Here is a 70636-nt window from a genome sequence, read left to right on the forward strand (position 1 = left end):
CATCATATCCATTTGGTACCATCAGGAGAATTTAGAGAAGGAAAGGAATCACACCTCTGGTCCCTGGGCTGTATGTACTAGAGGTTTCAGGCTCACAGATGATGTTGTTAAGGGGAGCAGATACTTTTTGCCAGGCAATGAATTACACTGATTTCCAGCATGCTCAGGTGAGACCTAGTGGAGTCAGACCTCCCCGGGTAGAATCCACCACTCACTGGCCATGTAACCTTGAGCAAATTATGCAACCCATTGTCTCAACTCCAGCTACATATTAGAATCACCTGGAGCACCTCAAATTACACTCACGGCTAGGACCCACTCTAAGAGTTAAAACTTGGACTCAGGAGAGGGGCTTAGGCAGGAAGTACTTTTTATTTTAATTTTGTTTTCAATGGACCTTCAACAGTCAGATCAGAATCAGTACTTATTATTAATAGAAGCCCCCAGATGATTCTGATGTGTAGCCAGCACCAAGCACCACCCCTTACCTCTCTAAGTCTCTGTTTCCTCCTCTAAGATGAAAATCAGCATTAGGCTACCCATCAAGTGGGTGTGATGAGCCTTAAGTAAGGTAATGCTGTAAAGTAATTAGGACATAGTAAACCACCCAACCCTATTCATTGCTGTGACTCACGACTGACTCCCTGTGGGGCGTGCAGTGGTCCTTGCCCCTCTTGGGCCTCAGTATCTCCATCTGTACCTGGAACGTCTTTCAGTGCGTCCTGCTATATCCCCTCTTATGAATAGGGAGATTCAGTAGATCAGTTGCACAGTGACATTTTCAGGTGCATTAAAACCAAGCATTTCAAAGCTTAGGGAGACACAAGACAGTATCTAATCAGAAGTCTGCATCCCTCAGGCTTGGTTTGGGGATTCTAGTGTCACACTCAAAGCAGAGAACAGGCGCCTGGGCCAATGTCACCTTGGTAAGCGTCTGGCTCCCAGCATGCCTTAAGGTTGCAGGAAATTACCTATTTACACGTATTCTGCTCTGACAGGCAGACCAGAATTTTAAAATCCTCCTTCAGGTTTCTCACAGATAAGATGGGGAACTTAGTTTACTATGGACTCCAGGGCTCCCTAAGGTGGCTTTGAGTTTTCAAAAATAATTGCTTTTCCTCTCCTGTGCTCTCCAGCGAGGGTCTTTGGCCGGAGGGAGAAATGGCTTCTTAGCTCGGAAGAGCTTTGGGAATGGAACTCAGGGGCCTCCAAAGAGCAGCATTCGGAAAACAAGCAGGGAGGATCCAGGTTTGGCGAGGCCTGAAGCCTGCGCACTAGGGAGCCCCATGTTCTGTGAAGGAGAGAGCGGTGATGATAAGAAGATAATGATTAAGCCGGTTTGCAAACATTGTTTGGTGAATAAACAGCCCCATTCGGTGCACCAGTCTCTTCATCCCATCAGGAGACAGGTGGAATGCGATCTGAGCTGCCAGCCTTGGTCAGCTGGAGGGTTGTTCCTGCTCCCTCCTGATTCCTCCTCTGTAAGATTGAAAGAACCTTTTATTCCCTAAATAAACACGTCTATTAAAGGCATCGATCTGTCCCCAGCAGGCAGTAATTGCACCTCAAAGGCCACAGATGCAGAGCCTGGGTCCTACTCACCCCTCCTGCCCTGCCCTGCCTAGTCCCCATGCCTGGCCTGGGACAGGCCCTGACCCTCCCTTGGATTCAGGCTCTTCTCCTATACAAAGTCATAATGCTGCTAAATCATATTCTTTCCATCACAGGGATAAACCCCCTCTGGCTTAAGTCATAAATGACAATACAGGATTCATTTGCTGTGGAAAAGCCCTAGTACAGCCATATGGGTAGGTACTTTAATACCAAATGCTCACCTACCAGTTCGTAAGCAGCCCCTATCTGAGCCCCCCAGGTGCCACCTCCACTCTGGCCTCACAGCTCCTGGCCTGGGATCCCCGAACTTCTGCGTGATTCACCATGGCCAACCAGATCACAGGGGTTAGGGTTAGGGTGGGCACAAAAGAATTACAGCCTGGCTTTGTGCTCTGATGTTCTGTTCCTCAGTGTTTCAAATCTCACCCCGGGCCTGGGCTGGGGCCCCTGCACAGGCTCCAGCCCTTCTCAGCCTAGAGGGAGGCTTCTTGAGGAGCCTCTCCCACCCTTTAACAGTAGAATCCAGCCCGGCTTGGGGATGAACAAGAGTGCAGCTGAGAGTGGAGCCATTTCTGAGCCAGTGAGCCCTGATCTGTCCGCCTCTACCTTTTTCTAACAGGTATTTCTGGCCCAAGAAGTTGGGCCTGGGAGGACAGACCTGGCCTGGCCATCCTCCAGACCCTGTGAAGGACTCTTCTGTGACAGGGTGGAGGCCACACTCCCTGGCTCCTGCTCCTGAGTCATTTTCCTTCCCCTTCCTCATGAACCTTTCCAGATCTAGGAAAGCCTGGAGCCACAGGGCCCTTTGGAGCTTCCTCAGGGGGCCCCAGAAGGTGGGGGCCCAGTAAGCAGCTCCCTTTCACCTGGCTTGAGTCTTCGATCTATGCTTGATGCGGATAGGCAGTCTCTTCACCTGGCAGATAATTGGGCCCAGAAGGCACATGATGAGTCAGACAGCCTGGGGTCCAGGTCCCCAGCCGGGGGCTCTGCCCACAGCACCTTGTGCCCTCTCTCCTTTGTGGGTCTCTCCTCACCCTCACACTCATCATCACTCTGTTTCAGAGCGGGAGTATTCCATGGTCCATAATCCATGTGAACAGATGTACAATGGGAAACATCTTTGTTATTCCAACCCTGGGGAATTTCTTTCATCAACCTGCAGCAGAGACCTTAATGAGGCTGCGGTCTACCTGAAAAGGTTGTCCAAACACCGCATGGAGCACCAGGTGAGTAATGACTAAGACTGGATTATGTGTGGGCTCTCGCTATGGACCCTATCCAGACCTGCCCACTCACTCCCTGTGGGATCTGCAGATGTCTTTCCCTTCTCCAGTCCTTCGTTTCCTAATCTGTACAATGGTGATGTTGGGCCAGAAATGCTAAGGACCCCGCCCTACCCCCGATCTGTTCCTGATTCTATAAGGTCGGGCGTGGGGACAGCCATCCTGGAATTCTCTCAGGAAAGGGCTGCTCAGGCAGGGCACAGTGGCTCACACCTGTAATCCCAGCACTTTGGGAGGCTGAGGCGGGTGATTACTTGAGGTCAGGAGTTCGAGACCAGCCTAGCCAACATGGCAAAACCCCTTATCTACTAAAAATACAAAAATTAGCTGGGCGTGGTGGCATGCATCTTTAATCCCAGCTACTCAGGAGGCTGAGGCATGAGAATCACTGGAACCCAGGAGGCAGAGGCTGCAGTGAACCGAGATGGTGCCACTTTACTCCAGCCCGGGTGACAGAGCAAGACTGTCTCAAGAATAAAAAAGAAAGGGGCTGCTTTTCCTCGAGGACTCACTGAGGCACACCTATGGTGGGAGCTTTAGAATCAGATTTGGAGAGGGGACACAGTGCAAAGTCAGTCACCTCCACTAGCTTGCCTAGTGCTTTTATGAGTGTGGCATTCCAAGTCAAGGTTTGCAATTGCAGATGCACCAGTTATCGGTGAATAATTTTCTCTTTCTGGGCCTCAGTGTCCTTATCTATCAAACAAAGCCAGTAATCTTGTCCTCGTAGCAGAGTTCGAGGAATCCGTGGCAGAGCCTCCTAGTTAGCCCCCAGTGTCTGTCCTCCAGCTGAGTCACAGAAATGAAAGCCCCAATATTCTGACCATCCTAATGACTCTATTTCCCAGCATGCCTTGCAGCTAGTTGTACCATGTAAGTAAGTTCTGGCCAATAAGATATAAATGGGATTGTTTGGGGGTGAGTTTTGGGGGGACTTCTTCTAAAGCCACAGGCATAAACGCTTTGCCCTTTTGTCTTCTTCATCCCCACCCCTGTCGTGCCCTATGGAATGTAGATGTGGTAGCTGCCATTTGGGATCATGAAGACAATTTCCCCTGCTAGGGGTGACCAGTGGGAATTAAAAGGGGTACAGTTCCTGGAGCATCGAGCCACCTCCCTCACCTGCTTACCTCTGAGCTGCTTTTACTTTTTTAGAGAAACCAACTCCCTTCTTATGTAAGCCATTGTTATGAAGGTTTCTGTTACTCAGAGCTGAACCTACTTCTCACTCACTGCCATGGGATCTGAGAAAATCAAATGGTTCTCATTGAACCAAGTCATCCTTCTGTCTGAAAGTCCCTCTGATAGTGACAGGAGGCATCCAAATACCTAGGCGGATAGGGGTGGGTCCCCTGTGAAACCCTACATCCAACCCAAAGACAGTTCAAAGCCTAAAAGCCAAGCTACAAGTTAAATCCTCAGACCGGATTGAGACCCTGTCTTCCCATTTGGCGCATTTTCCTCTGATTGATCACATCCTTCACCTATTTTACACAAGCCTACCCTTTCCTAATTGGTTTTCTATGCTGTTGTGCCCACCTTTGAGTGGTGTCTTCACTTTAACCTTTTTTGCATATTCACAAACCAATTAGCATGCATTCCCCATTCTGAGTTCATAAAAAGCCACAGACTCAGTTACACTGAGAGAGAAACCACCCAGCTGCAGGGCTGGGGGACCAATCCCCACATCCCCTCTCCACTGACAGCTGTTCCATTGCTCAATAAAATTCTCCTCTGCCCATCCCCACCCTTCAATTGTCAGCGTATCCTAATTATTCTTGGATGTGAAACAAGAGCTCAAGAACTGCTGAATGCATGTACGAGCTATAACGCAGGTGGGCTGAGTGGGCAGAGTGCCTCCAGCAGCAGGCCTGGGACCAAGCAAGGCCCGGGCAAGGGGGACATCACAGACCAGAGGTCTGAGCTGGCAAAGTGACTGAGAAACATCCTGCATCACTTCTATGCCTCCTCAAGATACACCCAAACTCCTTAGCAAGGCACTTTAGGCCTTTCATGATCTGCCCATCTTATGGTTCCAGCTTTGGCTCTCACTGACACCCATTCATCCCATCACACCCCAGGCACTGGCAAGGAGGAGCTGCTTACTGCACTCTACAGGGCTCCCTCTCATTTCTGACCTTTGGCACATGCAGCTCTATCTTCCAGAAATGCTGTTTCTCCCCTTGATTCAGCTTTCAAGAATCAGCTCAAGCATCACCTCCTCCAGGAAGCCTCCCTGACCTTCCCAGGCTTTGTTTTGTTGTTCTGTCCCATTTCCTGTTTCTCTGCTCTCTTGGCATCACTGAGTTCTCTTTCTCACACTGTGTGAGGGAAACATGCCAGTCTCCATGTCTGTCTGCCTCCCCTTTCTGTGAGTTGCCTGAGGACAGGTGTGATGTCTTATTCATCTCCACAGTAGCAGGGCCTGGCATAGGCAGGTCAGCAGTAACAGAAGGTGAGTGAAAGAAGGAATGAGTGGCAGGTGCTTGCTGATGTGGACACTGCTGGGCCTGATGAGGGACTGTGCCGGGGAAACTGTCTTTGAACCAGAAAGAACTAGCTAAAGACAGAGAGGCAGAGTGGAAAGCAGGGGTAATCAGCGCTCACTGTGGCTCCCTACTGTGGTCACCTAGGCATCAGCCCTGTGAATCCAAGAAGCCTTTGCGCCCTCCTCGACAGGTCTGCACTTTTGTCATTGATGGCAGGGCAGCATTTCAGGCTCGCTCCATCAGCAAATGTATGAAGATACACTAGGTCCCTGCCAACACGTTGTACTTCAACCATTGCCTGCTAGTGGCCCATAACCGGCCATAAAAGTCGATTTTATGATGGGAAAGTCAAATGGCATGCAGTTCAGCTCCAAAATTTGTGGCCCAAGGACTGCTCCCAGTGAACATTATGTAACAGCTTTACTACAACGTTTTGGGGCTTCGGTCTCCTAGAGGCCCTTGCGTCCTCCTCCTCTTCCCTCTTTTGACAGTGGTGATGACTGAGACCCAGAGGGAGGTGGTGGCTCAAGGTCACACAGATAGGCTGGAACCAGCACCCAGGCTCTGACACCCTGCCAGTGCCCTTTGTACCAACTCTGCCTGGTTTGGTGATTGCTGTTCAATAATTAACCGTGGGCTCTGAGAAAGACATGGACCCCTCAGGCCCGATCATGAGATCACGAAAGGGCAGATTCATTACATAGCCTTTGAGGCCAGAGGACACCTTCTATTGACTTGGTAACATAATCTTTTTTTTTTTATTTTAAACTTTTTATTACTCAAAAATAGAGAGACATTATAATGATCCCCTTTGCGCCAGCAGCTGCCAGCTTAAGTAATTATCAACACCTGCTGTTCTTGGTAACATAACTAGGAATCTTATTTCCTCCTAGGAAACTGGAGGAGACGTACACTACAACCAGAATGATCATTTCAAATTGCACACTGGATCGTGTTAACTTCCCTCCTTCTCCCTCCAGACTCTTTAATAGAAACCTCTGCTCCTGGGATGAAGATGGAGCGGAGCTCCTACTCCAGACCAGACAGCTGTCTCTGGACTTCTTTCAAGTGAGAGAAAAGTACACTTCTGTTTAAGCCACTTTTATTTTCAGTTTTCTCTGATGTCAGTAGTTCTCAAAGCTGGCTACACAGTGGAATCGATGGAGGAGCTTAAATACAAAATGAAACAACAAAACCAGATAACCCAGGACAACACCCAGGGATTCCTAGCAATGTGGAGTGTTGCTCAGGTGTTTCCCAAAGCTTCCAGGTGGTGCTGATGCACAGGCATAGTTGAAAACCACTGTTTCATTATATGCATCCAATCTGACTCTAACTGATACAGGCTCAACTGAAAGGTCGTCTTCTCCCAAGAAGTCCAGGGAGGAACTCAGGGCTGCCTCTTCTGCTTCCACAGAGCTTCGTGCTAATCTTTTTTAAGTGTATCAGGCTGGGCATGATGACTGATGCCTGTAATCCCAGTACTTTGGGAGGCTGAGTCAGGAGGATTGATTGAGCCCAGGAGTTTGAGACCAGCCAGGGCAATATGGTGAGACCCTATCTCTAAGAAAAATTTTAAAATTAGCTGAGTGTGGTGGAGGTCAGAAATTCAAAGTGTTTCCCTGGACTAAAATCAAGGTGTTGGCAGAGATAAGTTTCTTCTAGAGATGGTGGGGGAGAGGCTGGTCCCTTGTCTTTTCCAACTGCTTGCATTTGTTGTCTTATGACGGCATCACCTGACCTCTGCTTCCATCCCCACATCTCTCTCTGACTCCTGTTTCCTTTTGATAAGGACCCTTGTGATTATATTAGGCCTCCTAGCTATACAATCTAGAATAATCTCCCACCTCCAGATCATTAGCTGCAATAACCCCCTTTGCAATGTAAGGTAATATCTTCACAGGTACCAGGTGTTAGGACACTGGCGTCTTTAGGGGACATTATTCTGCCTACCACAATCAGTGAACATAGGGTGAAGCAATAGGGAGTGGTGAGGCCTGTGGCAAACTGGAAAATGAAAGCCCTACCTAAAGGGGGCAGCTACTACTTGCATCTCTAGTTGACCCACTGTTTCATATCCATGTGCAGACCTAATGGTACTAAGTCTTCCAATGTTTCAAGAAAAGCTAGAAATGTACATTTTAATGTCAAATATCTCAAATTTTAAGCATTAGAAAGCATAAAAAGAAAAAAACCCACAACTCTGCTGGGGCCAAATAGAACATATATGCTGGCTTGAGAGACTTGGGCTACCAGTTTGCGGTGTCTAGTCTGGAGCTTCTTCCTCCCTAGGACAGTTAAGGCAGCATTAATTTATTTTGTGCTGCTTGTCACCTTATCAGTGGGAGAAGAGACAGGCAGATGTGAAGCGTGGGCTCTCTCTCAGGCCCCAGGGTAGGGTTGATATATCCCTTCCATTTGTCACCCACGTTCCTTCCTTGACCTCTACCCAAACTCCTCCCAAACTCCTCCTCATCTCTCCAACAAGATGGAGCTCCCAAAGCTGCACGTGGCTCTCTTCAATGACAGTTGAGTTCATTTGTACGTGGCTTTTCTCCTTGACCTTAATGTAAGGAGGGGAGCCACAGCCAGGGCAGTGAGGTCAAAGCTGAGCCTTTTCCTCTGCTGGGACAAACTCTAACTGTGTTTAACAGATGCCACTGCCACATGTAAGCACTGCAACAGTCTCGTCTCCCGCCCACACCCCCCCAGCACCCAGCCCTCAACCTCCTCCTCAGTTGGGTCTTAGTCTCAGTGATGCTGTCAGTTAGGGTGTGGTCAGGAAAATGGAAGCCTCTCTAGGTGTTTTGAGTAGAAAGAGATTAATATTAGCACAAGTGGTGGGAGGCTGGGAAGTGAAGGGCACTAAGCCATTTTCAAGAACTCTGGAAATGCTGGATTATAGGGAGGCTATACCAGTGTTCTCTACAGCCCATAGCTGTGAACTGAGTGCTTTTCGGGGGGCCTTCAAAGCCTTCGGTAGAAACCCACGTCTGCAGATGCCCTCACATCAGCTGCAGGCTCTGCTTCCAGGCCAGTGTTATTTCTGTGATTGTGCAAGAGCTTGGCTTCTAGTCCGCACTTGGATACTAATCCCCTAATCGCTTTCTGAAGGGACTTTGGGCAAGTTCCTTTTCCTTTTCAGGTCTCAATTTCTTCAACTATAAAAATGAAGTGCAGAGGAAGGGAAGGGGGAGTAAGACAGAGAGGGAGGAGAATTGAGTTTGTGGCAAATACTCAAGGAGCGGTTTTGTTCAATCGACAACATTCAGGCTTGCTCATGTTCACAGAAAGTGAGCTTCACTTAGTGGGTCACTTAGGGAAAAAGAAAAAATGGTATATATTGGTTTGATTTTTTTTTTTTTTTTTTTTTGAGATGGAGTTTTGCTCTTGTTACCCAGGCTGGAGTGCAATGGTGCGATCTCGGCTCACCGCAACCTCCGCCTCGTGGGTTCAGGCAATTCTCCTGCCTCAGCCTTCTGAGTAGCTGGGATTACAGGCACGCGCCACCATGCCCAGCTAATTTTTTGTATTTTTAGTAGAGACGGGGTTTCACCATGTTGACCAGGATGGTCTCGATCTCTTGACCTCGTGATCCACCCGCCTCGGCCTCCCAAAGTGCTGGGATTACAGGCTTGAGCCACCGCGCCCGGCCTGGTTTGATTTTTAAATGCATCTTCATTGTAAAATTTCCATTTCCTGCAAATGCCTCAGTGTCTTGACCTAGTGTTCCCTCTTCTGTTCAAATACAGAAAATAATTACGCTCAGTGTAGGAGAAACACTCAGTGTAGCTCGCACGTCCTTTTGTTTGGAATCTAGCTGATTTGTTCATCATTCTCAGAGCTAGATTCTTCTTGAGTAACTTCCTAGACATATAAGGCTCTACAAAGCTGAAGGACAGAAATTGCTTCTCTTCTACCAACCCAGTGTAAACACATCCCTCGATGACACTGACCTGACTGTGGCTTGTGTTATCTCACCCTTTCCCCTTCAATCCACACAGGCTCCAGGTCCAATATCTTTCCAAAGGGCCTGGATCTTTTTTGTAAATTAAAAGGCTGAATCTATCACATTCCTGGAAAATAGTCAACCCTCTGCAAAAATAATTTGTGCATTTTACCTTCAGCTTCTGCACATTAGTTCTTCTCTCCAAGCCATAAATGTCAAGATGTCAAGCACTATGGAAGGTTCTTTTCTCAGCGGAGCGGGGGAGTAAATACCTTATAACAGGACCGCTTTGGTTAGTTTTGATGCCAGTCACAGCTTATGAAGTGTCAAGGGTAGGCATGCTGGATAGACTCTAGACACAACACATTTGCAGGCAAAGCCACTTTCTGGAAACATCCATGACAGAATCATAGACTCCTCAGAAACCACTTAGGCCAGCGCTTCCCAAATATCGTTACATATCAGAAGCATATGAAAAACTTGGCCAGGTGAGGTGGCTCATGCCTGTAATCCCAGCACTTTGGGAGGCTGAGTGGGGCAGATCACTTGAGGTTAGGAGTTTTGAGACCAGCCTGGTTAACATGGTGAAACCCTGTCTCTACTAAAAATACAAAAATTAGCCAGGCAAGTTGGCACACACCTGTAGTCCCAGCTACTCAGGAATCTGAGGCAGGAGAATCGCTTGAATCGGGGAGGCAGAGGCTGCAGTGAGCCGAGATGGTGGCATTGCACTCTAGCCTGGGTGAGAGGGCAAGACTCCATCTCATAAAAAAAAGGAAGCATATGAGAAATTTCACATAAATTTCTGGGCTCCAACCCAGATCTAATAATTTTGACTCTCTGAAGGCAAGGTCCAGGAGATTGTTAAAAACAAAACAAAACAAAAAAGCTTTCCACTCAATTCTGATGTACAGCTAAGTTTGGGAACCCCTTGTCTAGTTCTTATCTGAACTGGGATTTGGCCAAATAGTTCTGTCCTTCCTTGTACTCCTCCAGTGATGAGAGGCCTTTCAAGGGAGCTCTTCCCAGCCTTAGCCAGCTCTGCTTTGCCTGGGAGTTCTTCCTGTGTATTCTTCACTGGTCTGGCTCTGCCTTCTAGGACCCCACAGAGCCTATCTGGTTTTGCCCTTCAGAGATTTGGAGGGCACAGCATTGTCTTTTGAGTTCTAAAGGGTGAACATCCCAGTTCCTTCAGCTGCTCCTTGAAGGGCACAGCCTCCAACCTTCCCCCATGGGGGCCACTTCCTATCTGCAGCTGGCCTTTTAGACCTGCTGCAGTTTCCCAATGCATGAGAACTGAAACTCACTTTGCCATAAACTCACTCCCTCTGTCAACCAGGCCTGTTAAAGATTGGTCAGTTAATCATTAACTCAATCAATCCTGGAGTGCTATGCCAAGTGCCCAAGGTGAGCTAGGCTGTCCAGGTGCTGTGGGGGAGGCAGGAGGGCCCTGGCAAGGGGTTCATATGGTTGCTGGAGAAACCCCAAGAAAGCGTGAGCATCAAGGTGATAAGATGCCAATCATAGTGCCTTAATGGGCTAACTTTTGCAGCAAGGGCTGTGAACATCCTAAGGATGATATGGTAGCAAAGATTCCATAGAGATGCAGCTTAAGGAAAGAACTAAGTGAATTAGGTCCAAGCAGTTGCATGTGAACACCGTAGATGTATGGAGAGGCAGGGCTTTAATACAGGGAATTGGGTGCTCACAGAGCTGCTACAAGTGCCAGAGGCAGAAGCAAGACTTCGCCAGACCAGGACTGACTCCCAGGACAATACGGATGTGGCCCACCAGCCTCATGATTGTCTGAGGCCACCTCTGACATGCTCCTGCAGCCTCCATTCAAAGAGCAGGGAGCCAGGTCAAGGAGCAGCTACGGCCACAGCTGCCAGTTCACAGCCAGGAATTGGAGAAGGGACAAGGAATGCTGCCACAGAACATCTCACGTTTCTGCCATCCTGCTAGTGACACCCTGCAGGGGGGCGGGACAATACCCTCCAAGGCATGCCTGCCTTCCACATCTGGCTGAGTATTAATGTTTGACAGCACCTAGTCCACATCCAGAATTCTAACTGCAAAGGAAGCTGGGAAACATGGTGGTTAGCTTTTGGACTTCTCCAGCTAGAAGGAAGGTGCAGTGGGGGTGGAGTGGGTGAGATGCGTGTTCAGTGGTCCATCTTGGCAACCTTTATAGCAACATGATGGAGACAATTAAACGTCCAACAATTTACCCCCACAACAGAATTCTATGCATCCTTGGAGAGGATGATATCGTCTGTAATTTGTGATAGGAGAAAACTTCAAAAAAACAGCGCTGATTTTTTTTTTTTTTTTTTTTTTTTTTTTGAGACGGAGTCTTGCTCTTGTTGCTCAGGCTGGAGTGCCACGGCGCAATCTTGGCTCACCGCAACCTCCACCTCCTGGGTTCAAGCGATTCTCCTGCCTCAGCCACCCAAGTAGCTGACATTACAGGCGTCCACCACAATGCCTGGCTAATTTTTTGTATTTTTAGTAGAGACGGGGTTTCTCCATGTCGGTCAGGCTGGTCTGGAACTCCTGACTTAAGGTAATCCGCCTGCCTCGGCCTCCCAAAGTGCTGGGACAGTGCCTGGCCTTTAAAATTTTTAAAAAGCAGCACAACAGACGTTACTATATGATTTTATTTTTATTAAAATAATTTTTGACAGATGCAGAGGAAACAATAACAGCAGGACAAACACCCAACCATAATACTGACTACCGTGAGTGCAGAGATTATAGATATTTTCCTTCTTTTTTCATCCTTTTCTGTGTTTTCCAAGCTTTCTACACTGTGTGTACACTTTTTGTCCTTAGGACAAAAATGTAATTTGAAAAACTGCCCAAATATAAACTCTTCTTAAAGGAACTGAAGGAAGGAGCAGTTAAAGTGGAGAACAGAAATTAGTGAATCCCGGAAAAAAAAAAAAAAAAGGAGCGGCGAGGCGGAGAAGCGGTTAAGGGGAGGCTCAAGGTTGGCAGTCTATTAAGCAGCTTGCTGCAGCAGGGAGAAATGCAAAATGTAGCTGGGGGTTGGTGTCCGAAAACTTTGCTGTGTGACCTGGGGAAGCTCCTGGGTATCTCTGTTTCCGCTCCCAAACCAGTGCCTTAGGACCCTAGATCTGAGCAACGCGGAAACTGGGCGTGCGGAGACGCGAGGGAGGGCGCGCTGGAGCCGTGCGGGTGGCCTGGGGTAGGGGGCCGGGCTGGGCGAGGGAGGAGTGGCCTCGGCCGGCGCACGGCGCCCCAGGCGCAGGCGGAGCCTCATCGGCCGCAGAGCCCGGGCTGCGCGGAGGCGGGACCTGCGGCGAGCCCTAGGCGGCCCGCTGGACTGACCTGGGAGGGCTGGAACCCGAACCTGAACTTCATCCTGAACCTGAGCCGAGCCTGGTGCAGGTAACTAACGCGGGTCTCCCCTCGGCTCCCGGCGCCGCGTGGGGGCTTTCCTCTCTGGGCCCCGGCGGCCCCGTTTGGGGGCTGATCTTTCCGCCGTTACACTGTAGGACTCTCTCCACGTCCCCTAACCCAACCCCCGCCCCTGGGTGATGCTACCGGGGCCCTGAGGACACAGACGCCCCCAGACCTTACCACGTTAGTTCAACACTCGGCCCACTCTAGCATAAGGTCCCTGACCATAGCCCAGAGGCTGGGACAAGCCCAGAGTTTGTGCCCTTTTCCCCGCCGAGGGGGTGAGGTGGGCGCCGCTGCGGTCCCGGCGGATAGAGAAGGTCCGGTCCTTCCCGCAGTGGGTGAACTGTAAAACACTGCCCGTATTTGGGAGGATATGCAAAGCTAGGGCTGAGGAAATCTGGGGTGAGGCTCCTATACTTTCTTGCTGTGTGTCCTCGGTGGGTCCCTGAACCTCCCTGGTGCGCAGCCTTCTGCCAGAATGGGGGTCATCATCTACCGTGATCACCCAGGGGCTGCAGAGAGGCCTGGCAAATTTCCAGTGAGAGGACGGCCTGCAAACTGTAAGGCATTTTGCTATGTGAGCTGTGATCTTCTTATCTGCAAGTGGAGGCCCGGGCAAGGACCCCATATAGGACCCAAGAGTAGGAATAGCCTTGGTGTGGCTGCAAAGCTTTGCCAGCCTTGGTCTATGACCACCTCTCCTGACTGCTTACCCCCTCCAATCCCTACCCATGGATTGGTGACTCCCCTTTCCCCAGCCTCCTTTTGGTCTCTTCACCCTCAGAGCCAGGCCTGTTGGTGGCAAGGGGGCTCTGTCCCAGTATGTGGCAAAGCCCTGAGCTAAATGGAACCCTGGGGCACCCCTGGCAGACTCTGCTAACTCAGTTCCCCCCAAGGGAGGGCTGTCTTGGTCAGCACTTTTTTTTTTTTTTTAATTTTTATTTTTTAGATACAGTCTTGCTCTGTTACCCAGGCTGGAATGCAGTGGCACAATCATGGTTCACTGCAGCCTCAACCTCCTGGGCTCAAGTGATTCCCCCACCTCAGCCTCCCAAGCAGCTTGGACTACAGGCATGTACCACTATGCTTGGCAAATGTATTTTTATTTTTTTCTAGAGATAAGGTTCTCGCTATGTGCCCAGGCTGGTCTCAAACTCCTGGCCTCAAGCGGTCCTCCCATTTTGGCCTCCCAAAGTGTTGAGATTACCAGCGTGAGCCACCACACCCATCACATTGATTTTTATGGGGCTGGGGACTTACCTGGAGCCTTGCTTTCCTGTTGAGGTTTTTGTTCCTCTCTCTGCCCAGGGGTGGAGGGTGAGAGGCTGGGGGTGAAGGGACAGGCAGGTGCAATTCCATTTTGCTGCTGGGCGGGGCAAGACTCATGAGACATTAAAGGTAGAGAGATTCAAATCCTGGTTGAAGAATAATTGCCTCAACTAATCTGGAAACGTTACACTCTGTTTAACTTTTATTTAACATGTATTAATATGCTGTTGAAGTTTTATAGCAGTAGTTATTTTAACAAAGTCTGCACTATTCAGAGTTGTAGCTTTTCTTATCTGCTGCTTCCTGACTTGCTGCCCCTCTGGGAAAGCTGAAAAGGGACACTAAGACCTATGGTTGGGGGACTCTGGGTCAGGTCAATTTCTGAGGCATAGCCAGTTCTGATGTTCTGAGTGGAGCTTGCCAGGGTTTTTGTATGCAAGACATCATTCGGCATAACCCCATGAGGCATCTCACATATGGGGGAACTGAGGCACAGAGGTGATGTGAAGCAAGCCCCTCTCAGAGAACAACTGTCTCCAAGTACCTTTGATTTCTACTCAAGTCTTACTTAGGTCAATTCTTAGACAGCCTTTGTGGCAATTTCAGTGTTTCCAAGGTGTATCATTCAGTACTATGCACTGAGCCGCTGCTCTCTAGCAGTCACGCCTCTAGGCTCGGGGACATAGCAATGAATGAAACAGAAAAATAAGTTCCTGTGCTCATGGAACTTGGCTTTTGTCGGGGTGGGGGAGACAGACAAGAAATATAAAAGCCTGTAATTCAGTATTTGGGATGTGAGTTGGAAAAACATTAAAGCAGGGTAGTGGGGATAGACAGTGCTGCGGTGGGAAAAGTTACAATTTTATAATGGGTAGTCAGGGAAGGCCTTGAGCCAGTGGTTTTTGAGTAGAGACCCAGCAGAGATGAGGGAGTGAGCTGAAGACAGGCAAGACGTGATGGAGTTCATCAGGACCCTCACAGCTCTTACAGTCCATGTTTTTAGAGGTGACAGTCCTTGATGCTGGAATCTTGGAACATCTGAGCTGGTAGGTCTTTGGGTACCGCCACCTGGCTTCTCCCGCCTGTTCACGCTGGTTTCTTTTGCCCCTCTCCGGAGTGATCAGCATGCTGCGCTTCCTGGCTCCCCGGCTGCTTTGTCTCCAGGTCAGGACGGCCCGGTACTCCTCGGCAGCAGCCCTCCCAAGCCCCATCCCGAACCCAGACATCCGCTACAATCAGCTGTTCATCAACAACGAGTGGCAAGATGCAGTCAGCAAGAAGACATTCCCGACGGTCAACCCCAGCACCGGGGAGCTCATCGGGCACGTGGCTGAAGGTGACCGGGCGGATGTGGATCGGGCCGTGAAAGCAGCCCGGGAGGCCTTCCGCCTGGGGTCCCCATGGCGCCAGATGGATGCCTCTGAGCGGGGCCGGCTGCTGAACCGCCTGGCAGACCTAGTGGAGCGGGATCGAGTCTACTTGGCCTCACTGGAGACCTTGGACAATGGGAAGCCTTTCCAAGAGTCTTACGCCCTGGACTTGGATGAGGTCATCAAGGTGTACCGGTACTTTGCTGGCTGGGCTGACAAGTGGCATGGCAAGACCATCCCCATGGATGGCGAGCATTTCTGCTTCACCCGGCATGAGCCCGTTGGTGTCTGTGGCCAGATCATCCCGTGGAACTTCCCCTTGGTTATGCAGGGTTGGAAACTCGCCCCAGCGCTCGCCACAGGCAACACTGTGGTCATGAAGGTGGCAGAGCAGACCCCGCTCTCTGCCCTATACTTGGCCTCCCTCATCAAGGAGGCGGGCTTTCCCCCTGGGGTGGTGAACATCATCACGGGCTATGGCCCAACGGCAGGTGCGGCCATCGCACAGCACATGGATGTGGACAAAGTTGCCTTCACTGGTTCCACCGAGGTGGGCCACCTGATCCAGAAAGCAGCTGGTGATTCCAACCTCAAGAGAGTCACCCTGGAGCTGGGCGGCAAGAGCCCCAGCATCGTGCTGGCTGACGCTGACATGGAGCATGCTGTAGAGCAGTGCCACGAAGCCCTGTTCTTCAACATGGGCCAGTGCTGCTGTGCTGGCTCCCGGACTTTCGTGGAAGAATCCATCTACAATGAGTTTCTCGAGAGAACCGTAGAGAAAGCAAAGCAGAGGAAAGTAGGGAACCCCTTTGAGCTGGACACCCAGCAGGGGCCTCAGGTGGACAAGGAGCAGTTTGAACGAGTCCTAGGCTACATCCAGCTTGGCCAGAAGGAGGGTGCAAAACTCCTCTGTGGTGGAGAGCGTTTCGGGGAGCGTGGTTTCTTCATCAAGCCTACTGTCTTTGGTGGCGTGCAGGATGACATGAGGATTGCCAAAGAGGAGATCTTTGGGCCTGTGCAGCCCCTGTTCAAGTTCAAGAAGATTGAGGAGGTGATTGAGAGGGCCAACAACACCAGGTATGGCCTGGCTGCGGCTGTGTTCACCCGGGACCTGGACAAGGCCATGTACTTCACCCAGGCACTCCAGGCCGGGACTGTGTGGGTAAACACCTACAACATCGTCACCTGCCACACGCCATTTGGAGGGTTTAAGGAATCTGGAAACGGGAGGGAGCTGGGTGAGGATGGGCTTAAGGCCTACACGGAGGTGAAGACGGTCACTATCAAGGTTCCTCAGAAGAACTCGTAAGAGCTGCTGTCACAGAGGCCCAGTCCCAGTCCAGCAATTCCACAACCACCTTGACCAATGGTTGCCAAACTTCTTAAAATCCAAGAACACCCTTTATTTGTTCCAAATTAACTCTTAGAAGAAACCCCACAAATAAAGCAATTCAATCAAGACTGTTCTATTTAAAGCGGGGATGGGGCCCAGGCTCAGAGTTATACCTATCTGGGCCTCAGCCACAGCCCCCTTGGTGGCCCATGAGTTGCTTCCATGAAATCCTAGGAATCTCTGGAAGACATTAAAAACCAATGATCTAGAAAATAGTTTAGTTCTTCCGTGGCTTCACTTGATGGTTTAGTGGTTGAACTCGGCTCAGACACAGGCTTGGAAAGCATTAGGGGTTTTGAACTAGGTGGATACCAAATCGAGGCCCCACTCTTCATTGGCTTAACCTAAAACCCAGAGGTGCTTTTCCTTTTCCGTGTGCCAGTTGCTGGCTGTTTTAGTTACTTGCCCTTCATTTTGCTACTGATTTTCCTTAATTTGAGGGAAGGAGTAGACAAAGAATATGCTTACATAATTACACCTGTAAAATAAGCCCAAACACTCCAAATATCCCTCAGCCGATGAGTGGATTAATAAAATGTTTCCATGGAATATTCCTTGGATTACTTGACCATAAAAAGGAATGAAGCACTGACACATGCTGTGACATCAGTGAACCCCGAAAACATCCTTCTCAGTGAAACAAGCCAGATAGCTGTACAAGGCTACAGACTGTATGATTCCATTTATATGAAATATAAATCTGTAGAGATGGAACATAGATCAGTGGTTGCCAGGGGATAAAGGAGTAACTGCTAGTGGGCGTGGGATTTCTCTTTGGGAGGTTTTGAAAATGTTCTGGAATTGAACAATAGTAAGGTTTGCACGATTGGTGTAAAAAAAAAAAGTTTAATTGTTTAATTATGGTTTACATAATTAAACAATTTTATAGAATTTTATATAAACTCCAGAACATTTTATAGAGTGTGGGCGATGGAAGGGACCCAGGTAGTCTAGTCAACCCCTAGCCAGGTGCAAAAGTCCCCTCCCCAATGTTTCTATTTTTGTTTTCTCTTGGCTAGGTGACAAAGTGCAATGGTAAGACCCATGGAGAAAAAGTCTGTTTCCTGCTCAGAGTGGGCCCATCTTGTTGGACTCATTTCCACAGCCCTCCACGGGGGCCCCCTGTGCTGGGGACTGCCAGAATTTCAAACCTCAGAGTTCACAATGTTTATTGTTAGTCTTGCTGCATTCATTCCCCAACTGATGGGAGTGAAGGCAAATCCAAGCCAGAAGGTCACAGTACAGAAGCAGAATGCTGAGCCTCCCTCTCTCGGTCCATCTTTCTAGACCATGTGCTTACAAGTCACCTTATATTCAGGTCCCCCCATTCCTGCAAATGCATAGCCCCATCGTCTCTGCCTCCCAGGTTCAAGCAATCCTCCCACCTCAGCCTCCCAAGTAACTGGGACTATGGGCGCTCACCACCACGCCTGGCTGATTGTTTTTTCTTTTGGGATTTTTTGTAGAGATGGGGTTTCACCATATTTCCCAGGCTGGTCTCAAACTCCTGGTCTCAAGCAACCCTCCTGTCTCGGCCTCCAAAGTGCTGGGATTACAGGCACAAGCCACCGTGCCTGGCCCCAGTCAACTCTTAAACATCCTGTTGTCTTTCCTAGGCAACATGATGATCTTGTTTATTAACATAACTTGGGTTTGGCTGGAAACTGCTGCTTGAGGGTTCAGGGTCTATTTGGGTCCCTCACCTCCTTTCCTAGGATCTCCCTTCTACATCACTTGTCTACAGCTAAGGTGACTCCAACTCCCCCTACAAAGTGCACGTTCTATCAATTTCTCCTGGAGGCTGTTGGCACCTCTGTTGCACAGCACTGAAAGTTTCTCATGAACAAACACACTGGGACATGGAAGTGGGTGGATGGGTGTCTCCAATGATTAATGTGCAACGTAACAGTATTTTAACAAATCCATTCCTCATTTGAGTTTCAGTACTCCTTAACCAAAGAGGAACTCTGTAGATAGTGTTCTAGGGTGGAGTGGGATTGGAAGAGACAATCTTCAAGTTCCCTTGTTTCAAGCCCTGAAATATAAGAGTGCAGAGCCAGTAGGTCAGTCCTTTAATAAGCTCAGCCATCATGGCTCCTCCACCCATTTAAAAAAGTTTTTAAAAATGTATTTTTATTTATTTATTTATTTATTATTGAGACGGTGTCTCATTCTGTCGTCCAGGCTGGAGTGCAGTGGCACAATCACGGTCGCAACCTCCTCCTCCTGGCCTTAAGCAATTCTCTCACCTCAGCCTCCTGAGTAGTTGGGACTAGAGGTGTGCTCCATGATACCTGGCTAATTTTTGTATTTTTTATAGAGACAGGGTTTTGCCTCATTGCCCAGGTTGGTCTTGATCTCCTGGGCTCAAGCAATGTGCCCACCTTGGCCTCCCAAAGTTCTGAGATTACAGGCCTGAGCCACCAAGCCCGGCCCCCTCCACTCATTGCTCTGAATGTACACTTGTGAGCAGGGAGGTTTAACTGGGTGTCCTTCAGGCCAGACACTGCCCACAAGACTCACACTTGGAGGGTGATGTTGCCATTCTGGGGCTTCCATCCATTTAGCAAAGTCTTAACCAAGATCTTACTCTATAAACACTTTGCCAGGCACCTTGCCATGGAATAGAAACCTCACAACCATCCTATAAAGCAGGTGGTAGAGTCGTGGAGCTACCTCCCCACTTTTTTTCAGGTGAGGAAATGCCAAGTGGAGAGGTTTAAGAAGCAACTCATCTGGATTCAGTTCCCCATGAGCCTGCACGAGGGACCAGAGAGAGGGGCATACTGGCAAACGCATGTGACCAACCCTCCAAGCCTGGAGAACCCATGGCAAAGCCCATCAAACCCTGCACACCCAGCCACTGTGCTGGATGCACCCGAGCTTCTGCTCAGTCACAAGGGTTCTCTTCATCAGACCCCAGGGCCATTTAGGAACTTGCGTTTGGGTTGGCTCCCTTCTGAGTGTGAGGCTGATCTCTGGTGGCCACCTAGTTCATGAATTTACACAAATAATTTTGGCTTAAGAAAAAACAAAGGCAAGCAGGGGTGATGGTCCTGCTCTAGGCTGATCGTTGGGGGAAAGAGAATTGAGTAAGATAGTGCCTTCCCTGCAGGAGCTCACAGTTGGGCAGAGGAGACAATTATGGAACAAGGTGGAAAGTGCAGTGAGAAGTACAGAGGCCATGAGATCATGAGCGGAAAGCAACATCTGTATCAAGCACCCACAGTGGGCCGGCCACCTCCCTCCCTCCCTCCCTTCCTTCCTTCTTTTGGATGGAGTCTCTCTCTGCCTACCAGGCTGTAATGCAGTGGTGTAATCTTGGCTCACTGCAACATCCACCTCCCTCGTTCAAGACATTCTGGTTAGTCACCTGAGTATTTGGAATTGCAGGCACACGCCACCACACCCCGCTAATTTTTGTATTTTTAGTAAAGACGAGGTTTCACCATGCTTCTTTCTAACTGCCATCAGGGCACTTAGTATTATCCTCCTGAATCAAGCCCAGGAGATATGCAGCAGTGAGTGAAGCCAGCCTGAAGCTTAGGTCCTCTGACACTGCTACACACCACTGCCTCCCAGTGCTCCCAGCTCAGCTCAGGCACAGGCCCAGTGGGAGTGGGCATGGGGTCCTGCTAAATGACTAGCAGGGGACCAGAGGGGCAAGGGAAGGATGCTCCTGGAGTCTGAGAAATATGAAGTGTTGGAGGAAGGGAAAGTTTTCCCATGATGAGGGAAGAGGCAGGGAGGAAAAGCTTGAGGGCCGAGGGCAGGCAAGGGCTGGACTGCGAAGGGCTTGTACATCCTTCCAGAAAGCTTACACTTGGTCTAGCAATGGGAGGGTACTTTTTGGTTTTGCTTTTGTTTTTTTAAACAGGGTCTCCCTCTGCCACCCAGGCTGGAACACAGTTGCTTGATCGTAGCTCACTGCAGTCTCAAACTCCTGGACTCAAAGGATCCTTCCACCTGAGCCCCCTCAGTAACTGGGACTACAGGTGTGTGCCACCATGCTGGGCTCATTTTTTAAATATTTTGTAGAGATGGGGGGCATCTCGCTATGTAGCCCAGGTTGTCTTGAACTCCTGGCCTCAAGCAATCCTCCTGCCTCGGCCTCCCAAAGTCCTGAGATTACAGGTGTGAGCCACTGTGCCTGGCTGCCCCCAAGGGCTTTGTAAAAAAAGTGATAGGATCACACTCAGCTTCCAAAGCTGGCTCTGCATCAATGTGGAGGACAGACTGAGGGAGTTGACCTGGAGTCAGCACCTCTCAGGACATTGTTGCTTGTGCCCAAAGTGATGCTGGCGCACCAGGGTGTAAGGTGGGGGCAGAGCCTGGACAGCCAGAAAGCAGGCTTCAGGGCATGATGACAGATGGACAACTTGGCACAAGAGAAGAGAGAAAGTTGGGTAACTTTATGTTTCTGGCTGTAGTAACCACGTGGGGGGCGGTGCCAGCCACTGCGACCACCCTGGAGGATGCACGTTTAGGGACATGGTGGGATGCTTACTTATTCATTCCTTGTTTAACACGTTTTACGGAATGTCGCCTGTATGTTAGGAGCTATTCTAGGGCAGGGGATACAGCAGGAAACTAAAAAAAGAAAAAAAAAGTCCTGAACATGCTTTGTGATAGAAGAGGCAGATCATACCCCAAACAGGTGAGATTGTTAGTCTGTCAGGAGGTGAAGGGTATTATGGAGAACAGTAGTGCTGGGAAAAGCGGGTGGGCTGGAGTAGACAGTGTAATTTTCAGTAAGGTGTTCAGAGGTCGTCTCACCAAAGAGATGACAAAGGGACTGAAAGAGACTGGAGCAGGCCTGGAGGCTCCAGGAACACAGGAGGAGGCCAGGAAGCCAGGGAGGGAAATAGGACAGAGAAGTTGCAGCCTGGGTGGGGGCATTTGGAGGTCACCATGCAGATGGACTGATGGGGGCCTTTATTCTGAGGAAGGAGCCACCAGAGGCTTTTGAGCACAGCAGGACACGATATGACTTGTTTTAAAAGGATCACTGGAGCTGCGGATTGTAAGGGGAGCAAAAGCACTTGACCTTAAGAATGCCAACAAGGAGAGAGTGAGCAGAGAATGAGGAGGAGCAGGAGGAAGACCCGGGAGAGAGGAGGCAGGAAGCCAAGGAAGGCGGGGTACTTTCCAGGAGGAGGGTGTCCCCCCACCCTTACCCCACCCCCAACTCCCCGCAAAGCCTTAGGCTCCCAAGATGTCAAGTGGGAGGAGCACTGAGCAGTGACCCTGGCTGCATCCACCAGGACTCCCTGGAGACCTTGGTAAGAGCACTTGGTGGAGTTGGGCACAGAAGCCAGACCAGCCTGGGTTGAGAGTGTCACTTAATTCTACCAAGCCCCAATGATCTGTACATTAATCCTGGAGTTAGGAAGACCCTCAAGGGAAAACAAGAAGTCCTGGTATGAGGCCCTTTGAGAGTCTCTGCTGCATCCACCTCACTTAGCCGGAAATGTGGACAGAGCGACTTGCACGAGTTGCTCCCAGCCAAGCATTCTTCCCATGTGTATTAGCATGTTAGCTGCCATATGAATAAGCCCCCAAGTTTGAGAGTTCAGTACAATGATGATTTAGTTTTGCTTATGTAGCAATCTAATGCAAGTACCTGGAGAATTGGCATTTTCTTTCCACATGGAAATTCAAGGATACAGGTCCCCTTTCATCTTGTGGTTACACCATCTACAGTGGTTCTTTACTTTTTTTTTTGAGACAGAGCCTTGCTCTTTTGCCCAGGCTCAAGTACAGTGGCATCATCTCAGCTCATTGCAACCTCTGCCTCCTGGATTCAAGCAGTTATCCCTGCCTCAGCCTCCCGAGTAGCTGGGATTATAGGCATGCGCCACCACGCCTGACTAATTTTTTGTCTTTTTAGTAGAGATGAGGTTTTACTATGTTGGCCAGGCTGATCTCTAACTCCTGACCTCAGGTGGATCACCTGGTCAGGACACAGTTTGCATACTTTTAAGGAGTTCACAGAATCTGTGAATCTACCTATAGAATCCCAAGGGGTCTATAGATCCAGGTGAAAACCCCTGTTCCGGGCCTCAGAGATGTCCGTGTTAGCTGGTAAATGGGGAAGAAGGGGCAGAAAAGGCACAGGTACTTTTTGAAGGCCCTGGGCTCTGCCTGGAACACATCACCTCTGCTCACATTTCAGTAGCTACATGACCCAGCCTAGGTGTAAGAGGAGACTGGAAGTATCGTCTATGACAGGACAGCCCAACACTGTGGAAGACCCTGGGTTTTGGTGGCAGCTCACCCCAGCTTGCTGCCCGTGGCATATCTGTGGAGATGCGCCAACAAGAGACTGCTTCTCACAAAGACGCTTTTCGAGTTTAATGCTCTCGTGGGCCATCTGCTGCCTCCCATCCAGCTGTGCTCATGCTGTTCCTTTTTCTTGGAGTCCTGCTTAAGGGCCACCCTTCCAGGACGGTTCCTCCAAGCTCATTTAAGCCATCTCTGGTCCCTTTGAGCTAACAGCACCCACCCTTCATTTAGTCTTGTCCTGAGGCAGCTCTCGTTGGTTGAAACGGGTCTAATGTTTTTGTCCTGCTAGACTATGTCTCACATACTCCGAGCATGCTTGATTTCTCCCCCTGCCCCTTGCCACCAGCACACAGCCCTCCAAGATCTGGGCAGAACAGACAGTGTGTGGCCATTCACACATGGGGATCTCAGAGCAACAGGCCAGGGCAGGGATGCCACCCTTCCTGGATTGAAGAGGAAATGGGAGGCTCCCAAGAGTTGAAGGAAGTGACCTGGCCTTGCAGGCTGTGACAGGGCTTGACCTGGTTGTGGGTCTTCCAACTCTAAAGCTAGTGTCCTTTCCACCCAAACAAGAGCTGCATACACCTTCAGCAGCAGAGAGACCAGGGCATGCCTGCCTGGCACCATGGGCAGCCCTCTGTGCTTGAGCTGAGACTTGGAGGTCCAGGAGCAACTATAGACCCTTTGCTACCTGGCAATGCCTGGTGCATGGGAGGAGCTCTGCAAATATGTGTGATGGGTGAGTTTATGCATGGAGAAAAGAGAGGAGGGTGCTCGCCCACTCCCTAGTACTCAGGATTTTTACTCTTCCCTCAAGAATCAACTGCTCCCTAATATAGCGGCGGGGAGATGTAGGCATGAGGAAGAGATAGCCATAGTGAAAAGCAACACAGGGAAGTCAGCCTGCTTGGTCCCACACACTTCTCACCGCTGGATGCAATGGAGGCTGAACTCAAAAGGAGCCCTGATCGCAAAGGAGTTCACATTCCAGGAGAGAAGTCAGCCCCATAGAGCCAGAGCGTAGGCAAGTGGTGGTGTCCAACTCAGCCCTGGGCGCTGGGCTTCTATGTTCTGAATTAATTAAACTGCAGATGCCAGAGCACTTGGATTTCCCTTAATTAAAATATCACAGAATTATCATTGTCTAATTTCATGTTCATGAGGCCCTGGTAAAGGCTGAGAAGGAGGAAATTCATTAGAGGAGACTTTTACTGTCGCTGGATTTGCTTGTTCTTATTCATTTCTCCTGCACCATCCATCCCTGGAGGAGAGGGCAGGGCAGTGTTTTCAAAAAAGCTGGAATTAATTTCACCATAAAACCTGAAGGAAAAAAAAAATCCACCTTAACTAAAAACTAGCCTTATTTGCATTTAAAAGGAAAAGCAGATACATTTGGGATTGAACAACGGGCTATGGAATTGTCTTCCTCAAGCCCAGCTGACAACAGAAGACAGAGATTCAGGCTGTCCACTGCTTACAGCAACAAGTTCAACCTTCTCTGTTGGCATTTGGGGGTGTGGCCCAAAATGACCACCCGCCCACCGCCACAGCTCTGAGCAGCAGCAACTGGCCATTCCTCCCTGTTCACAAACTACACTGCATTTCTCTACCCTGGTTTCTTTTTGCATGCCGGTTCCTTAGCCTGGAATCCCCCATGCTCGCTACTGCCAGTTCCAGTGCCTGCCTCCTCTTCTGGGAATTCTTCCTTGATCTCCCTCTGCTCTAAGCACAAAGCAGACACCTTATGCCGCCAGGGAGAGTGACCTTATCCCACCCATGCCTCCACTGGAGTCTGAGTTCAGGACCTGATTCTACCCACTTTCATATGGGAAGAATCCGTATGATTTTCAGCACCTCATACCCGGCTGGCACGTGGAGAATGCTACTCAATGTGTGGGAGGGGACAGAGCGCATGTCTCAGCAAGTGAATTAGGTACTAGAATGCTTATACGGTAGGACACACATGGTCAAAGGTGGTCATGTAAGATGATTAGGGCTGGTTAAAAATTGCAGGCAAGGTGAACGGTGGGGCTGTGATCATAGCCCAGGCGTGTGAGGGAAGGAGGGTCTGGACTACATAGCTGAAGTGGGCATACAGAAGAAAGGTGTGAGGGATGATAAAGGCGTATCAGTGGGACCTGCACCCACCCATACAGCATTCCTAGGACAAAGGCACCACAAAGACTGTCCTTAAACACATTTATTTTCAGGGTGCAGAGGTCGTCACATCATGTCATCTACAAAAACAGTAGAAAAATACACGTTTGGTGTGGGGAGGGGAGGGGAGTTGTGATTATATGATAACAGCTGCTGCACACATGCTCTCTGAGCTTCTGAAGAAGTCTCTGGGCACTCACATTTGAAAAACCATTAGGTTGGAACACTCATGTTAATGCGCCTTTTTGATTTTGGTGAAAATTTCAGACAGCATGACATTAATTATTTATTTGTCTTGGCACAGAATTAGGATGCTAAAGGCAGCCCCATACAGTCTTGATGCTCAGTACTTCCACCATGGGCTCTGTCCACCCTGCTCTCTGCGTCGAGATCCAGCCCTTCAATTTTCACTAGGCAAATTTGAGGTGAGTCAACTGAGTCTGCAAAATGTGCTTATTAGCAGGTGTGGGACCTTCTTCAGAGCCATAGCATCCCTATTCCTTCTGATGTCATTTCACTAAGGGTCTGACCAAATCATGTCGCAACCATTCAGGACGTTGGAGAATTAACTGCAGGCCCTCAGATGTGGAAATAAGTCACAGTGCATGGAGAAGGGAGGGGCGGGAGGTGCTGAGTGAGGAGGGGATGTGAGCAGGTCCCCCTGGCAGCCCCAAACCCCAGCAGACAAGAGCAGCATCCCGTGCCATCCATTTCAATTCTGAGCTCTTGTTTTCAAAGAGAGGTTCCGATGTTTTAAAGTTTGTAAACCACTCATCTAGTTTCATTCCCTTTTTATTCAAATGAGGACACTGAGGCTCAGAAAGTGAAGGAGATTTGCTGGGGTCACACAGCAAGCCAGGGATTAATATGCAAATGGATCTCATGTATCCAGAACCCTAGGCCAGTCTCCTCTGCCACATAGTACAGAGGGTGATGCCATCCAGTATTTTAGACATGAAATGGCTGGAATGGCAGGCTTACGGGCAGAAAGTTCACTTCCAACAAGGACTCTAAAATGTAATGCACAATGTGAGTAGCATGAGAGTATGCCCTAAAAGTTGGGATGAGCCTTGATAAGAGTCCCTGAAGCCTGTGCAATTGGCAGCATCTACCTTTACATAGTTTTGAGATGACCCCGAGAAGCAGCACCATGGAGTAGTAAGGGGACCAAGGAGGGCCAGGTGCCCTGAGCTCTGCTCCTCTTTCAGAGGCCTTCAGACCTTGGCAAGCAGCTTTTCCTATCAGAGCCTGGTTCCTTCATCTGCAAAAGGCAGGGACATTAACACCTGTCTTGCCCCCTCTCAGGGTTGGGATCATGCTTTATGAACTTAAAGAACTGTGCATAGTAAAGGATCTCAATTCTTATTTTAAAAATTGTAATCACCTAATGATCTATTTTTTTAAAGACAAGATAGCAAATACTCTTTCTTTTTTCATTAAAAAAGAAAAAGGAGAGCCTTATTCTTGGGTGAGGTCAAAATGTCTGTAAGTAAAATATATTCTACCACAATCTAGTTCCACAGTCTGGAAATAACACCTGACCCCCTTTTTACAATTTGATCTTCAGAAGCCTGGTGTCCACTGCTTCTAACCACTTGTTTAAAGAATGCTAGGCTAGGCCAGGCACAGTGGCAGATGCCTGTAATCCCAGCACTTTGGGAGGCCAAGACCGGAGGATCATTTGAGTACAGGAGTTTGAGACCAGCCTGGGCAACACAGGGAGATTCTGTCTCTCCAAAATAAAAAAGCTGGGCATAGTGGGGCATGCCTCTGGTCCCAGGCATGGGACCTCCACTCAGGAGGCTGAGGTGGGAGGATCATGTGAGCCCCGCAGATGGAGTGAGCCGATGGTGACACCACTGCACTCCAGCCTGGGTGATACAGTGAGCTCCTGTCTCAAAAGAAAAATTTTAAAAAGAGACTGCTAGGCTAACAAATGGATGCTCTGGTCTCCAAAGACCCAGCCAAGGAGCTCCCGAGTCCGGTAAAGCATCCCATCTAAAACTAAATCTCTTTTTTTTTTTTTTTTTGAGACGGAGTTTTGCTCATATTACCCAGGCTGGAGTGCAATGGCGCGACCTCGGCTCACCGCAACCTCCGCCTCCTGGGCTCAGGCAATTCTCCTGCCTCAGCCTCCTTGAGTAGCTGGGGTTACAGGCACACGCCACCATGCCCAGCTAGTTTTTTTGTATTTTTAGTAGAGACGGGGTTTCACCATGTTGACTAGGATGGTATCGATCTCTCGACCTCGTGATCCACCCGCCTCAGCCTCCCAAAGTGCTGGGATTACAGGCTTGAGCCACCGCACCCGGCCAACTAAATCTCTTTAAAAGGGAAAAGGGTAGGAATAGGAGAGCTACAGCCAGCTATCCATGCCCTGTTATAAAGCAATGGAATTTGTTTCTGAGGAAATATCAGACCACACTTCCTGTATTTTTCCCAAAGGACCATCTTACTCTAGGACAGCAGGGCTAAAAGGGACACTGGTAACATCCAGTTAGAACGCCATACTCACAGATGAAGAAACCAGGGCCCAGGTCACACAACAAGTTACAGTCAGAAAATAGCTGGGACCCTCGTCCCTCCTTCTACAACACACACTAAGTCACAGAGCACCACTAATAGGTCGTTGACAAATGAGGTAAAGAGTCACAGCTGAAATAAGCCCTTTAGAAATTGCAAACATGCCATTCTAAGATCTCCCTGGAAGAGATTAATTAAAAAAAGACTTCTCACGGAGCAATTCATTTCAAAAATATAAAAAAGCCACATGCAAATCCGTTTCTCACTGTTTGCCCTGCTAAAAACTACATCTGCATACAAATCTAGTTTGCATCTAATTTTTAAAAACATACAAAAGGGGTCATACACAAACACAGGTTTTCCAACTCTTCACAAAGCACAAAGATCCATTATTTGACCTTTCCATCATCCCATGAGCCATGTTTCTAAGACCCTAGGAAGAAAAGGAGAAAAAGAATTAGAGAAAGTAAACCCGCTCTGTTACAGTCAACTATGTGTTATGTGGAACGTAGGGGAAATGATCCTTCACTTCAAATCTGTCCCCAGCAAGAACTGGTGCCAGTGGAGAGCGAAGGGCCCTGTGGAGGCCCAAGAAGTACTTTTAACACCACAAGGTGGATGTTTCAGAGTGGCAGACTCCACCTTAATAAGAGGAAGACCTTTTCAACCACTGGGAAATCCACAGATGGCTATCAGTGGTAGTGAGCTCGGCGTGCCTGGAGGTATGCAAGCCAGAGCTGACAATACTGTGTGTAGCAGAAGGAACTCAAGACCCAGGCAGCAGTGATGGTCTTAAAATTCCTCAATTTTTGATGGTATCCTTTTGATGTATTGACACCCCAGAATCATTTCTGCCTCAAAATATATGTATATTTAAAAATTATATATATTTAAAACTGGAAACATATCTATAAAAAACAAGTCGTATTACCAGGAAGACAATTTTAAGACCCAATCTCGTAATTCTTTGTTGAATTCCTATTTCAGTTTTACATTTTCATAGTTTTCTCCTCATTTCTGGGACCTCTAACTATTTACGTATACACCTATGCTTCAACCCTAATGCCACTTCCTCCATGGTTCTTCCTTTATTTTCCCCAGTTCTAAGCTGCTTTTCCTACCTCATCATCTCCTCCCATTCCCTTAACATCACATTCCTTGTATTATAATGATGTCCACTTTTTGTTTTTCTGTGCGTCCCCTGCAGACCAGAAGTAAGGCCTTGCACACGGAAGGCTGCGACAGTAGTGGTTAAAAGAATAATATGATTAAAACCGTGGCAAAATCCTCCTGCTTTCAAGAAACCCTATCAGACTTGTTTCCAGTTTTTCCTGTTCTATTAAGCACCTGTTGACTGGCCTTGGTGATGGTGCCTGTTCACCACTGCTCCCCCGTTCCTGTAAGAGAATCATGCAATCCCTGCACTTTGGCCTCTGGTGAGTGACATGCACATCCTCCCACACCATCCCCACTGGGACCACGCCTCCTCTCCAACCCAGACCTATTGATTGGTCTGTGAGCAGGCAGGCCACACATCATATCTGAGCAGAAACTTTAAATGCAGTGGTGTGTGCAGCTTGGCCACGGAACGGACATGTTCCACACTGGAGCTGTTCCTCCAGCAGGGTCCTGAATGAGGGGACACATGGGGCAGGGCCACAGCCAGCTCACAGCTATAACGTGGAACATGAGCAAGTGATCAGCATCTGTGGCTGTGATCCAGCAAGGTTTTGGGATTTTTATGGAGCAAAAACTGGCTTATAAAGTGATTCCTTTCCAGAGTTCCCAGTTCACCTGTAGGCAGGGAACAGATACAACCCCAGCTGTCACCTGTGTGACTACAAGGACTAGGAGACCCTGGCCAGAGGGATGCCCCCACCCTCAAGGAGATGTGCTGCTAAGTGTTGAGGACAGGAAGGCAAGGCCTGAGCTCCGGGAAGGAAGCTCAGGCATCCTGAACAAAAGGAAGCTCAGGCATCTCCTTTGCGGGAATATTTTCACATGGATGCTATCACAGTGACACCATCTGCTACCTCTCTCAGTGCTCTTTCTAAAAGAACATGGAGGAAATCTTCCCTCCAGCCTCAGAAACAGGAAATACATCTGGTCTTTTTATCTCATGGACACACATCGTGTTCATGGCTCTTGCCTTTGCATGCTAGGAAGCTCAGAGGGAGATATGTGCAGAATATACCAGATTCTATTGCTCATCTTAGTACATTCCTATTCTTCTTTTGCTCTCTCCCTGGTTTCCTCCATTTATGTATTTTTCTTCTTTTTAATTACAGGTCTTATAAGCCACCTCAAATATCTCATAATATGGATGTAAAATACTGAAAATGACTTAGAACATGTACATTTCTCCATCACATGCGGTCATCGGGAGCCGGGAAGCGGAAGCTCCTATATGTACTCAGATCTAGAACCGTCACCGTGCTGTGGGACTCAGCCTCTCCCACTACGTTGGCTGCATGGCACTGGTACACTCCCTCATCCTCCTTTCTCAAGGGGTTGATCTAGAAATACAACAGGCAAGTTTATACAGTTATATAAGGTACAGCAAAATGACTTCCTTAGTTAGTTCTTAATGCTAAGCTTGCACACTTCCTCCTTTTCAGAATAAGGTAAAACGTGCTCTATTTCTCTCCTTGCCTTGGCTGCCAAGGAGCACGGAGCTAAATTTCCTTCCCAGGGACCCTCTTGAAAGGCACTTTCCCTATTGTGGCTCTCATCTCAATGATTCCTTTGCATACCGGCCTTTTACTGTGAGCTACCTGGACTTTTTATTAAAGGTGCAAGGTATAGATTATTTGGAAAATACCTCAAGTTAAAAGAAGAACAAAAATCTGATCAAAGAATGATCCACAAAGTATTCCCTATAGAGGCAGCCTCTACAAAATACCACCAAAGATAACCTCTTTTCCCTGTCCTTTCTCATACGAAAATGGGGGAATGTGCTTGATTTGAAAAAAACACAGACCAACTGCAATCCCCATCTCTCAGCTGCGTGCAGAAGAGTCACCAAGCCTCCCAGAGCTGTGGGTGGAATGAGGAGGTCGTCCTTAGGGAGCACCCCGAGAATGCTAATGGCCACGTCCACAACCAGCTCACTTCTCTTTTGCTTTCTCTTGTTACAACCAACAGCTTCCATCAATTACAAATCACGCTATGGACCATGCAGCGGGATGTGCACACCAGCTCGTTTTAAACTCATGCCAATCGTGGGGAAAGGGTGAGTATTATGATCTTCTTTTTACAGGAGATTCACAGGTAAGTCACAGACTGCCAGGGCCACAATGGCCCTCCGAAGTCATTCAGTTTGAAGCCCTCTTTTAACAACAGTAGAAATGGAGGCTCAGAAAGGTACAGTGACTGACCCAACATGGACCACCTAGCTCCTCATTCCATCACTCTTTCAAACATGTGGCATTCTTCATCTTAGCAAAAATGCTGTGAGTGGCAGGAAAGAGCTCTGGAGGAGGACTCGAACATGCCCCCTTCCTCCCTTACCAGCGGGTGGCTGAAGCAGGTGTACTAGTTTCCTTGGGCTGCTGTAACAAATTGCCACAAGCTTAGTGCCTTAAAACAAACACATTTATTATCTGCAGTTCTGCAAGTCAGAAGCCCAAGAGGGGCTAAAATCAGTGGGCTACAGTCAAGGTGCCAGCAGGGCTGCATTCTTTCTGAAGGCTCTCAGAAGACTTGTTTTCTTCCCTTCTCCAGCTCCTAGTGGATGCTGGCACTCCTTGGCTGTGGCTCCTTCTAACGTCTTCAAAGCCAGCAATGGTGGGTCAAGTCCTCCCAACAAATCACTTCAGTCTGCCTCTGACTCTTCTGCTTCCCTCTTCCACACTTAAAGACCCACCTTTAAATTGGCCCGCCCAGATAATCCAGGCTAATTTCCTTTTTTTTGTTTTTTGTTTTTTTTGTGTGTGTGTGGTTTTTTGCTTTTTTGAGATAGAGTCTTCCTCTGTCGCCCAGGCTGGAGTGCAGTGGCACGATCTCAGCTCACTGCAACCTCCGCCTCCCAGGTTCAAGTGATTCTTCTGCCTCACCCTCCCAAGTAGCTGGGATTACAAGTGCCAACCATCATGCCCAGCTGATTTTTGTATTTTTAGTAGAGACCGGGTTTTGCTATGTTGGCCATGCTGGTCTTGAACTCCTAACCTCAGGTGATCCGCCCACCTCGGCTTCCCAAAGTGCTGGGATTACAGGGGTGAGCCGCTGTGCCCAGCCTAATCTCCTTACCTTAAAGTCAGCTGTTTAGCAACCTCCCTCCCACCGACTTGCCATGTAACATTGTAGGGTTCTGGGGGTGAGGACATGGACATCCCTGTGGGGCCATCACTCTGCCCCCGGCAGCAGATCACGTATGTTCCTAGCAGATCTGCAACCTGCCCTGCTTGCCTCACAGTTACTGGAGGGGCCAGTGAGAAATGGGTAAGAATAGCTTTGCAACGTGTAACATGTTGTTGAAATATAAAGGATGGCTTATAAGGGTCAGTCAATAATATCCAATAATCCTAAACACTCACCAAAATCCAGGCTGTGGTCTCATGGTCGGAAGGGCCCCCTCGCACCTGGACAGCTACATTGACGTGGTCCCCAGGCAGCTCCTCCAGCGCTTGGGTGCCCTCAGGGGACTGCGTGACCTACAGGGGACATAAACACCAGGAGGGGGCTTAGAAAAAGCATTTCTGGATAAAAACCATCCCACAGGCTTCGCTGTCCTCCTCCTTCGTCCTCCTCCCATTGACTCAAAGACTGAAACCCTAGCACTGCTCATTCCTATGCAAATGACATCAGCCATTTTTTAAGCCTACTTGTACATACAGACAGCACGCTCTGCTGGACAGCAAAGACATGAACATCACCACTATCCCACAGAAGGATTCAGAATTTCAACACCCGTCTGAGGGCTATTGATATTAAGGGGACAACATATACTGTGATCCTTGCCAGTCTCTGAAAAACTGGTCTTTAGGAAGATTTGGTTTTAAAATAGAACTGCGTATTCTGCTACCAGCCAGGTCTGTCTAAAACACAGCCCTGAAGTGAAGTAGGACTCTCTCACACACACACAGCCACTGCAGCTGATGTAGATAGGGTAACAGCAGAGCTTTCTGGGTCCCTAAGTGGCCAAGGGTGTCAATGGCACAGGAAGGGTTGCAATGTCCCCTTCTAAGGGAATAGCTTTGGGGTAGAAGTTTAGAGGCAGAGGAGTGGTACAGAAGGTATCTTTTCCTCATCCTCTGGCCCACCTATAAAGGCATACATACAAACACACTTAAAAGAAAAACACATTTACCACTCACGTCTTTCCATTTCTCCCTGTCTCTTTCTCTCTCTCTCTCTCTCTCTCACACACACACCCACACACACACACACACACACACAGTGTGTGCACGCACAACACGAGTTCTTAGAGAGAAATACCTTTCTCCATGTGATGACTGGGGTAGGCACAGCCCTCACTTCACAGGACAGGCGCACCTGCGCCCCGGTGATGTTGTGAACACTCCGGGGAGGAACAATGACCACAGGAGCTAGGAGGAGGAGACAAGGCGACATAACCTTTACCCTGCTGGGTTTCAAGCAACACACCTCTAAACTCCACAGCCCACTGAGAGCCTGCTGGATGTCCTGACAGGAGGGGAGCTAGGCAAGAGTCATGCTAGGGCAGGGTGACCTCCCAAAGTCCCCCAACGCTGTCTGTGGCAGAGCCAGGGCCTCAGTGCTCCCTCCCAGGGCCCCTTTCAGGCTCCAGCTGCCATCTGCTATAGCTCAATCAACAGACACGGCAGCCAACTCCGAGAGGGGCTGGTGCCACACCACCAATGGCAGAATCTTCTAACAGATGGGCTTTTCGCCTTCCGTGTGGAGGGCGTTGGGAAGAAGAATGCCAGGCAGAACAGCTGCATACACCCTGGAGCTCAATCCCCTGCAGTCCATTCAAGATGCCCATTTGCATGCACAGAGCAAAGACTCCCCAAGACTCCCCACTCCCTCCACCTCCTCATCCCCAGAAGTCGACCCCCAGCCTGGGCAAATCAGGTAGATGTGGTTCTAGACTGCCAGATGTGATGGAGAGGAAAGGGAGGGTGTGGGCTCTCTGGACAGGACCTGGTGTTAGACATTTCAAGACCCTACTCCACACTCTGCCTTGCTCCCTGTGCCTGGCATCTGTTCTGCTCATGCTGGGCTGGAAGAATCAAGGCCAGGCATTTCTACCTGCTCTCACCTGCACTGGACAGAAAGCTCAGCCAGCCCGGTGTCCAGCGCCACAGTGTCTTGGGCAAGGTGCAGCATGGAGGCCTGGCTGGGGAATGCTCGTACCCAGCTGTCATCTGTAAGGTGGGGATCACACCCCTGCTTCCTAGGGCAGTCGAGCTGATCTAACCACAGAATGAGGGTGGAAGTGATGGCTTAAGTTAACATGATATGCAAATGAGGACCAGGAGCAAATAGATGACTGGATGAAGAAACACATGACAAATCAAGGAGTAAACACATTTGTTTCCAGGCCACCAAACTGAAAAGTCTAGAACTCCTAGGGCTTTGCCTGGTGACTCAAGAACAGCCCTGTTGTTCTCCACAAGCCTGCACCTGGGTAAGGCTGCAATATAAAAAGAGAGCAAAGGGAGGAAGCAGAAGGCAGGAGGAAGGAGGTGAGGGACAGGGTCGCATCACACCCAAATGCACAGGAGCATCAAGGTACAGAAAGGAGACTAGTTTGGCCCCTCCAGACAGACTGGGAAGTAGACCGTCAAGCTGGTGCCAAAAATTCTCTGGGAAATCACCTTAGAGCCACAGTCTCAAACTAGAGAAGCTCCTTAGTATCCTAATTCCCTATGATTCTGTGTCTGACCATGTATGACATGCTCGCCCAGCCTCCATTTGCAAGCCTCCAGGGATAGGGAACTCCATAGGTGGCTATGGAGCCAGGCCATTCGGTCTTTGGAGGGCTCCACTGGTAAAAAAGCACATCCTCACCTAGAGCTAAAGCCTGTAACTCCCACCTGCTGATCCTAGGGTTTCCCTCTGGAGCCTCATAGCCCCTGGGTGCCCCAGCACCCCTCCAGTGAGTTGAATACAGGCTGCCCTCCCCATTCCAGGCTGCTTTCTTCCCCCTCTATCTGATCCGTCCACTCCTTCAGCTGTGCCCATCTGAGGGCCCTCTGAAGGGTGGTGCCCAACCCACTTGCCTGACTGTCACCAAAGCCCCTGGAACTGAGATTCTAGATGTCTAACATTGCCGGACAGCCACAGAGAGCCACAGCACTGAGCTCTCTAGCAGGAGCCCTACCTGTGATGACAAAGACAGTCTAATTTATTCACCTTATCCCGCCAGCGCCTCCTGAACCACATAGATGCTGGGATGCTGCCTCCAGCAGAGCCCTAACTGGTGTTCTAGTGGCTCGCTGTGGTGACAATCAGAAGGACCTGGATACCAACGGGAGACTCAATCAGTGTGGTTTACTTTTGTTCATGTAAAGTCAAATTTTAACTGATTTCATCAATCCCTTCAGGCCTAAATGAATAAGCCAGTAAGTCACAATTCATTCCTCTCTCCTCATGTTTCCATCTCTCTATCTTTCAACAACTCCAGTTAAGAAAGACTTTCTTAGAAATACTGTCTCTGTAATTGATTTTGTGGCAGAAAATACCATTTTTTTTTTTTTTACAAAAGAGGCCCTGCTTTTAAAGGGACATCAAAGCACATTAAAGGGACATTAAATTTTTATGTATTTATTTAAAAATTTACAAAAAGCACAATTCATTCTTTCTGGTGTGCAGTTCTAGGTTTTGACAAATGGATACAGTCATGTAATTGCTACTGCAGCCAAGGTACAGAACAGTTCTGTGACCTCAAAAAATTTCATGATGCTCCTCTTATAGTAATACTTTTTTTGGGGGGGTCAGGGCCTCATCCTGTCACTCAGGCAGGAATGCAGTGGCACAATCATAGTTCACTGTAATCTCAAACTCCAGGGCTCAAGCAGTCCTCCTGCCTCAGCCTCTCGAGTAGCTGGGACTACAGGTGTGTACTACCATGCCTAGCTAATTAAATAAAAAATTTTTTTTAGAGATGGGTCTTGCTATGTTGCCCACGCTGATCTTAAACTCCTGGCCTCTAACAATTCTCCCATCTTGGCTTTCCAAAGCACTGGGAATACAGGCATAAGTCACTATTCCCAGCCCTGCTTTTAATTTTAACATGTCTGTTTTTAAATTTAAAATATTTGTATCCATAGTAGCTCTTTATGATCAATAACTATCACAGTACCAGTAATAACAGTAATTATGCCGTCAGCTAGCACAGTGCTCACTGTCTTCTGCCTACAGGTTTCACCTGTTTCTCTCTCCAGCAATCTCACCAACTGCCAGATGGTGGTGCTACCCTAGGTTACCCAGCATTAAAAAGGGTGCAGTGAAGAGGCAATGAGCCCAGCGCTCTGGCTCCAGAACCGAAGCTCTTCTGAACCACTGTGCTAACACCATCCTGCCTTTTCCCTAGAAGACCCTTCCAGGTACACTACCCTTTAATCCTCACGCCAGCCCTGTAAGATAGCTGCTTGCACCCCCATTTTACAGATGAGAAAACCAAGACTCAGAAAGGTGAAGTGTGTGGAGGAACAGGGACTCAAACCCAGGCACCGTGATTCCATTCACTTTCACACTGGTTTCTAAAGTGGAACATTTTTTATCTGTATGGTCTCTGTTCCAGAATAAGAGATGAGTTGCTTAGGGATTGTGTTGGGGGATCCCCAAGACAACTCTCCAGTTCAGTGATTTCCTAGGAAGACTAGGAGGACTCAGAGGACTCAGCATACAGTGGCACTCAGGCTGTGATTTATTATAGTGAAAGGATTTTCCCATCTGGCAAAATCAGCCGAGAGAAAAAGTCAGGGTGGAGGAAGCAGGCACAAGCTTCCAAGAGCCCTCTCCGTGGAGTGACAACCATGTGAAATGCTGTCCACTGGAGATGCTCAAGAGGGACTTGGTGCCCAGGGTTTCTATTGGGAGCTGGCCATAGATGCACTCTCTGCCTAACTGAGTACCAAAATTCCACACTCCGAGAAGGAAAGCAGGTGTTCAGCATAAACCACATTGTACAGTTCAGGCACAGTGAGCCACTCTCATCAATTCCGAGAATAGTGGAATCCCCTGAAATCTAAGTCCCCAGATACCAGCCAAGGGCCAACCTTGCCAGCAGGTCTTTCTGAGGATATGGTCACAGGCCTGCCACATTAGCTGTTTTTTACCCAACAATGAAACACCCCAAACATCACCCTCAGGGAACAGCTCTTGTGAAGATACCCCATAGCATAAGCAATGTATCCTTGACACCAGCAGGACACTTCCAGTCCCTACTATCTCCAAGGGCTCATTCCAGCATGGCACTGGAACGTTCAATGTCAAGACTGCCACCTCAGGCAGGAAGAACAGCGTGGTGAGCAGGGGTGGAAGAGTCCAGGTTCAAATCCTTTCTCTGCCAGGTCTCAGCCTTTGCCTCAGTTTCTTCTTCTTTAAAAGGGGCCCAGGGGCCAGGTGCAGTGGCTAATGCCTGTAATCCCAGCACTTTGGGAGGCTGAGGTGGGTGGATCCCCTGAGGTTGGGAGTTTGAGACCAGACTGGACAACATGGAGAAACCCCGTCTCTACTAAAAAAAATACAAAATTAGCCAGGCATAGTGGCGCATGCCTGTAATCCCAGCTACTTGGGAGGCTAAGGCAGGAGAATTGCTTGAATGTGGGAGGTGGAGGTTGCAGTGAGCCAGCCATTGCACTCCAGCCTGGGCAATAAGAACAAAAACTCTGTCTCAAAAAAAAAAAAAAAGGGCTCAGGAATCTATTCCCTCCCCAGCCCACTCCCCAAAGGCTGCTATGAGGAACACTTGCAAAACCCCTTACGAACTGTAAAAGACCTCTGCAGAGGGACTGGAGGACTCAGCAGGGTGTGCTGTCCCTAGGCAGTCTCCCCTAAGGTGCCTTGCCTGCATGAGACCCTCTGGCCTCAGGTGAGAGGCACCAGGGGCTATGACTACAGCCCTCACTCTGGGAAGCCAAGCACACACTGTTACTGTTGCCAGAGCTGCAGCACTGCTGGAGGCACCAGGGCTTTCCTTTCTGCCTTTGACAAGAGTGATGTGGCTTGCGGGAGGGAGGATGGCTTCTGGCTAGCCAGCCTGCAAACGTGGACACTTCATCCCCCTACAGCTCTTCCTTGCTGATACTCGTTTCCTTCTGCTTGTGCTAGAATTGCAGGGATGGCACAAATCCACCCACCCAAGGGCTAACCATCAGGTAAGACACAGATAGTCACCCAGATGCACACGGTCACAGGAGGCCATACTATGGGGTGAGCAAAACAGTACCAGAGGGAGACTCAAATGCCCGGGGGTCTGGCTGCCAACCACTTGAGCTTGGGCAAGTTGCTAATCATTTCCTGTATCTGCAATTGACAATAACCACCACAGCCTCACATCTTTGAGGTGAAGGGAGAAAATTGATGTGACTGCGTTATTAACTGTGTGGCTCTGTACAAATGAAAGGCATCAATATTGTTATTATAGTGTGTGGTGATCTGTTCCCCTATCTCGTCAGTTATATTGGTCATTGATGGCTGGAATGAAAAAATCTTCCCAAATGCCTCTGAGATTTCTTTAAAGTTAATGGTGCTAGGGAAAGAAAGCGTATCAAAAGTCACCCCCCAGGACCTCATCTGCTTGTATTAAAAAGCACACAACCAAAGAGTTTAATAATCAATGCACTGAACAGCCCTGATAATTTATGCTAATAGTCACGTTATGATGTGGAATGAGAAATAGCTTAATCCTGCTCCCTGCAGCCTCTGCCTCAAATCTCCTCCCACGGCTCAAAGGCTTTTGAGCACAAGCCCCTTCTTTGTCCCCCTCACAAAGTGGCATTCACTGCCTCTCCTGGTTACCTGGTAACATGCACTAGCACAGACCTAGGTTTCTAAGTGGAGCTGGAATTTCAACCAAGGTGAATTTTCTGATTCAAGGTCTCAGGAGCTCACTGAAGCTGCCAGCGCTCAATGCCCTGGCGGGTACTGGCTGGGACCCTGTTCCTATCTAATTTATCATTCAAAACATGACATTAGCTTGCTGTCTGTAGGACCCCAGCCTGCTCCCAATGTTAACAAATAGGGTGCACACACTGAACACTCCAGCCTTTTAAGGTAGTGAGAGCAGTCATTATCATCACAATACTAAGGCCGTACCACTTTACCAGTGAGAAGCTGAACCAATAATTCAGAATGTATTGAAGACCCACATATGAATAATTCTTACTGTTTCTTACTGTTGGAAATTGCTTTTTTGCCACCATCTTTTTTTTTTTTTTTTTTGAGACAGGATCTTGCTGTGTCTCCCAGGTGGAGTACGGTGGCGTGATCATAGCTCACTGTAGCCTTGAACTCCTGCACTCAAGGAATCTTCCTGCCTCAGCCTCCCAAGTAGCTAGGGCTATAGGCACATGTCATCATACCCAGCTAATTTTTAGAATTTTTTGTAGAGATAGGATCTTGCTGTGTTTCCCAGGCTGTCCTTGAACTCCTGGCTTCAAGCAATCCTTCAACCTCAGCCTCCCAAAGTGCAGAATGAAGCTTCCCGCTTCGGCCTGGCACCCAAGGCTTGCAATGGCCTACCTCCGCCTTTCCCAAACATGCTACCAGGCCTCGGCCCTATCAGCCCACTTGCATATCCACCAAAGGGCTCCCACCTCTGAGCCTCAGTTCATGCTGTGCCTCCTCCTTGCCAGCCTTGGGATTCTCTCCCCATCCCTCAAGGCTCCTCTCGGGAGCTATAGCCTGGTGCTAAATAGAGGGACAAGCAACAAACCTTGGGAAAAATAGGGAGGTGGATCCAGATTGAGAAATCCTCAAGATTCAAGGCTGGCTGGTGCACAGCACCTTCCTGATCAGGTTGCTAGCAGGCTAGCCTTGAGGCACCCATCTGAAAACAGCCAGACAAGCCTACGCTGGAGCCCTGTCACAGCTGGGACCAGCCAGGTGGCTCCAGGGAATTTCTTTTCATGTACATCAGCTTTCAGTTCTATTAAATGAGAAGGAGGCCTCCCCAGGGCAGTTGTAAAAATCATGTAAAAAGATGGGTGCAGCCCAGGTATGGCATCTCATGTCTAATTTCAGCATTTTGGGAGGCTGAGGTGGGAGGAGTGCTTGAGGCCAGGAGTTCGAGGCAACAGTGAGCTGTGATCACGCCACTGTACTCCACCTGGGAGACAGAGTGAGACCCCGTCAAAAAAAAAAACATGGATGCAAAAGCAATTTCCAACAGTAAGAATTATTCATATGCAAGTCTTCTGTACGTGTGTGCAGATCAAAGGATCGCTCTCATTACAAGGCAGTTCAGGGCATTTTAGGGCATAGGAGGAAAGGGCAGAATTTAAGCCTGAAAACTGCTTCCCCAGGCTCCTCAGAGGCATGTATAAGGACCCTTCCCACATTGTGAGCAACGTAATACTTGCCGAGGCCTCATTCCATTAAATCTAGGTGCTTGGGAACCAAAGAGTCAGGAGGGGTGATTTTCTCACTAATATCGAAGCAGAACAGCCCCACTCTGACTCACAGTCTCTTTTCCTTCAACCAGCGTCCCCAGGGGCATTGTTAAAAAATGCTCCGGCTGTGTCTTCTGAATAAAAGATGGATATAGGATAGCACAGAATGAGCTGCTGCCTGGGCTAGGAAATGTCCCCTGTCCACACCTTCATGCTTTATCCCAGACACAAGGGCAGGGACCACGCCAGCACTTCAGGACAGAAAGTGACAGGCCAGCAGTGCCTGGTTCTGCGGTGGATGACACAAAGGCTGGTGCGGAAGGAGGGCTGAACCCCAGGGAGGCCTGATGCCTGTCACTAATGAGATCATGAAAAGCCATCCTGAGTTGCTTCCGTGTGGCCCCACAAACATCTTTCTTCCCTGGGTCTGTGCCTGGGGTGGGCCTCAGAGCCCATAGATCAGAGTGGAGGGGCTGTCACATTTACTTGTCATTTGGTAATTTTCAGTGAATTAGGGGTGTGGAGTTTCCATCTGCCATCTGGCCTCACTCTGGTAACCATGGTAACCACCATCTGCCTGACTTAATGCTATCAAGTCCTGTGCTGAAAGAGTACTGGACAGGGTGTTGGATCTGGGAGCTGGTCACCCTTTACTGGTCACCCTGGACAAGGGCTCTGACCTTGCTGGGTCTCCATCTCTTTCTCTGAGTAACAGTAGATTTGGTCTGAATGTCTTTAAGGTGCCTTTCTCTTAGGAAGAGAATGCCACTCTGGGGACAAATAAGCTGAGACCGTCAGCACCACTTAGAGTATGGGGACCTGGTCAGCATTTCTTATGTCTCCTGCATGTGGCATTAAAGTGTTACCTGTCTGGAGACAAAGAGAATTGCTTGTGAATTAAATGCTGAGGAAAGCAGATTATAAAAAAGAGTGATAGGAACTAGCAAAAGGAAAGAGACAGGTCTGTTTGAGTGCCACAGGGCGGAAACAAACTGTTCCAAGTGAAAGGGACCTCAACAGTGACTCCACTGTGGCTGATACGGCCAGAGAGGGGAAGGGACCCATCCAGGGCCACTCAGGGAGCCAGCAGCAGCACAGAGGCACCCCCAGCCACCTCTGTCCTCCATGGGGAGTTTCAGCTAGGAACAGTCAACGGTGATTTTTCTGTGCCCGACCAGCCACACCCTGGTTTTACGTTTCCCAGGACAGGAGGCTTCCCGCCCCATCTCCAACAACCCATTGCATCTCCTGGACTCGGGTACATCTACCTGAACTACTTGAGGGGAAAGACTACTAGATACTTCATAAGGCTTAGAAAGGTCTTACCCCACCCTAAGCTTCTTTCTTGAAGCTAAGTCATTACACTGAATTAGGCTCTGAAGTCTGGACTTGGTCGCTGGGCTCAGGCCAGAATTATTTCCTAGAAGCCTGAACCCCAGGCCAAAAGCCAGGCTCTTTGGGACTCACTTGCCACCTCACTCACCCTAAACTCGGCACTGTTCGCTCCATACAGAGTACATATGAGCGCTTCTCCAAAACATAATGGGTAGGCTATGCTCATGCTTAGGAAGCTGGTAAAGCAGGGGGCTTCACTGGACATCCCCGTGCTAATGTTTTGGTTTCTTTTTGTTTGGTTTTCAAAAGGTACATAAAGAGGGTGTGCAACTATGGCACTCAGAGATGATTTTACTGTAATGTTAATGAAGCTTAAGTTTCTAAGTCACTAGCATTTCATAATAAGTTTCTAAGTCCCTGGCAGTTCTGTTCCTTTACTTAAGGCAGGACTCTCCAAATTATGTATGTTTTAGAACAACGAGACCCGGGTCTGCCCGGAAAGTACCACAATCTTTTCAGATCTTAGGTATCCAAAGGTCTCACTTATTCCTGGATGGAGCTCCCTCAGCATCCCAGGTCAGCCCCATCCCACACTTGAGGCCCTGGTGCTCTGGTGCTATGGCCTGGTGACTCCTGAGTCCCCACTCTGGAACTCATCCTCCTCCCCCATCCTCAACTTCCCTTCCTCCCCATTCAAACAACCTAACGGTCGCTGGATACCTGGGAACTCAGATCCCCCTCCTTAACTCCCAGTCTCCTGCAGGGCAAACATACCATGCCTACAAATAACTGACTGCATCGCCAAGTACTTACGTACCAAAAGGGGCAGCAGGCTCACCAAAATTTCGACTACTACGGTGAGGGGCGTCTCCAAGGATTCTGGCCCCAGTCTCTCTGAGCACGAGGAGAGATAAGAAATACTGCTCCCGAAGGGGAAACTGAGTCCCAGGCAGCGCCATCCGCCACTGGGCAGAGGGGTCCTCCACTCCACATCCCAGAAGGTTAGGGTCTCCTCTTTTCTACCCACCCGAGACCTGACCCCGACTCACCGAACTCGCAAGGGCCATCGCGCGCCTTGTGCAGGTGACCGAAGTGCGTGCGGGGAGCGTGCCGGGCGCGCAAGCGCAGCGCGCAGACGCTGGGGTACGAGCGGCCGTCGGAGCCGCAGACGGCGCCGCGCTGCGCGCACACGCAGAGCCCGGTGCCCTCGGGCGCCGCCCCCGCGGCCCGGCTCACGCACACCAGGCCGGGGCCACAGCGCGCACCGGCGCGGCCCCCGCAGCTCGCGCCCTCGGCTCCCAGGCAGCGCACGCAGCAGCCGCACTCGTCGCGCGCCGAGATCCCGGGCGCCGGGCAGTGGGCGGGCGCTGGGCAGCGTTCGGGCCGGCACGGACCACACTCGGGGCGCCGGCCGCCCACGTCGCGGAGCCCGAGGCTCCAGGTCAGCGGCGGCAGAAACAGCAGCGGCAAGAGCAGCGACAAGCGCGGCATGGCTTGCTCCGGGACAGCGACGGCGCCTCTGCTTTGCGCTCTGCTCGGCGCCCGCCGCGCAGCCACCGCTCCCTCCCCGCGGCCGCTGATTGGCCGGGCCCGCACCGCGGGGCGCCCGCAGACCGCTGCCCGGGCCCGGGATCAGCGCGGTGCCTGAGGCCCGGGGCTCCGAGCTGGAGGGACGCCCCGAGAGCAGCTCTCCGACCTCCGTCGATTGGACTGTTGGGGAAACCGAGACCCAGTGGGGGCGGAAACTTGCTCGAGGTCGCTGTAGTAGAGTCAGGATTGGATAACCGTACGGTCTCCGGATCCAAGGCTGGCTGCAGATAGTAAGCCCGTAAATCCTCACAGAAGGATGCGTTATTTAATTTAACTTTATTTTGCATTCAGTAGTTTTCAAAGTTTTATTTTATAAAGAGAATATATGGTTTAAAATGTCAGATTTTACATATACACCTAAGGATGAAAAGAGGGTTTCCCTACCACCTTGTATCGCAATCCTCCAGCTAGGCTTCCAGAGGCCACTCTTATTATCGGCTTTTTGTGTATTTTTTCAGAAATGTTCTCTAGGCCTATAAAAGCACATGTTCCTGTAAAAGCCCCTTTAAAGCACACACACTGTTTCTCTCTCACACACAGTAGTGTGGCATACACCTTAGTCTGGACTTGGTTTTTCCACTTAGAATATTTCACAGTTTCCCCACCTCTTGTCATCCCTGAAACTGGGTTTCTCCTACAATTAATGGGAGTGTAGTTCATTGGCTCTGTGAGTGTGTTTCTTAATGCTGCATTAAGTCATGGTGCATCTCCGTTCACAGTGACTTTGTTGTGATGAGATACGTTTATATATTCTGGAGTTCATATAGAGTGGCCTTTGCACAGTGTTTAGTTGCAGTTATTTAACCAGTTGTTTTCCATCCTTTTGTTGATACGAATAACGCTCCGATGAAGTCTTGGTGCACAAGGGTCAGTGTATCTGTGGCTTAGTGGGGAATGCCTGTTGGAAGGACTCAGGTTCTTACAGTCAGTTATTCATGCCGCGCCTCTGCGCCTTCTCTCGGCCAGGCTCTGTGCACCCATCCTGCCTAAGTCCTGGCAGGGGACCCAGACGAGAAACCTAAGAGTCATGGCTGCTGGGATTTGATGTGTTGCCAGGTAAAGGCATGGGATGGAGGGAGGGACTCGCTGACCAGGTTTTTTGGGAGACTTTTCCCGCCTTCACTGGCCACCCCTCATTTGCCTTGTGCTCTATTGTTTTTTCTTTGCTGAACTCCTAGAGATGCAGAAAGCCTCTTGCCGCCTGGGAAGACCAGCTACAGCATTTTTGTGCAGGGTTCATTTTGCTTTTCAAGCCCAGTTCCTTCTCGGTTTGCAGGCTTCTGGGAGATGTTCTTATACCCAGAAAGAAGCCTTTTCTGAGGTCACTTTATTTGGTGGTCAGAGGAGGTCGTCTGCCTGGTCCACGCCAGGCCTTACATTACAATCAGCCACACAGAGCAGGGATGGTCGGGCACCCTGCAGGGGTGGTGGGAAGGAATAAACATAGCAGCGTTGGTAATGCACTCAGCGCAGCTCTCACTAACGATGATGATTTTCAACCTGGAGGCTGCTGTCTTTACCGGGAGTGGTCTTTTAAAGTGCTCTCACCCCTTGACCCCTCCGTGTGCTTCTATGAATGTTTCCTAAAAAGATGATCACTGTGTGTGAAAATTTTGTCCTACAGTTGGTCACTATGGCAAAAAATTGTAAACCACCTAAATGCCCACTGAGAACATTCATAAATAAATTATGATACATCTAACAATAGAGGATTATGTAGGCATTAAAAATGAGAAAGAAGATATGGGTTAATAGAAATGAAAACATGTTTATAATATAGTATTTAGTAAAATAGCAATTATGAAATGCACATCTAGTGTAGTAGGATATTTGTAAATATGTGAATATGTAAACATGCAAAAATTTAAGATTGTCTAATGATGTGAAGGAAACACTTAAAAAACAGAGAGAGAGAGAGATGCTATCTCATTCTGTTGCCCAGGTTGGAGTGCAGTGGCATGATCACAGCTCACTGCAGCCTCAACCTGAGCCTCAAGCCAGCCTCCCCCACCCCCCAGCCTCCTGAGTAGCTAGGACTACAGGTGAGCACCACCACCCCTGGCTAATTTAAACAATTTTTTTTTCTTTTTTTTAGAGATGAGGTCTGTTAAATGAACAAAGCAGGATTTGCAAACAAAAGAGATAAGCAAACTCCATGCTGCTTTTCAGGGACAACCTTCCTGATAAGTTCAAATTTTCTAACGGTTCATAGTTGTCCAAAGAGAGATTAGGCCGCTCCAGAGGTAGTGAGGTCCTTGTCAAAGGAGTTTAAGAAAGAATCTTGGCAAGGAGCATGGAGGAGGTCAGAGAATTGGGGTCAGGGGAGTTGATCTTTAATTACCTCAAACTGAGCCACCATTCCTGAAGTACAGTGCCTGACCTTGAGACTTGGACTGTTCAAAACATGGTCATGATTGAGAAATAAATGTGTACAGAAATGATAGGCCTGCTTTTTATGCAGACATTAAAGGAACGATAAGTGAACAGTGTCACTATAATGAAACTAATGTGTACTTAATGCAGGTTAGGATACACCATCTCACAGAGGTACATTTACGTATGATCTACATTCCTTTTAATGGTAGGGCGAGCATTATGTATGCATAATGACTCTTTGAGAATTGAATCAGAAGACTCATTTTCTAACACTCAACCTGTGGCATCAAAGCCCCTGTATCTGGGTGGAGAAAACATTCCAAGGCTTTGAAGGTGATCAGTTGTGTCTATTTCCTTTTAAAATTGCCCACAAGTCCATAGCCCAGCAGATGCATTAGTTCTTTCCATCTCTTTGGTTCTCAGGGTACCAGTTAACACTGTGGGCCACACCTGTGGGCCCCCTAAGACAATAGGAGAAAGTAGGGACAAATTCTCCAGTCAGGAAGGGGGTTGAGGTGCCTCTGTTGTCTGGCAGGTGGAGAGATCCCACACATGCGGGTGAGTAATCTGGCAACAAGGATGGGTGTGATTTTCTCCTCTTCAGCTTCCAGACTGAACACAAACACAACACAGGGGAGACTAGCCAATGCCCCATCCAGAGCAGGTGTATGCCCACCCAGCAGCTGCTGAAGTGGACATGAATGTCCTATCCATTCATTCCTTTCTTGAACATAGAGATAAGACGTTCTCTGTCCTTGGGGAGCTTCCAGCACAGAGGAAGAGAACAGGAGCTCAGGTGAGCAAAGGCCACTCCGTAAATAGGCCAGGGATTTGAACCTCAAGCTTAAACAGTCAGTGCAATCATAGATGGTCTTCCTCCCAGCTAAAGGAAGGTGAAACCCCTGTCTCCAAACCTCTGGTGGGCCATTACAGAGCAGAAGGTGAGGTGGGTTTCTAGAGGGAAATTCCCTAAACGACGGGTGAGATTTGTAGGGAGACAGATTTCACTTCAATACTGTGTGCAAGGGGATGTAGCAAGATATAGAGCCCTGCAAAGATGGGAATTCAGATACTGAGCAGCCAAAAAAGAATGATAGAGGATTTGCTGTTGTGTTATAAACCATTATATAACCCGGACAAATTAAGGAAAACAGCTGTGGACAGGCACTGGACAGTGTTCTAATACAGGGCTGTGATCCTCGAGAGGGACAGGGGGCACACAATGTGAGCCCCACATCTACCCAAGCTTTCTCCCTGAGGACACTTTCCAGGCCACTGTGCAGGGAGGTGGAGGCCAAGCGGGTCATAGAGGTCTCACTGGACAGAAGAGGCAGACATCAGAATTCAGGACTAAGGCAGAGATTTGGGGATCTCGGACAGAAAATGAGGAACTGCAGAGAGGGAATCCCAGAAGTCTTAGACGTTCAGCTGACCCTGTACCGCACAAGTACAGGATAAGACTTGAGGGCCTGGTAGAGAGTAGCTGCTGGGAGGTGAGAGCTGAGCAGAGATTTGGGGCTCACACAGTGCTGATGACATTTTGGAGTTGCACAGACCTGCAGAGGTCTGAGTTTGAGCTCCAAGGACCCCTCCTTGCTGCATCTAAGTTTTAGTAATTCCAACCATTCCCGTTGTTCTCCTAGCCCTAATGGTGGTAGCTACTTCACAGTTGCTACCTCTAAGTTACCTAGTTAATTCTTCTTTTCTTTTTTGAGACAGAGTCTGGCTCTGTCACCCAGGCTGGAGTGCAGTAGCACGACCTTGGTTCACTGTAACTTCTGTCTCCTGGGCTCAAACTATCCTCCTGTCTCAGCCTTCTGAGTATCTGGAACTACAGGCATATGCCACCATGCCTGGCTAATTTTTGTATTTTTTTTTTAGAGACAGGGTTTTGCCATATTGTCCAGCCTGGTCTTGAACTCCTGGACTCAAGTGATTTGCCCACCTCGGCCTCCCAAAGTACTCAGATTACAGGCATGAGCCACCATGCCCGGCCAATAATTCTTTGTATTAAATTCCATTTGTAGGCTAGGCACAGTGACTTATTCCTGTAATCCCTACACCTTGGGAAGCCAAGGTGGAAGGATTGTGCCAGGAGTTCGACAGCCTGGGCAACACAGTGAGACCTCTTCTACTAGCAAAAACATAAAAAGTTTGCTGGGCAAGGTGGTACACACCTATACCCAGGAGACTGAGGTAGGCAGGCCACTTGGGCCTTGGAGTTCAAGGCTGTAGTGAGCTATGACCAGGCCACTGCTCTCCAGTATAGGGAACAGAGCTGTTGCCTGCCTGAAAAAGAAAAAAAGAGAAATGAATTCCGTTTGTCATCTGCCTAGGCCTGAGTGATCTAGCTACTAGAGCCAGGAGTGGTCCCAGGAAACAACTGTCAAAGATGGGTCAAAATCAGAGAACTAGAAAGCTTAACTACAAATAAGCTTCAAATGTAATATAAATTATTTACTTAAATGATAAATAAGAAATGTATTTCTTGCAGCTACAGGGTCAGTATTGTCAAAAATGACACAAAAAATGTAATTGTGTGTGCTGCATAATTATAAGTTGAATTCACAGCCTTGCCAGTCTCTTACGTGGAAGTTAGGGAGTGAGAACCTGAGAGTTGGAATTGGGAAATCTGAGTGGACTCAGATGAAGCTGAGATTCCTGAACCCTTGCGTTATTCTGTGCTTCCTTTGCCAGTGGAAGCTGCTTGCCTGTCATGTCTAAGAAGACTCACTTTCCCTCGCTTAAGGACCCTGTGTTAAGATTGCCACCAAAAGAATGGCAAGAGTTTGCTGCATGACATTGTAGAAACCTGGAGAATATGCATGCATAGATTCTTAGGGTGTGAGACTAAGGAAGACAGAATAGAACTTAGCATTAGGTCAAATTTATTGATTCAGGTGCACTGATCAGAGATTCTGGATTCAATGTGTTGATTTGTGCAGGGGTAAGGGGCTCTATTGTTTACTTAGCTGCTTGAGTGGAACTGGGACTCAGTGGTGATCTATATTTAAAGATACTGAGATGCCAGAACATCCTTGGTATGTTGTAAGGGATGGGATAAAAAGGCTTAGGGGGATGTTGGAATACCTTTGTTCACACACCCACCCACTCACCCACTACATTCTCCAAGGGGGCCCAGAGGACATTCCTGTCACTATGACATTGGGAAATTCATTAGTGAGGGGACCACTACTATCCTTGAAGACTCAGTGGTGGCTCTCCTTTGTTGGCCACCTATGAAGATAAGAGATGTCACTACTGAGATGGGCTCCTTGATCCACTGGGGATAATGGGATCCAAGAATAGCAGAGACCAAGTGGTAGCATCCAACTGCCAAAGGCAGAGCAGGGCACATACACTGTAACGGGCAGTAGCATGGTGGGCATCACAGTGTTTTGACTCACAGGAATCTTGGCATTGGCTAGTTGTCACAGTGTCCATAGGACTGAAAGAGATGGGCGTGCTACTAAAAGGCTGTGTGCTCCATATAACAGGGAAAACTCTATATCTGGCTTCCAGAAGCTGATTTGAGTCACCACAGTGGAGACCCAGAATTTCTTGTCCCATTTTTAGACCTAGGATTAACCCAGATCCTCTTCTTTGAAAGGATGGCTGGGTCCCCTTAAAGAAAGACTCTTTACAAATGTATTCTGTAAACCATCCTGTAAGCTCTCCCTAGAAGGACCTCTGACCGTTACTAGACTGAACCACCATAGCCCATAGTCAAAGTCAGGGCAGACAGCGCTCAGGGCCCAAGTTCAGATCACAGAGCACACAGCCTGTGGTTACTTCCCTGCTTCCTAAATATAATAGATGCACTTGGCAACCAGCAAAATCCCAGCGTCAGCTCTATGACACAAAGTGGAAGCCGCTGGAATTTCCTTTCCAACCAGGAGGGGAAAATACCTGCTGCCAGTTTTCTCACAAATAATTGAAAGAGAATTCATCTTGCCAATGGGAGGATTCACTCTCTTAGAAGGCAGCACAGCCTAGTCTCACAGGAGGAAAGCAGTTGGCCCCTTTTATATGCCCTTGGACCTACTCCTTTCAAAATAATAACGGACCATTATTGTGCTGAGGAGCATTTGATGGGTTTCTGATCCAGATCAACATGAAATTATGCAGCAAATCCTTATTTAACACCATGGATAGGTTCTTGGAAATTGACTTCAAGTGCGACAATGTATATAACAAAACCAATTTTACATAGGCTAATTGATATAGACAAGAAGTAAACTCCTATGGCGTATTTCTGGTTACAAAAACATTACCAACCTTCTAAATGAAGACCCCCAAACACTTCTATTCATAAACATTAAAATAAATGTGAGCTATAGGTACATTTAAGAAAGATTAATAACGAGATAATGATTTACTCAGGGCTGCATTGCGAGTGGCTGAACCCTATCTCAGCAGCTCAGAGCACGAGGCGGGAACCGACCGTGACCGTCTTGGCGCACTCACACACACCCACAGTCACCCACACTGGGACCGTGCAGACATGCCATATCCCCTCACCGGTGCACCTCTTACACATCTTCTGGTTTCTAGAGGAAACCAGAGCACCTGGAGAAAACCCACGCAGACGTCAGGAGAATGTGCGAACTCCACACAGACCGTGGTCCTGGCTGGAGGTGATTTCTTTTTTTCTCATCAATGTTATAACAAGATCACGTTGAACGTGACAGCTTTATTCAAGGATTTGCTGTAGCTTCCCCGCTCCCTTATTTGCAAATGTCTCCTCTAGTGGGGAGGGGTGCAGCTCCCAGTTCATCTTGCCACGTTACATCCCTAATCTGTAGATTCACTGATGCATTGACTCATCCTTTCCTCATCCGGCAAGCTCTCTGTATACTTGGCTCACTGTATACTTGGCCTGTGCTGGACACTGGGGAGTAGATGAGGAAGACATGCTCTATGTGCTCAAGAAGGTGGCCCAGGGAGGGCAGATAGGGAAGCAATTTCAATGCAATACATTTTACTGTTGAAGAGTATTCAGGGAAAAGAGAGTCAAGGAAAGCTCTTAGACAAAGTACTTTCTAAACTAAATCTCAGAGAGCCAGTAGGTGTTGGCCTGGAAGGACGACAGAGATGGGGAATCCACATGGAGGGAACAGTGTGTGGGAAGGCACGAGGAACAGAGAGAGCACAGCACAGACAGGAGCAGGAGCAACCTTGGCACAGCTGCAGTGCTGTGTGGGGAGTGGAGACGCGGGAGGGGGAGCCTGAGAGGTCTGTAAGGGCCAGACCACCAGTCTTTCCAGACCAGCTGAGAAGCTTGGAAATAGTGCAACCCAGGCTTGGCCATGGTAGAGCAGGCCTGTATTGCTTTCTGACAGACAGACACTTTATCGGTGGAGGGGAAGGGAACAGCACGTACCCACCAGGGGCCAGAGGGTGAGCCTTTTGGAAAGTCCTTCTGGTTCTCCTTTTCTCTGTCTCACAGGCTGGAGTGCAGTGGTACAATTATAGCTCACTGTAGCCTTGAACTTCTGGACTCAAACAGTCCTTCCCTCGGCCTCCCAAAGTGCTGGGATTACAGGCTTGAGCCACTGCACCTGCCCCTTCCTGGGGCTTCTATCCAAATACGAGGTTTGTGCTGGGACCACCTGTAGGAAACTGCCACCTTGTGGGTAATGCAGGAATTACAGATCTAAAAAATTTCCTTATTTCTCAATTCAGTGCATATTTCCTAGTAATTACAAGCCAAAGTGCTGGGATAAGGAGCCATCTATCACGTGGAGAGAATAGAGATGCATACAGAAGTCACTGAATATTCAGAGGTATGCCTGAAACAATGGGTTGGTGAGGGAGGTCATGGAAAGCTTCAGAGATGACACCTGCATTGGGTCAGGTAAAAAGGGGTCTTTAGAGGCCATATTCATTTTCCATCCTGCAGCACAGAATAGGAAGGGACTCACTCAAGGTCGCACAGCTCTTCACGGCAGACCTGGGGCAAGCACCCAAGTTTCTGGGTATCTCAGCCCGGAGTTCTTTCTTGTATATGGTCGACCTTCAGTTTAAATGGATCCCACTCCTGGTGCTCTAGAAATGGCCTTAGCAGAATCTGATCTTCTGCTCCTGCTTGTTTCTAGGCCTCATCATGGTAATTTGTCACAGCCAGCTTTCTGGTGCAGTGATCTGCATTCTGTCTGTGTGAAATTGCAAAACGCTGAAACTCTCCCTAGAGTAGATACTGTACTGAAGCCAGGATCTTGTCCTCCCTGGGAAGAAGAAACAAGGTGTGTCCCAAGAGCATTTATCCTCAGGGACTAGCATAGTCCTTGGTACGTAGGTACTTTGTAAATATTTGTGATATGAATGAATGAGTGAAGTGAAGTCAGGGGAGGTGGATAGTCCTGAGAGGTCAGTCCCAGCTCTCCTGTGGGCTTATTCAGAATTGAGTCTTTTCTAGAGCAGTCTGGAAAGATTAGCTGGGGACAGATCACAAAGGTCACTGAATGCCCAGCTAAAAAGATTTGCTTTTTTTCTGCTAGCAGAGGGAAAGCAAACCTGTTAGAGAACAGGGAAGGAGCAGGATCAGAATATAGGCTGGTTTCATTCCTCATCAAAGAGAGAAAAATAGTCCCAAGTCAAAAGCCATGTCTCTCCCAGAAAGCCGTTGATATTACTTTGTGAACCCCAAAATATTGAAGACAGGTTTCAATCAATTTAGAAAGTTTATTTTACCAGGGTCAAGGACACGCCTATGACACAGCCTCAGGAGGTCCTGGTGACATGTGTCCAAGGTGGCCGGGCACAGGTTGGTTTTATGCATTTTAGGGAGAGATGAGATATCAATCAATACATGTAAGATGTACATTGGTTCAGTCTGGTTTGGTGAGACAATCGAAGTGGGGGCTTCCAGGTCATAGGTAGATAAGAGACAAATGGTTGCAATCTGTTGAGTCTCTGATTAGCCTTTCCCTGAATGCACAGTTTACATGTGAGAGGAGGGTAGAGGAATTGTCACTTATCCCTTAGTCTGGCTCAGTGAATCTGCATTTTTATATAAACAGTAGGGCAGAGGGAGCAATCAGATGTGCATTTGTCTCAGGGGAGCAAAGGGGTAACTGAGTCCTGCCTGTACTTTGTCCTGCACCTGTGAGGACAAGCCATCAATTTACATAGCCAAGGTGAAATTCAACAGAACTGTTTTAGGATAACGACCTTGAGGCCCACAAAGAATTTCCTTGTGGGCAAATTATGAGGAAGGCATATAGCTTTTTTTTTTTTTTAATTAAAGCTTTGTAGCCATCTTATTTCGAAATAAAATGAGAAGTAGGTTTGCCTGACTTAGTTCCCAGCTTGACTTTTCCCTTTAGCTTAGTGAAGGTCGAAGAATTATTTTCCTTTCAAAACTTAATGAAGAAATTGCACTAGGTCTTCTAGATATCTGAGTTCTTTTGTTTCTAAATTTAATAATTAAACCATATCTCTGGAGAATAACTGGAGGCTGTCCTGTGATAAGCTCACAGCACGCAGGAAACAAGCGCAACCTTTGTGATACACTGTTGAATTTCCTTCTGCGACATCACCCAGGCTGTGAACCCGGCTACATCCTGGGCCTCAGTACAGGAACTCTTCCTCACCTGGGTCTGGTGTAGTCAGTAATCTCTTTCCTCACTCTCTGCCAACTGCAGCACCATTGCATAACTCCTGGAAAGAAGCCTCTGGTGGAGGACTCTGTTCTATACAATGTTTTTATCGATAACCTAGATGAACTCAGAGAAAGTATTCAAATGCCCCCAAATAAATTAATATACATTGGATAGGAAAAGAACGATTCAAAAAGTCTTGTGTAGCTTAGCATGGTGAAGAGAAATCACATGTTGAAATGTTCTGGAAATAAATGTGGCATTCTATGTTTGAGTTTGAAACAACAGTGAGAAAGCCCGAGAGAGGGCAAATGAAATCTATCATGCTAGTTTCAAAACGGTTCAAGTACAGAGTATGGCAGCCCCTCAGAAGTGAGACCTTACTACTGTGAACCAAATTTTCCTGAATTTAAGCATTTTAAAACCCATTTCATTGCTTTTCTTCCCACTTTAAGGTGGCTGCCTTCCCGATGTCCCCAGAGCAGTAGGTGATAACGCAATAATGACTCTTCCTTAATGGTAGGAAGAGAGGAATTGTAAAATTATGAGAAAAATTGCCACGATCATCCAAGAATTTAAAATATCAGTGGAGCGTGGAAGCACGCCTTGGATGGGCACTCCTGGAAGAGATAGCATCTCCATGTGCCTAGAAGGAGACCTTTGCAATTCTTTTCTATGAATCATGTGACAAAGATGCACCAAGAACTGCTTCTTCCAGTGAAGGAGACGGACTTTCTGGTTTCAGAGGAAATGCATTTACAGTGTTTCTTTGCTTTTAGACATCCAGCCCAAGAGATATGTTGTACTCAATCTTCGTATTTTTCTTTCCCTTTTGTTTTTCTTTCATCATTTTCTTTTTGAGAATAAGTATGTATGGGGCCTTCCCTGTATCCCAGACATCATGTTGAATCAGATCTAGCTGTGGCTTCCGAGCCATTCTGGCCCAGAGGGGACTGTGACTTTGTGACTGTGCGTGCTCAGTATGTGGCACATAATCAGCTCCCAATGATAGCCAGTGTTCACTGAGGGCTTAGGCACCATGCTAAGTATTTTGCCTATTAGCTCATTTCAGCCCCACTGCCCATAAAGTAGGTATAGCTTATCTTAGGTAAAACTGAGGCTTAGAGAGGTTAACAATGAAACTTACCTGAAGTTACACAGCTGACAAATGATGGAATTGACCCTCAAATCCACACTTGGAACCACCACACCTGACTGCTTCTCCAGAAGTATGTGTGAAATCAACAAATAAACGCTTGACGTGAGAAGGATGTAGGCCAAGCTATGACAGAAGATTGCATCACAGTGATCAGAAGATATTTCATGACAGATTCTGCTTGAGGCAGGACTTAATGAAAAGGAGCAATGCGGATCAGTAGAGGTGAGAGGAGCCGTTCCAGGCGGGAGTGAAGAGGTCAGGGTTGGCAAACACAGATGGCCTGGGTTTGTCAGTTATGGTGTCTGTTCACTGCCTCCATGACCCTCTCCCACTCCACCATGGCTGATTTAATCAGGGGTGTTATGAACTGAACTATGTCTCTCTCCCAAATTCCTATGTTGAAGCCCTAACTCCCAGTACCTTGGAATGTAACTATATTTGGAGATGGGACATTAAAAGAGGTAATTACATCAGAATGAAGCTTTATCTTCAAAATAAAGGATGGACCACATGGGGCTTGTGAGTCCTCTACATTCTGTGCTGTGTCTGTAAGGGTAACACCCGCTGCTATAACAAATAAGCCCCACACTTCACCAGCTTATTGTGAAAGAATTTTGCTTCTTGCTCATGCACTAGTCTGTGAGAAGACAGCCGGTGTCGAGGATGGTTTTTCTCTGTGTGTTGATTCGTGGACCCGGGTGCCTTCCATCCTGTGATTTCATATCCTTTAGAGCCTTAGAGTCCAACCAACAGATGGGGAAGAAGGAGGTGGGAAAGACACACCTGTTCCTTGGTCATCTTGGCCTAAAAGTGACACATATCATTTCGACTCACACTGCAGGGGTGAGACCTGGTTTGTGTCTGTCCCTAGATGTCAGGGGGGCTGGAGAGTATGGCCTGGGATGAAAAGATCCTTATAGAAAGGGAGCAGGACCACCTGGTGGAAAGCTAGCGGTCCTCCCAGGTGGTTGCAATTTAGTTCTGAGCTTGTCTCCAGCCTCTTCTCCCCGCAAACAGTTGCCTTGTTTCCAAGAGAATCTGGAAGCCAGTGGTCCTAGTTTATTGCCTTAAGGCAGAGTCCTAGTTTATTGCCTGTAATAATTTTTACAGCTAACCAAAGGGGCCATGGCTGCTGGGCAAAGCTCCAGGTGAATGGTGTTCACAGCAGGGGCTTGAGAGGGCCAGCAAGAGCCCAGGAGAAACAAGAGCGTGACTCCTGAATTTGCAGCACGAGAAGGGGAGGAAGAGCCGAGCAGTCAGCAGTGTTCTGGAATGAGGAAGCGGGCTGTCTGCTTGCTTTCATTTCTTAGGTAAATATTTGTGGGAAGTTTGCCTTTTCTCTGAGTTTTTTGGTGCTGTGACGAGAACTGGGCAAAACATCAGCTCATCAGAAGCAGTGACATCCGAGAGCCTGAAGGAACCGGGAGAACAATTGTGAGAAGCCTCCTCTGCCAGCGGGTTGCCCACTGCGGCTACACGAGGTACCTCCCCTCCAAGATGCTTCCCAAAACCACCAGGTGAGCTTTAAGGGGCACATCTGAGGCAAGCCATGCTGGATAGCTGTGTGTTCCCAGCAACTGTCTTCTTTGATGCTGGTGATTAATGAAAACCGGGAGAAAGGCACGTTTTAGCTAATTCACGGACAGCCTGGCACGGAGGAAGTAACATAGTTGGGTTACTTGGTCAGTGGATAGATTTTTGTTCATCTTCAGTTCAGAGACAGAGTGGAGTGGGCAGAGCCCAGGTGTGTTGTTAGGGGGCCTGGGTTCAAACCCTGGAGTTTCCTCATTTCCGAATTAGGTGTGATACCCCCGCCTTACCTAAACCACAGCTTTGTGAAGATCCTAGGAGAACAAGAACGTGAAAGGATTCGAGATCTGTAAAGTCCTGCCCCGAAGGCAGGAATTAAGAATTCTTATTCTAACCCTCAGATGTTTTAGATCCAAGAACTGAAAGCCTACTCCAAAATATAACCAAAAAATCCATCATCTTCTGGTTTCACAGTATCTGTTTAGAACTGTGGAGGACCAAAGAGGGAAATGAGCCATAAAACACCAGCAGGAATAACAGGAGTTACTTGGAAAAGGAGATACCTGGAATCCCACCCACGGGAAGAGGGAGGGAGCCTGAGTGCAGTGGATAGAAAAGACCTGAGGCAGGGAATAGACCAGAGGGATGCCTTGTAGGACCAGTGGACAGGGAGCACTGGGGGCAGCCAGAGGTGGGCAAGGCCTGGGACTGGAAGTCTGAGTGCATTATTCCTTTCCCCTCTCTCCAGCTGGCCTCTTGAGCTGGGAGAAGAGAAAGACTAAGAGGAGGATTTTTAGGAAGGTCCCTCTGGTCACAGGGTAGAAAATGGGTGAGAGGGAAGAGCCTGGGCAGGAGGCTACTGAGAGAGTCCAGATAAAGAGGACGGTGGCCTCGACAGAGGTGGTGGTTGTGGGGGTGGAGAGACATGTCTTGATTCAGTGAGGATTGGAGAGGAAGGAGTGGAGGATGACTCTGGGTCCCTGACTTGGCTGAATGGGTTGGGGGTGGTGCCACTCCTGAGATGAGGATGTCAGGGGAGGAGCAGGAAGGTGGGATGTTCAAATGGGACATGTGAGACTGGGGTGTCCATGGGACCTCCAGAGACGGAGAACCAGGAGGCTGACAATTGGCCTTGTGGTCTGGAATTAGAGGGACAGTCCAGCGTGGACTCAGAGAACGTGGCCTACCCTTGGGTGCCAGCTGTGCCCCAGGGATCCTTGGCTTTCTTTTAAAGTCAGCACCATGCCCCTGAGACCCTCTATCCATCCCTCCCAGGGCCTCCTCTCCATCATGGTCCTCCTCCTGGGTATGGTTCAGCTGGTCAGGGCCCTTCTCACAGGGCAGGGTTCAGGCTGAGCATGTAGTTCAGATTTGTTAACCAGTGAGGGGTGGGGGAGGGGTGTAACTGTCCCTTCCAAGGACCCCAGACATGAACCCTTTATCAATGTCTTAATGTCATTGTAGTGGCTGAATATGTTTCCCATTTGGAAACTATAAGAAGGGTTCAAACTCCAGCTCTGCCACCCTCTAGCTAAGTGACTTTGGATTTTTACTTAACCTCTCTAAAGCCTCGGTTTTCTCATCCGTGAAATGGGAATACTAGTACATGTTACACTGTTGCCAGAGGTACGGGCAGGAGCTGGTACACAGAGTTAAATGAGAAAGGCCTCTGCCCTCGAGGAGCTGCCCATCCAGTGGCAGACACAGACCTATGAAAAGTTAGTTCCAAACAGTGGACTAGTGGCTGTGACACTGAGCCATGTTCCAAGCCGTCCATCCTGTCAATTCGGAAGTGAGCAAACTGAGACCCATGGGTCCACAGAGCCCAAGGACCCACAGCGCTTAGCAGCAGAGCTGGGATGGACTCAAAAAGAAGATTTTCCTGGCTGGGCCTCTTCACATGAGGGTTTCAAAGGAGGCTGGTGGCTTGGGAGGGCACCTGGGCCATGCTGGGCAAAGGTGCTGGCCTCTGGGTCAGTCTTCCTGCAGTAGGGAAGGCTAAGTAAGACTGGTCATGGGGCCAGGCGTGGGCAGCTGCTCTGGCTACTGGTTAACCAGGTGGGGGACTGAAATTCACTGTATGCTCAGGGGCCCAGAGGCAGTGGAGTCCTTGGCACTTTCAGCCCTAGCAGAAGGCCAGGGATGCCAGCCCAGCTAAGCACGGCCGTGCGTGGTGCTGGACTAGGGCTGGGGGGTGGAAGGCAGAGCCTGTGGGGAATGGGAGAGGTTGCTACTGCTTACCAGATACTCTGGGGACAGAGGAGCAGACAGGATCCAGGCTCTGAGGAGGCAGAAACGCAACCAGTGACAACCCCCTTTCAGTTCTGCAAAAGGAAAAATACCTTTCTTTTGTCAGAGCTGTCCAAAAGCAGGGAAAATTTTGAGAAAAGAAGCACTACCTTTTGGGCATGAGGCCGGGCCAGGCACTCGACTCTCATTGTATCCCATTCACACAGTGCCCTGGAAGGCAGACGTTGAATCCATTTTCAGGACGAGAAGAGTAAGACCCAGAGAGGGGTGCAGCTCGCCCACAGTCACACCAAGCCTGAGCTTGGTGGAGCTGGGACTCACTCTCATGATCTTCCTGGCTCCAAAGCCCACACGTTTCCACAGAGCCTGGCCGACTCAGCAAGATAGCAGAGTCGGCCTGGGAGGTACAGGGTTCCCACCCTTGGAAGTGCCCAAATGGAGCTTCAGGGCTGCCCTGTGGTGACAACAAAGTTAAATATTATCTGGTGGAAGACTGGCGGAGAGTGCAGAGACATTCACACTTCGCATGGGTGGATTCTAGTCTGTGATTCCGTGGATGAGGGGCCAGGAGATAGCTTAGTCATATGCAGGCCAAGTACACACAGTGCAGAGTGTATGTCTTCCTGGCTCCCTGGCTCCCTGGCTCCCTGGCTCCTTCCCTCCTTCCCTCCCTCCCTGCCTCCCTCATTCCCTCTTTCCTTCCTTCCTTCTTTCCTTTCTTCCTGGGCCTCTATTCTGTGCCATTGTTCTATAAGTCTGTTTTTACGCCAACACCAGGCTGTTTTGGTTACTATAGCTTTGTATTAATAGTATATTTTAAAGTCAAATAGTGTGATGCCTCCAGGTTTACTCAGGATAGCTTTGGCTACTGGGAAATTTTTGTGATCCCATATACATTTTAGAATTGATATTTATATTTTGGTGAAGAATATCACGGGTATTTTGATAGGGATTGCATTAAATCTGTAGATTGCCTTGGGTATTTTATGACTATTTTAACAATAATAATTCTTCCAGTCTCTGAACATGGAATATTTTTGTATTTATTTGTGTCCTCTGTAATTTCTTTTATCAATGTTTTATAGTTTCCAGTGTAGAGATTTTTCACCTCCTTGGTTCGGTTTATTCCTATGTTTGTTTGTTTGTTTTTCTCTCTCTGTCTCTTTCATTTTCCCTCCCCTCCCCTCCCTTTCCCTCCCTTCCCTTCCCTTCCCTTCCTTTCTTTTTTCCTTCCTTGTATAGCAATGATATTTATTTTTGTATTTGGATTTTTCATCCTGCCACTTTATTGAATTCATTTATTAGTTCTAATAGTTTTTTTGTGTGAGATCCTTGAGATTTTCTAGATATAAGATTGTGTCATCTGCAAATAGGAACAATTTGACTTCCTCCTTTCCAGTATGAATGCCTTTTGTTTTTTCTCTTGCTTAATTGTTCTGGTCAGGACTTCCAGTACTATGTTGAATAGAAGTGGTGAAAGTGGGCATCCCTGTCTTATTCCTGATCTTAGAGGAAAAGCCTTTACCGTTTCCCCATTCAGCATTATGTTAGCTGTGGGCTTGTCATACATGGCCTTTGTTGAATTGAGGTACATATATTCTCTGCCTAATTTGTTGAGAGTTTCTATTTTGAAGGGATATTGAATTTTGTCAAATGCTTTTTCAGCATTTAATTAAGTGATCATATGGTTTTTGTCTGTCTTTCTGTTAATGTGATGTTTCACATGTATTGAAATACATTTGTTGAACCATCTTTGCATGCCTGGGATAAATCTCACTTGATCATAATGAATGATATTTTTAATGTGCTGTTGAATTTGGTTTTCCAGTACCTTGTTAAGAATTTTTACATCTATGTTGGGATATTGGCGTATAGTTTTGTTTTTTTTTGTGTGTGTGCCCTGGAATCTCTATAATGCTGGCCTTGTAAAATACATTTGGAACTATTCCCCTTCCCTCAATTTTCTGGAATAGTTTGAAGAGAATTGATATTAGCTTTTCTTTAAATATCTGATAGAATTTAACAGTGAAGCCATTGGGTCAAGGGCTTTTCTGTGATGCAAGACTTTTTATTACGGATTCAATTTTCTCACTTGCTTTTCCTGTGTTCAGGTTTTCTGTTTCTTCATAATTTAACCTTGGGGTGTTGTATGTGTCCATTTATCCTTTTCTTTCATGTTTTCAAATTTGTTGGCATATAGTTGTTATTCATGAGGCTGCTATGATCCTTAGTGTTTCTGTGGTATCAGTTGTAACGTCCCCATTTTCATCTCTGACTTTATTTGCATCTTCTCTCTTTATTATTAGTCTAGCTAAAGGTTTGTTGATTTTACCTTTTCAGAAAAAAAGATTTTTGCTAATTTTTAAAAATTGCTTTTTGTTTTTTTTGGCTGGGCTCATGCCTGTAATCTCATCACTTTGGGAAGCTGAGGAGGGTGGGTCACCAGATCAGGAGTTCGAGACCAGCCTGGGCAACATGGTGAAACTCCGTCTCTACTAAAGATATGAAAATTAGCTGGGCATGGTAATGGAAACCTGTAATTCCAGCTACTGGGGAGGCTGAGGCACGAGGATCACTTGAACCTGGGAGATGGAGGTTGCAATGAGCTAAGATCATGTTACTGCACTCCAGCCTGGGTGACAGAGCAAGACTCCATCTCAAATAAAAGATTTTTAAAAATTAAAAATTGCTTTACTTGCCCTTGTTTCATTTATTTCTGCCCTCAACTTTGTTCCTTATTTCCACCAATTTGGGATTTTGTTTGTCAGTGTTTTTCTAGTTTTTTGAAGTATGCCATTAGGTTATTAGAAATCTTTCTTCTTTTTGGATGTAGGTATTTATGGCTGTACACTTCCCCCTTAGACACTGCTTTTGCTGTGTCCCATTGGTTTTGGTACAGTGTGTTTCCACTCTTATTTTTCCTCAATAAATTTAAAAATTCCCTCTTTAATTTCTTCACTGACCTAGTGGTTATTTGGCAGCATGTTGTTTAATTTCCATAAATTTGTACTTCTGTTACAGTGTTCCTTCCGTTATTGATTTCTAGTTTTTATAACATTGTGGTCTAGAAAAAAATACTTGGAATGGTTTCAATCATCTTTCATTTGTTAAGACTTTTTTGTGGCCTAATACATGATCTATCCTGGAGAATGTTTCATGTGCAGTTGAGAAGAATGTGTATTCTGAAGTGTTGCATGGAATGTTCTGTACATGTCTGTTAAGTCCATTTGGTCTATGTGCAGTTTAAGTCTGATGTTTCTTGTTTCTTGTTTTTTTCTTTGTTTGTTGTTGTTTTTGTTTGCGTCTTTGTTTTAAAGAGAGAGACCTATCTCTGTTGTCCAGGCTGAAGTATAGTGATGTGATCATAGATCACTGTAACCCCAAGCTCCTGGGCACAAGTGATCTTCCTGCCTCAGCCTCCTGAGTAGCTGAAACTATAAGCATGTGCCACCAAGGTCAGCTAATAATTTTTGTAGAGAAGGTGTTTTGCAGTGCTTCCCAGGTTTATCTTGAACTCCTGGCCTCAAACAATTCTCCTGCCTGGGACTACCAAAGCACTGGGATTACAAGCATAAGTCTCCATGCCTGGACTAAGTCTAATGTTTCTTTCTTGATTTTCTGTCTAGATGATCTGTCTTTTGTTGAAAGGGGAATGCCGAAGTACCCTACTATTACTGTATTAGAATCTATCTCTCCTTTTAGATCTAACAATATTCATTTATATTATATTAGGGTGATTCACAATATATTATTCATAATATAATATAATCATCATATATTAGGATGCTTCCGTGTTGAGTGTATATTTACAGTTGTTAAACTACTTGTTGGACTGATTTCTTTATCGTTAGGTAATGATCTCCTTTGTTGCTTTTTGTAGTTTTCAACTTAAAGTCTATTTATCTGATAAAATAGATAAAAATATGTATCTCCTTTATCCTTTATCAGGAGTATGAGTATACTTGCTCACTTTTGGTATCTGTTTGCATGAAATATCTTTTTCCATTCCTTTACTTTCAGTCTCTGCTTGTCTATCAGTGAGGCTAGTCTCTTGTAGGCAGCATATAGTTGGGTCTTGTTTTTAAATCCATTCAGAAGCTTACTTTAAATTGGATAATTTAATCCATTTATATTCAAAATTATTATTGATAAGTGAGGATGTACTCCTGCCATTTGGTTGTTTTCTGGCTGTTTTGTAGATTCTTTTTTCCTCTCTTACTGTTTACCTTTGGTTCAGTGGTTTTCTGTGGTATTAAGCTCTATTTATTTTCTTTTTCTTGTTTGTGTGTCTGTTGTAATTTCTTTTTTCTCCCATAGTTACTGTGGGTTAACGCAGAGTCTTGTAGTTATAACAGACTATTTTAAGCAGAGAATAATTTAAGTTTGGCTGCATAAAAATGCTCCATACTATTTCTCTCCCTCCACAATTTATATTTTCATTGCTTTAATTTACATCTTTATCTATTGCATGTTCCTTAGCCACTAATTGTAGCTCTTATTGACCATTTTGACTTTTACTTTTCATACTAAAAAAATGAAAGATTTACATAGCACCATTACAACACTGGGGTAGAATCAGTTTGATTACGAATGTACCTATTCTGGTTTTTAATTTATTTTTTTAGCTTCCAGTTGTAGCACTCCTTTAAGAATTTCTTGTAAGACTGGTCTAGTGGTAATAAATTCCCCCAGATTTTGCTTCTCTGGGAAGGTCTTCATTTCTCTTTCATTTCTGAAGGATGATAGTCTTGCTAGATATAATAATCTTGGGTAACAGGGTTTTTGTTTTTGTTTTCAGCAATTTGACTATTTCATCCCATTCTCTCCTTGCTTGTGGGGTTTCTGCTGAGAAATCTGCAGAGAGTCTAATGGAGATTCCCTTATATGTGACTTGATGCTTTTGTCTAATAGCTTTTTTCTCTCTTTGTCTTTGATTTTTGACCATTTCATTACAATGTGACCCAGAGAGGATGTTTTTGGGTTGAATCTAATTGGGGATCTTTGTGCTTCCTGGATCTAGATGTTCGTCTCTCCCAAAACTTGTAAACTTTTCAGCTATTATTTTGTCAAATAGGTTTTCTGTGCCTTTGTTTATCTCTGATCCCTCTGGCATTTCTATAGTACATATATTTGTTTGCTTAATGATGTCCCTTAAGTCTCATAGACTTTCTTCATTCCTTTTTTTGAGGTTCATAAACTTATATATTTTTTACTTACAAGTGTTCATCTGACCAAAATTCAACATAACCTTTATGGAACACTTAACAATTGTTTTGTATTTAAAATAACATTTCATTCAAACTGTATATAATTCAGTAAAATTTGTATATAGCAAGCAATGCTTAACACCTGGAAAATCTGTAGAGAAGAGATTTAGACACAAAATAAGAAAAGGAAAAATCTGAGATGTCTCTCACACACACATATGCCTTCATTCTGGCCCATGTACATGTACACACACACACACACACACACACACACCCCTCTGTGTGTTCACACAGACATATTCATTTTCACTCACAAAGTGGCTACAGCATAGACAAAAGAAGATTGTAGGTCCAAAGGAAAATGATTGATTGTTCTAATAAAGAGTCCCTGTAACTCAAAAAGTAATCTTCTGAGGAAATTACTACCTCAAAAATGTTCTTAAGGTAAATTTGAGATCTAAGCCTACAAAACTACTTTTGCAGAATAGCTCCTACAGTCCAATGTGACTTGTGCAAATAGAAGGGATCAGATAAAGCTAGCTTCTGTACTTTCTTAAACAAGGATGCAGGCTGCTTGCTGGTGCCTAAGGGCACTCCCATCATGACGGGTACTGCTGCAGTGCCGTCTTTGCCTCGTCACAAAGGTTCGAATCTCGTGGCTAACTCAGTTTGTGTAGAATATCTATGATGCCCATGCCTCATAATTTATCCTGGCCTTCTTGTGAACATTCTTCTTCATTCCATATGAGGTTTGATATACAAAACATAGCTGGAAGCTTCAGTCTGACATGTGACTGATCCATGTAATATTTGATTTTTTGAAGGATATCATCATTGGTCATTATAAATTCTTTTGCTGTTGTCTCATCCGCTGTGTTGACTAAGATGCACAGTATCTACTCTTTGACCTTAAAGTTATGTTCCCCTTCCAGAACAAGGTGACAGCTTGCATAGTTTATTTTCCATGAGTATTCATTATTTTATCTGTATGAGGCCAGGTCAAGAGGAGATTTCTAAGAAGTCCCAGTGTCTTCATCAGCACATTCAAATCTGAATCTGATAACATCCAGAATATCTGTTCAGTATTCAAGCTTTGTAAAATGTTTGCTTTTATTTTTTGTTCAATCCTGAAATGCCATATTCATTAAAGCCCAAATTCTATTCACTTGTAAAGTAGGATTTTCACTCTGGGTTAATCCACAAAGTAGCCCTACAACTCCGGATTTTAAAATTGGCTCTTTTCTTGGAGAAAATTCAAAAAGATTACATATCGTGGAAGATGCCACCACGAAGATTTCATCTGGTGCGTTTTGTAAAACCTTCATTAAATGTTTTCAGACAATGTGATCCTAGAAACTGTTTTGAAGCTGCTGCACAGATCTTGACAAAGGGTGCAAACATCTGACGGCAGCTAACCGCACCTTGACACTAGACTCAAGCCAGCCACAATTCAGCCCATCGTATTTTTCAGTCTCAGTGCTCTTCTTCTGAATGTCTTCTTCATTTGCTCCAAAAGAGTCATAGAGCTTGAATGCAGCCTGGCAGAGTTCATGGGCATGTTTTAAATCATGATCAAGCCTTTTAATATCAGTGATGGCACTCAATGAGTTGGGATACTAGAAACAGTCAGCAAACATGGCAATGAGGTGAGCAGTTATGCTGGCGATTCTTTGTAACTCAATATCTGGTTCAGTCAGATAGGCAAGTGTCTCAGCTTCTTTGCCTCTCTTCTCTAGTAATCTCTTCTTTCTGCACAAACAAGGCAATGCTTTTAATACAGTTGTTATCTGTCTGAATTGTTCCAGCTGTATGCATGTAAGTTAAACATTTTGCTGATGTAAGCTGTATCTCAGTATACTTAGCCCTCTGTAACATCTTCACAAAAATCTGTGGTAACAATTCTGCATCAACCAAAACATTTACCAGGATTTGGGATGCTTCTGGTAAAACTGAGAAACAGTTCAGTGCTTGCATTTGAACTTTGTAGAACAGTGAGGTTAGTGGCTGAGCAGTGTTCTGAACTACGCCATGGCTAAATAAAATTGTTTGATCATCTGGCCCTTTACAGCAGTGTGAGGCAATCCAACAGATGTATTCCTGGGTGTAGTGGAACCTGCTAAGCAGTGCCATGAGGTGTGGTGTCACTGTGGCATCTGTATACAGTAGCTCCTTTGGAGTGACAGGTCTGGAGAAAATAGTATGCAGGTATTGGAGACAAGCTTCAGTGAACTTCAGGTCTGGGGACAGTAGTTCTTGCAGTAAGGCTGGGATTATACAAGTCAGTAGAGACTTGACATTATTTTCAATACCCATAGCAAGACTTCCCAGCACCACTGCACATTCAGTTTTCAGCTCTGCACTTGAGGTTTGTTGCTGAAGCAAGCACAACAATCTTGAAACAGCTCTGAAAACAATGAGACTGTTTTCTGCTTGCTTCAAGTTACAGAATTTTTTATGTCTCATTTTAGAATCGGACAGCTCAAATTTGTTGCAAAGCCCATCGAAGTTATCTTCCAGAAACTTTAATTCCTGGTCTAAAAGGAAGCTACTATGGATTGGGGTCTCCAGCAAGCACACGATCTCGAGCCTTTGCACCTGGCTGCTCTCATTCTTTTTTATTCTCATTTTCTTTTCTGCCTAGGTTATTTCAAAAGATCTGTCTTAAAGTTTCAGAATTCTTTTTCATTCTTATACTTCTTCTCCTCCTCTTCTTCCTTCTCTTTCAACTTCTTCTTCTTGACAAGGTCTCACTCTGTCACCAAGGCTGGAGTGCAGTGGTATAATCATAACTTACTGCAGCCTTGAACTCCTGGGCTCAAACAATCCTCCTGCCTCAGCTTGCAAATAGCTAGAACTACAGACATAAGCCACCATGCCTGGTGAGACACTGGCTTAAGCACTATGGACAGATAAGCAGCTGTTAAGCAATACATCTTTATATAAAGAAAAAGAAAATAGAATGCCTCTAATTCTACCACCCAGAGATGACCACTTTTAATAACTCAGGATTATGTTGATTCATAGTCTCAGTGTAGAAACTGGCTGGTCAGTGAGGGTGGGAAGACACTTGAACAGGGACCCTCACTCACACAGGACCCTTCCAAGGCTCTGGGAGAATGGGAAGAATCCTGATAAAGTGTTTACATGGTCATATGTCTCCCTTAAAAGATGAAAAAGTAAGATATTTTGTAGTATTACTTTAAAAGGATGCCCTAATTATATAAGCTTTGAGCCCCATAGAACCGGATTCTGCCCCTAAATGAAGGACTTAATTCCAGTTAGCAGAGACATTAGATAAATAATCAAGCTGGAGAAAAAAATGTGAAAGAAGATTATTCCACTTAGGGAAGACACACTACAGGTGAGCATCCTTGGCTCTGAGAAAGTGAAGTTTAAAAAGATGAGATGGTCTTAGTGGGCTACAAGACAAACTTCTTGACGTTGATGTTCAAGGCTAAAAGGTGAATGACTACAGCAGTGACTGATGATATGAATGTGACTTTTTTTTTGGCCATTTTGCAGGACCGGGCGGTTTAATGGCACCTGTACCAGCTCGGTAGACATGGAGCTCTTCCTCCATTACTCCCTCATCCCATCAGTAAGTAAAGGCAGGGGAAGGGTGAGGAGGGCAGGAAAGGGCAGCTGGGCCACTGCCAAACACAGACTCCGAAACAGACCTGAAAGTTCAGGAGAGAGAGATCAGCTGAGTTTTCCTTCCAAAATTTCTTACATAGTATACCAAAAATATGGCAGTAGAAGGCTTTTAAGGACCCAAGAATCAAGCATATGGGCTTTTAGGGAAGTCCAACTGGCTTTTCTGATGAAGTAATGACAGTGCTGAGGTCCGTTGGAAGATGTAAAGTATATTGCAGACAGGGGAGAGCTCATGCAAAGGCTCTGTGGAGGGAGGGAGAAGGCAGAGTGGGAAGAGCTGAGAGGTTCAGCCATGGCTGGACTGGAGAATTGAAGTGGAGAGGTCTGGGGAGGTGGGCAGGGCAGGCCAGATAGAGCCCTATGGGGCTCTGTGTTAAGTGTTGCCTTCATTCTAAGTACAGTGGGAAGTAATGGAAGTGTTTCCATGAAGGTGGTGTGATCAGATTTATACTTTTAAACGATCTCTCTCGTTACAGTGTGGAGATTGAGTTGGAAGTGGGCAAAAGACGAGGCAGGAAGACCAATCTTAGAGTTTAGAATCGGTTTCCAAGCCATTGCGGCTCTCAGCGCCCAGGGGTGCTGAAATATGCTTAAAACATCTCACGGAGACTCAGCTCACTATGCGAAAGACCTTCCCACACTCGAGACTATAGCTAGTCTCAGGAGGCAGGAGGGAGAGAGCTCCCTGTGACTGGAGACAGCAAAGCTCCTTATTAGGATGGCACCATGGGTCATGTACCACGAGAGCTTTCAGAGCTTTTCTAGCTCTGCCGTTTTGAGTCTCTGCAGCTCATAACGCATTTTTGCTTGAGTTCTGATTGCTCCTATCTGTTTTGTCACTTCTTATCATCATCTTCATCATCATGCAGTTAACATTATTGCATATCATCTGTGACCCTCTCACCTGCAGGGATCCAGGTGAGACATGATTTTATCTCATCCTAGATCATGACGTCAACTCCAGAAGTTCAGGAGGTAAAAACAAAAGGACTTGTAATGGGCTGGGTAGGAAGGTTAGGGAGAGGATGAGGTTGAAGATGACTTGGGTTTCTAACTTACACAACTGAAAAGATGATGGCAGCTGCCATTCATTCATTAAGGAAAATTAGAAGAGATCCAGGTTTAAGATAGATAGAAGACTGGCTCATGCCTGTAATCCTAGCACTTTGGGAGGCTGAGGCAGGCAGATCACTTGAGTCTAGGAGTTTGATGGGGAACAAAACCTCATCTCTACAAAAAATACAAAAAATATCTGGGGGTGGTGGCCCAGCGACTCAGGAGGCTGAGGTGGGAGGATCAACTGAGCCTGGGAGTTTGAGGCTGCAGTCAGCCGTGATTGTGCTGTTGCACTCCAGCCTGGGTGACAGAGTGAGACCCTGTCTCAAAGAAAGAGACATACTAAAGTTTTTGATAAAAACTTTGAGCTTTCAATACATTAAAAAGAAATATCAACTGTGTAGTTGGTTATGTAGTTTTGGAGTTCATGGACAAGGTTGGCGCTGGAGATTCATATTTAAGTCTTCTGTGTATTGATGGTCATAAAAACATGGAGATGAGGCTAGGCTTCATTACAATGGCTCACACCTGTAATTCTAGTGCTTTGGGAGGCAGGGGTGGGAGGATCACTTGAGGCCAGGACTTTTGAGACCAGCCTGGGCAACATAAATGAGAGGTCATCAAGGAAGAGAAGATCAGGTAAGAAGATGAGTAGCCCTTGGACTGAGCTATAAGGAACTCGGCATCTAGGGCTGGGGTAAAAAATGATCCAGCAGAGGATACTGAGAAATAATGGGGAAAAATCAGGAAAGCGTGTTTGATGAAGGCCTAGGGAAGAGAGTACTCAAAGAGGAGGGAATGGTCAACACTGTAGAATGCTGCTGAGAGATCAAGCTGGATTTGTACTTCAGGTATACATGGGACCAAGCCACAAAACAATCATAAGTGACTTTTGCCATAGCTTTTTCAGCAGAGTGAAGGGGGTAGAAGTCAGGTTGGGGGATTCAGGAGCCAGTGAGAGGTAAAGGAATGGAGACACAAGTGTAGAAAATTCTCAAGAAGTTTGTGATAAAGGCAGGAGAGAGAAAGAGCATCAGGTTTGTGAGAACATGACTGAATCCATAGGAAAGGAGCAGAGAAGGTTTGCAACCTGGCAGTTAGTACTGCCTTTTGACAGATGAGGAAACCTGAGGTACAGGAAAGTTAAATCTCCCTCTCAACCAGGATGTGAGAGAGACCAAATTTGAACCTGCATCTTTTCAGGGCAACAGAAAAGCTTAGTACAGAACATTCTGTTAGCTCAAGGGTGCATGCAGTCAGCCCTCTGACTCTGGAGTTTGAGGTGTCACTAATGTTCTTTGCACTCTGCTGACCCACACATTTGCTTTCAGGGAGGGCTTAGAGGCCACACTGAGGATGAACATGCCTACTAATTCTCTTATCTTCTCTTTTTATAGCTCTTTATCGTTTTGATCTTGTCCTTCCTCCAAAGACGAGAGCAGCGTAGACAGAGAGATGATACCTCTTACCTCCTGGGGAACCGCTTTGGAATTATCATGTGAGTTGAGTCGTTGGAGCCAACGCCAATTATGAGGTCAGGTAGTTCCTAGGACCCCTGCTCCACCTCTACCTCACTCTGCACAGCCCTGCCCCTCCACGCACCAACCCAACCAAAGCTCTTAGAGTTCAGAATTGGTTTCCAAGCTATGCGGCGCTCACCACCCAGGGCTGCTGAAATATACTTAAAACATCTCATGGAGACCCAGCTCACTATAGAAAAGACCTTCCCACACTTGAGACTATAGCTACCTCAGGAGGCAGGAGGGAGAGAGCTCCCTGTGACTGGTGACAGCAAAGCTTCTTGTTAGGATGGCACCATGGGTCATGCACCACGAGAGCTTTCAGAGCTTTTCTTGCTCTGCCATCTTGAGTCTCTGCAGCTTGTATCACATTTTTCCTTGAGTTCTGATTGCTCCTGTCTGTTTCATCACTTCTTATCATCATCTTCATCATCATGCAGTTAACATTATCGCATACCATCTGTGACCCAAGCACTGAACCATTTGCTTTGCTGAATTTTGATGAATCCTCTTGCCAATCTAGCATGGTAGAAGTTGTTATCCTTGTGCAATGGATGAGAAAACTCATGCTCAGAGAGGTTAAATGACCAGTCCACAGCCACACAGCTAACAAGTAACAAGAGCTTTAGCCCAGATCAGCTTTATATTCTCTTGAATCCCCCAGGGTCATAACCTGAGCAGGCTCAAGCTGTGGACCTGCTGAGATCTCAGCCAAGGACTCTGGAGAAGAGAAACAGATGTCAGAACTGAGGCAAGGGGGGACCTACGCTGCAAGTGAGAGATTCATTCTGGATACCACCCACTGGGGCAGTCTATACTTTTCAAGCTGCCAGGCCTGAGACCCATTGATTGAGGCACAGAAAAAAAACTGAAGCTGGTGGATAAAGACATTCAGTTCTGTCCTGGGCATTTAGCATGTAGGGCAGGCATCCCCAAACTTTTTACACAAAGGGCCAGTTCACTGTCCCTCAGACCATTGGAGGGCCGCCACATACTGTGCTCCTCTCACTGACCACCAATGAAAGAGGTGCCCCTTCCTGAAGTGCGGCGGGGGG

The 70636-nt window shown here is 47.3% G+C and overlaps 2 protein-coding genes and 1 pseudogene across 3 annotated transcripts; 1 reads left to right on the plus strand and 2 right to left on the minus strand.

Moving 5' to 3' along the window:
* Positions 1 to 12588: 12588 nt before the first annotated feature.
* Positions 12589 to 35392, plus strand: LOC120366345 (aldehyde dehydrogenase X, mitochondrial). Of its 2 annotated transcripts, none has more exons than XM_074395073.1 (5): positions 12589 to 12749; positions 15158 to 20791; positions 25543 to 25663; positions 28969 to 29197; positions 30906 to 35392. In XM_074395073.1, the coding sequence occupies exon 2, from the start codon at positions 15159 to 15161 to the stop codon at positions 16710 to 16712; it is 1554 nt and encodes a 517-aa protein (XP_074251174.1). In that variant the 5' UTR covers positions 12589 to 12749; position 15158; the 3' UTR covers positions 16713 to 20791; positions 25543 to 25663; positions 28969 to 29197; positions 30906 to 35392. The 2 variants fall into 2 exon arrangements, with proteins under 2 accessions (XP_074251174.1, XP_074251173.1); XM_074395072.1 differs by having other exon boundaries at positions 12590 to 12749; positions 15151 to 20791.
* IGFBPL1 (insulin like growth factor binding protein like 1) lies at positions 25540 to 43326 on the minus strand. The gene is made up of 5 exons (XM_074395074.1): positions 42688 to 43326; positions 33198 to 33307; positions 32297 to 32413; positions 30119 to 30277; positions 25540 to 28194 (listed from the first exon to the last, which is right to left on the minus strand). The coding sequence occupies exons 1-4, from the start codon at positions 43127 to 43129 to the stop codon at positions 30128 to 30130; spliced, it is 819 nt and encodes a 272-aa protein (XP_074251175.1). The 5' UTR covers positions 43130 to 43326; the 3' UTR covers positions 25540 to 28194; positions 30119 to 30127.
* A 21131-nt stretch (positions 43327 to 64457) lies between these two features.
* LOC104653229 (armadillo repeat-containing protein 8 pseudogene) lies at positions 64458 to 65976 on the minus strand (annotated as a pseudogene).
* Between the last annotated feature and the right edge of the window lie 4660 nt (positions 65977 to 70636).

This window comes from Saimiri boliviensis, chromosome 2, assembly GCF_048565385.1.
Source record: "Saimiri boliviensis isolate mSaiBol1 chromosome 2, mSaiBol1.pri, whole genome shotgun sequence".
Classification (NCBI taxonomy): Eukaryota; Metazoa; Chordata; class Mammalia; order Primates; family Cebidae; genus Saimiri; species Saimiri boliviensis.

What these genes read in the sequence shown, in the direction of transcription:
- LOC120366345 (XM_074395073.1), top strand. Translation starts at nt 15,159, where the DNA reads ATGCTGCGCTTCCTGGCTCCCCGGCTGCTTTGTCTCCAGGTCAGGACG.
- IGFBPL1 (XM_074395074.1), bottom strand. Translation starts at nt 43,129, where the DNA reads ATGCCGCGCTTGTCGCTGCTCTTGCCGCTGCTGTTTCTGCCGCCGCTG. An exon ending in CGATGGCCCTTGCGAGTTCG is followed by an intron (nt 33,308 to 42,687) that starts GTGAGTCGGGGT and finishes TCCTCCTCCTAG; the next exon opens with CTCCTGTGGTCATTGTTCCT. An exon ending in AGACCACAGCCTGGATTTTG is followed by an intron (nt 30,278 to 32,296) that starts GTGAGTGTTTAG and finishes TTGTATTTCTAG; the next exon opens with ATCAACCCCTTGAGAAAGGA.